This window comes from Drosophila yakuba, chromosome 2R (assembly GCF_016746365.2).
Source record: "Drosophila yakuba strain Tai18E2 chromosome 2R, Prin_Dyak_Tai18E2_2.1, whole genome shotgun sequence".
In the NCBI taxonomy this organism is placed as follows: Eukaryota; Metazoa; Arthropoda; class Insecta; order Diptera; family Drosophilidae; genus Drosophila; species Drosophila yakuba.
Window position 1 is genome coordinate 3,140,131 of NC_052528.2, and position 72,089 is coordinate 3,212,219.

General features: G+C 38.7%; 4 protein-coding genes across 7 annotated transcripts; all 4 read right to left on the minus strand.

The window, feature by feature from the left end:
* Positions 1-5,058: 5,058 nt before the first annotated feature.
* LOC26535445 lies at positions 5,059-7,206 on the minus strand. Its single transcript, XM_015197416.2, has 4 exons — positions 5,841-7,206; positions 5,608-5,769; positions 5,413-5,557; positions 5,059-5,351 (listed from the first exon to the last, which is right to left on the minus strand). The coding sequence occupies exons 1-3, from the start codon at positions 6,768-6,770 to the stop codon at positions 5,450-5,452; spliced, it is 1,200 nt and encodes a 399-aa protein (XP_015052902.1). The 5' UTR covers positions 6,771-7,206; the 3' UTR covers positions 5,059-5,351; positions 5,413-5,449.
* An 8,189-nt stretch (positions 7,207-15,395) lies between these two features.
* Positions 15,396-30,836, minus strand: LOC6529188 (protein tiptop). 4 transcript variants are annotated; one of them, XR_005560568.2, is made up of 5 exons: positions 30,060-30,836; positions 26,976-29,416; positions 26,016-26,774; positions 17,392-18,867; positions 15,396-16,195 (listed from the first exon to the last, which is right to left on the minus strand). XR_005560568.2 is itself a non-coding variant. In XM_002090159.4 (3 exons), the coding sequence occupies exons 1-3, from the start codon at positions 30,113-30,115 to the stop codon at positions 26,200-26,202; spliced, it is 3,072 nt and encodes a 1,023-aa protein (XP_002090195.1). In that variant the 5' UTR covers positions 30,116-30,836; the 3' UTR covers positions 25,889-26,199. The 4 variants fall into 4 exon arrangements, 1 of the variants encoding a protein (XP_002090195.1); XR_005560566.2 differs by lacking the exon at positions 17,392-18,867; XR_005560567.2 differs by lacking the exons at positions 15,396-16,195; positions 17,392-18,867 and adding an exon at positions 24,483-25,640.
* A 2,788-nt stretch (positions 30,837-33,624) lies between these two features.
* On the minus strand, positions 33,625-35,674 carry LOC26534882 (P protein). The gene is made up of 2 exons (XM_039372740.2): positions 35,600-35,674; positions 33,625-35,543 (listed from the first exon to the last, which is right to left on the minus strand). Exon 2 carries the CDS (start codon positions 35,518-35,520, stop codon positions 33,685-33,687), a length of 1,836 nt encoding a protein of 611 aa, XP_039228674.1. The 5' UTR covers positions 35,521-35,543; positions 35,600-35,674; the 3' UTR covers positions 33,625-33,684.
* A 4,106-nt stretch (positions 35,675-39,780) lies between these two features.
* On the minus strand, positions 39,781-40,941 carry LOC26535074. Its single transcript, XM_015197379.3, has 2 exons — positions 40,167-40,941; positions 39,781-40,066 (listed from the first exon to the last, which is right to left on the minus strand). The coding sequence occupies exons 1-2, from the start codon at positions 40,396-40,398 to the stop codon at positions 39,855-39,857; spliced, it is 444 nt and encodes a 147-aa protein (XP_015052865.1). The 5' UTR covers positions 40,399-40,941; the 3' UTR covers positions 39,781-39,854.
* Between the last annotated feature and the right edge of the window lie 31,148 nt (positions 40,942-72,089).

Here is a 72,089-nt window from a genome sequence, read left to right on the forward strand (position 1 = left end):
AAGTTTGTCGATTCATGTTGCCACGCCCACTCTAACGCCCACAAGCCGCCCAAAACTGCCACGCCCACACTTTTGAAAAATGTTTTGATATTTTTTCATTTTTGTATTAGTCTTGTAAATTCTGCCTGTTACATACTTTTCAACGAATCTAGTATACCCTTTTACTCTACGAGTAACGGGTATAAAAATAGATGGCATAGATCTCAACGTAGAATTCCACGTAGTAGCTGATGAACCATGAAATTTAATGCAATCTTAGGTAGAAAACTTTTTCTAATAGTAGACATCCAAATCACAAAGGTTGTAACTGGACTTAAAAAGCCGGTCCAAGATGGGGAGCAGGGCCCGGCGTATTTCTTATACAAAGCAGAGGGTAGTAGACGAGCAAATTCAGGAGTGGCTTGAGCAAAAGATAATTAATCCTAGTACTTCTTGAAGCGAAAAAGAATGGAAAGAAACGTTTTTGCGCCAACTATCGCAAGTTGAACGAGAAGATAGGGTCCACTTTCCAATGATTTCGATGGACAGCGTGATTTAAGAAATTAGAAGGAAGGAACATTTTTAACCAACGGCTATTTCCATTTTCCGGTAGAAATCAATTTCCGTTCATAGCTAAGCCTTTGTCAGACCAATCAGACCAAGCAGCTTTGATCAGTAAACCAGTTTTGAAACTGTATGATCCGAAGTTGGCTACAGAGATACACACGGTCGCGTCCAAATTTAATTTTGGCGCAGTCCTGTTGCAAAATGATCGAGGAGCCAGCCATTTACATCCCGTCATGTGCATGAGCCAAAAGACAAGCCGTGTGAAAAAATATCACTCATACGAATTGGAAGGTCTAGCAGTCATTGCGCACTGACAAAATGGCGTGTGTATGTCCTGGGAACCAAGTTCAAAATTGTCCCTGATTGTAACGCGTTTGCAATGACGATGAAAAAGAAAGAAGTTCCGTTGCGAGTAGCTAGGTGGGCAATGTTTTTACAGGGCTATGACTACGAAATCGAAAATCGATCAGAAAAGAAGATGAGGCATGAAGACGCGCTCTGCAAAGTTTCAGAAACCGTTATGAATAACCTAAGGGAAGCATAGTTAGCAGATGACTGTGTCAAGGCAGTCAGAAGTTTAGTTGAAACAAAGGGGCATGAGGATTATTACATTGCAAATCAAATGTTGTTTAAGGACCCAGATACAGAGCTAATCGTCGTTCCATCTGAAATGGAAACTGAAATCATTCAGATTGCTCGTAGGCAAGGTAATTTTTCTGCGAAGAAGACACAGGATTTGGTGGAGAAATCTTATTAGTGGAGAAAGGTGCTGAAAGTAGCTGGAAGTTGTGTTGAGTGCGCTTTAGTAAACGCAACGGCAGGAAGACAGGAGAGATATCTCAATCCAATTGATAGGAGAGACAAACCACTCGTAACTTATCATTTAGATCAAGTAAAACCGATGGAGATAACCAAAAAGAGGTACAACCACATACTTGTCATTGTGGATGCTTTCTCGAAGTACGTTTGGATGTATCAGCGTTTGGAGGTGCAGCGTTCACATAACATTTGTTCAAGGAATTCTGCGAAAAACAGCAGATCCTACATTTATTGATTGCTACAGGTGTGTCTCGTGGTAACGGTAAGGTGGAAAGACTACATAAAATCGTGGTGCCAATGTTGTCGAAGATGAGCCTAAAGTAGCCGAGTTCATGAGGGCCGAATGTAGGAATCGGAAACAAGCCAGAAGGGCGGAGTGGTCGTTGATTTTATGAATGTAAGAGAACGTGAGAGCATTAAACAAATGGAAAGAATAGGGATCAATATAATTAACGAGAGCAATTAACTATATGTAAACTATATGTAAGCTGTACACACATGTTTGCTAAATAATAAGACAATGTCGTCGCAGGAGTTATTGTCATTAAACGGAACCCTGGGACCACATTTATATAGTCGGAAAGACTTTCTTCTGCCTGGGTATAAAAATAGACCTAATTGCAGAAGACATCAAAATTGGCCTGCAACTATTACGTCGTCGATTTTTTAACCCATATTTACTCAATTTCGACCAATTAGGAAGCATTAACAACCAGAATATACTTTTAATCAAAAAACTTAGATTGACCACAAAAACAGCAAATGGATTACTGATTTCACATATCCCCACTAACCACAAAATCATTAACACCATTAAAATAATTCCCTATCCCGACTGTAATGGGTATCAGGTAGGCTATTCAGATCAACAATAAGCAAGACAAAAAACAAGAGAGAACACTATATTCCAGTTCACCAACTATCTGATACCCGTTACTAATCTAGTGGAAGAAAAGGAGTAATTTCTACACTGACAGTTTTTTGCTGTTTGTGGTCGTTAGAGTGGATCCATAAATATATATACTCGTTGATTTTTAGTGTTAAGCTTAACGCTTAAGAATAAGGAATATAAATCCATTCTTTCATTTGTCATAGATTCAATTCCATCGTTACACAATGGCGCAAAAGATACAGATGCTATACAAAAATCAAGTTTTTGATGACAACGGAGCGTTGCATGGGATATGGCATTCTAAAGGTAATAGTTCAAAAGGTTTGAATCCATTCAAATCGGTTCAGTATTTTAGAAGTTACACGTGTTCAAAGTTGAACCTTTTTATACCCGTTACTCGTAGAGTAAAAGGGTATACTAGATTCGTTGAAAAGTATGTAACAGGCAGAAGGAAGCGGTTCCGACCATATAAAGTATATATATTCTTGATCAGGATCAATAGCCCAGTCGATCTGGCCAAGTCCGTCTGTCTGTCCGTATGAACGTCGAGATCTCAGGAACTACAAAAGCTAGAAAGTTGAGATTAAGCATACAGACTCCCAAGATATAGAAGCAGCGCAAGTCGATTCATGTTGCCACGCCCACTCTAACGCCCACAAACCGCCCAAAGCTGCCACGTCCACACTTTTGAAAAATGTTTTGATATTTTTTCATTTTTGTATTAGTCTTGAAAATTTCTATGGATTTGCAATAAAACTTTTTGCCACGCCCACCCTAACGCCCACAAATTGTCAAAAACTCTCAGTGTTTAAGAATCCTTCGCACTTCCACCAGCTGAGTAACGGGTATCAGATAGTCGGGGAACTCGACTATAGCGTTCTCTCTTGTTTGGGTTGCAAAAAACCAGGTATTTTTTGTAGAAAATTCGGATTTTGCGGTCGATTTTAAGGTAAAATATGTAACCGCCCGGCTTGGTTATGGTCTCTATGCAAAGGGTCATCAAATCTCGGTTTAACCAAGGTAGAATAAATTTATAATGTTCTTTACACGTGCAGGAATACCTGATTTACCGAAGTACTAATTTTCACATATTTTTCAACTTTGATGGAAAGAAAACATCGATCTTACACCGACTTATGGGTTTGGAGTATGAGGGGATGTTCTTGAATATGTTCTTTATCATAATTAAAAACAAGAGAGAACGCTATAGTCGAGTTCCCCGACTATCTGATACCCGTTACTCAGCCAGTGGAAGTGCGAAGGAAAGTCTTCAACACTGACAGTTTTTGGCGGTTTGTGGGCGTTACAGTGGGCGTGGCAAAAAGTTTTTTGGCAAATCGATAAAAATTTACAAGACTAATACAAAAATGAAACAAGAGGGAACGCTATAGTCGAGTTCCCCGACTATCTGATACCCGTTACTCAGCTAGTGAAAGTGCGAAGGAAAGTCTTCAGCACTGACAGTTTTGGGCGGTTTGTGGGCGTTAGAGTAGGCGTGGCAAAAAGTTTTTTGGCAAATCAATAGAAATTAACAAGACTAATACAAAACTGAAAAAATATCTAAACATTTTTCGAAAGTGTGGGCGTGTGGGCTGCCTGTTACATACTTTTCAACGAATCTAGTATACCCTTTTACTCTACGAGTAACGGGTATAAAAATATCAAAAAGTTTTTCAAAAGTGTGGGCGTGGCAGCTTTGGGCGGTTTGTGTGCGTTAGAGTGGGCGTAGCAAAAAGTTTTTTTGCAAATCGATAGAAATTTACGAGACCAATACAAAAATGTAAAAATATCAAAACATTTTGCTAAAGTGTGGGCGTGGCAGTTTTGGGCGGTTTGTGGCCGTTAGAGTGGGCGTGGCAACATGAATCGACAAACTTGCGCTGCTTCTATGTCTCTGGAGTCTGTATTTTTAATTTCAACTAGCTCTTGTAGTTCCTGAGATCTCGACGTTCATACGGACGGACAAACGGGCGGACAGACGGCCGGACAGACGGACATGGCCAGATTGACTATGCTATTGATCCTGATCAAGAATATATATACTTTATATGGTCGGAAACGCTTCCTTCTGCCTGTTACATACTTTTCAACTAATCTAGTATACCCTTTTACTCTAAGAGTAACGGGTATAATAAGTCATAATTTTAGAAATGTGTTTACACCCCTGTACCTATCAAATTTCTGAACAGGCAAACATACAGTTGGCACAGGCCACATGTCCACGAACCATGCCTAATGGAATGCATTTGGGGTCTAGGGTTTTATAGCACCAACATATACAGCTGAGTGCAATAAGAGAGAGCATCTGTAGCACCCAAGAAGGAATATACTATGTATGTAGTTTCGGCTAATATCCCTGTTAATATTATTAAACATTATTTATGGATTTGTTTAATTTGTATTTAGTAACGCTTTGCCAGGAAACTCCGACTACGTGACTGCCAACTTCCAGCCTCATGGGTAAAACTTAAGATCTGCGGTCGTCTGGTTTTCCTACGCCGTTTGCCCTGCCAGCTGAGCCAAATGTCCGCCACTCCTTCAAGCCCCACATTCTTTTCGCCCCAGCATAGTCGTCGCCCTAGTGGAACAATTTTACTGGTTTGCCTAATGAATTTATCTGCTCATCAGCATCTCCATAGACCTGCTTGCATGAACCTGGTTGGTGCACCAGCTTGGTCGGGAGTGGGTTGTTTGGTTAAATGGCTTTTGGCATCACAGTAAATAATATGTAAATTTTCAAATGCAAATTATGTTTATTTACGTACATTCTGCGAGTTATATCACAATGAATGATTGGTAAAATGGTTGCATTGGGTGGCAATTTTAGGTTCGTATTCATACAAGCCGAAGAGCAAAAGGAAATTATTAAAAATTTAAGTGATGTTAATATATTTTAATGTTCAGAAATCCATTTAAAATAAAAAAATACCAGGTAGTATGCATAGTCTTTCGCTTCCGTCTTATCAAGGGGTTAATTTATTCAGGAAGCTGCGTATTTCAGTATTTTGCTCATCTCTAGCGAAACCGCACACATTTCCCTTAAACCATTTTATTAGTAACTTAATCGTGTTTTGTTGTTTCTTCCTGTTTGAATCTGGCAAGCAAATAAATTTATGGATTAAGTTTGCTTATAATGGTAATTAATATAAACTTACCGACGTGGACAGCAACAATACGGAGACAAAAATATTATTATTTATCCTCTGTGCTGCTAAACTCTTCTTTTAGCAACAAAATTTCGTCTTTCAGATGACGAATAGCCACAATCAATGTTATTATTATCATCTGAACGCATATCACCTACAAGGAACTTGTGTAAAAGCTATTCTTGATCAAACCTAAAAACTTACCAAACTGACGTAACTGATATTTAACTGAAAAGGCCCAACAAATTTACTACAAAATTTGGTTTCTAAAACACCTTTTAAATCTTTTGCGATAGGTCTGAATTTTTTTGATAACAATTTCCTCTGTGCCAGCAAGAAACCTATAGCCTCAATAAAGTTTCGCCGCTGAGAGATTGTTTTTAATAGTTTTTAATATCTACACAAAAAATGTAATATCAGTATTATCTTTATTTTACCTCGTTCTCCATCATAAACAAAACAACCATCAGGCAGATGTAATCACTGACAATACAGGCGTATATGGAGGCATTTGCCGCATAAAAGATTCTTCGCTTGCGGCCGTCGAACAAAACGGACCAAGTATTCCAGTAGTATGTAAAGGAATAGATTCCTCCCAAAAGGCAGTTTGCGTACAAGGCAAAAAGAAACATCATAGAATATTTTAAAGTTTGGACAAAAATTAAAAAACTGGTTCCCAGAATCTCGAGTTTTGTCTTTAAATTTTCCAAGCTTTTCGTAGAAACAGTAACAGAAGTGGAAGCAATATTCGCAGTGTCCTTCGTCAAATTGGCACTTAACTCCTCTTCTACATTTTTCTTAAGCTCTTTAAGTTGTCCTCGACTCAACCAAGAGAATACTATGTACAATCTCAGTGACCCAGCTAAAATAAGATGAGGAAAGAATAGAGCCATTCCAAGCATAGCATCTTGCACGGGAGGTGGCTCAAATTTCATTTCATATGCTATGTAGATCACGAAACAGCAGAGTATCCAAAAGGTTGAACACAATAAAACGTAGGCCAGGCCCTCATCTTTTTTAAATTCGGAATTCCTAATTGGTAGAGCTTTCAACAGGGAGTTAACAGCACTCACAGATTTCACCGAAGAATAGATCACATAAAGAAATGCTTTTGCTCCCAAAATAAGCTGCATCCTGATTAATCCAAATAAAAAAGGTGATATATCTTGCAAAACATTTAGTGTAGATGACGACGTATCGAAATGTTGGGAGAAGCACGCGGCATAAACCACTCCGAGGCCAAAGATGTAAACTACACTGGGAAGGAAAAATCGGAATCTATGCGACTTTTTTTCAAACCAATGCCTTTGATAACCCATAACTAAAAGCATGACGTTTGTTGTTCTCAGAATGCGGGAGTTATTCATGTTAATTTATTTTTTGAAGCTACACACTTGCCGACCGGAATAATACTGATGAGTTTGGTTATGGGGCAACAAAGCTTAACGGTAAATTAAATTTGAGATCGTATCTGGCTATCGAGCTGCGACGAACTACAGTAATTATCGCCAAAAACCGGGCAAAGTCCAAATAAAATTACTTTTTTAGTACCTTCATTTTTAGCAGGAGCTTTACAAATGTGAAAGTTTAATTTTATGCCGTTTTGGAACATTAGTAATGGTCCATACTGAGTTCTGATAAGGCCAACCAGTTTACTATAAAACAAGAGAGAACGCTATAGTCGAGTTCCCCGACTATCTGATAGAGAGAAGAGTCTTCAACACTGACAGTTTTTGGCGGTTTGTGAGCGTTAGAGTGGGCGTGGCAAAACGTTTTTTGCCAAATCAATAGAAATTTACAAGACTAATACAAAAATAAAAAAAACTATCAAAACATTTTTTAAAAGTGTGGGTGTGGTAATCAATAAACTTGCGACAGGCGGACGGACGGACGAACATGGCCAAATCCACTCGGCTTTTGATCCTGATTAAGAAAATACTATTTTTATTTATACTGCTATTTTTGTTTTCGCCTCTTTGTAGACCTTGCCGCCCAAAAAAATTATTTTTCATTTTTTGATGGGAAAAATATCTAGCATTATGCGAAAAATCTGAATTTCGTACCATCGGTATCGCAACCTTAATTTATTTGATCGAGAATAAAATACGTAGTTACTCTACGAGTAGCGGGTATAAAAAGGGAGAACGTATAGTCAAAATTGGGAAACTGGAAAAAATTAGCAATTTATACAAACCTTAAAAAATCGAGATCCCAAGTCAGACTATGCTTTACGCATCCAGTTTCTTACAACATTCCTCGAAATCAAGATATTTTAACTATAATTACAATGAAATTTGTAATAAGCTTCATCTTCAAGGAACTAAATTTCTATTCCAAAATTGTGTTTAATTAGTGTTGATCTTCATTTAGAAATTCTAACAGGTAATAGAACCAAAAGACTACATTAAGAAAAGATTCCGGCAAGACTAAAAAGTATACACATGTGTGTGTCAACATACGATAAAGATGCATGTCGGCAAACGAAAGAACACTTCGTGGAACAGATGTTTTGTGACGCTTCAATACCGCCATGTCAACATTAAAAATTAGAAACAATTAAAAAGCCGTCCCGGCGTTTGCCAGACTTAAATATTTGCCAGCTGTGTAAGATTTCAGCTCTCAGCTGCTGTTCTTTCATCCGCCTATCGTGTTGATTTTGCGAGACGCAAAAGGCAAACAACGGGTGTACCATATTGAGATCTGTTGAGAAGAGGGGTTGTGATTGCATTCTAAGTAACACACGGGCGTCATTTGCTAAGTAAAAATCTTCCCTCGCGCAATCTTAAATTTTAACTAGTGGTATTGGTGTTTACTAGCACTTTTCAGAATATTCTAAATTCTTTGGTAATGGCAAACTTGAATATATATACATTACTTAAAGTAAAGCAATTGCAATTTAAATAACGAAAATAATCACAAATTCCGCGCACACAACTGCGAGGCAGATACCCAACAAAATAGTTAAAATTAAAAAAATCAAACAACTTAAATATGACCTTGCCGATCATGAATGTATTTCAGTATAAAGATTGAAACGCATTAAATGGGACATTTGCGAAAGTATTTTCACTTGCCAGATAAAGTATGCGTACACATTCAACTTTACGAAAAGAGTATATATATTTTAGCGATAATGACTTTATGTTTATACCCGATACTCGTAAAGTAAAAGGGTATACTAGATTTATTGAAAAGTATGTAACAGGCTGAAGGAAGCGGTTCCGACCATATAAAGTATATACTATATTCTTGATTAGAATCAATAGCCAAGTCGATCTGGCCATGTCCGTCTGTCCGTCGGTATAAACGTCGAGATCTCAGGAACTATAAAAGTTAGAAGAATGAGATTTAGGAAGCGGAGTCCTGGTCCAGGAGTCCAAGTCGCAAGTTTGTTGACCGAAGCTACCACGCTCACCCTAACGCCCACAAACCGCCCAAAGCTGCCCCCAAATTTGAAAAATGTTTTTTAATATTTTTTCACACTTTAAATTTCTATCGATTTGCCAAAAATCATTTTGCCACGCCTACTCCTACGCCCACAAGCAGCCAAAAACTGTTAGTTTTGAAATATCATAGCCGGGGAACTCGACTGTAGCGTTCTCTTTTGTTTTATATTTAATTATATTATTTCAGTGTTTCTATCAATATGCCAGAAAAAAGAAAATGAAAATTTTCTGTTCGCACTTCCACAAGCCGAGTAACTATCCCCTGATAGTTAATGAACTCGACTATAGCGTTTCCCCCTGTTAGTATTTAATTCTAGTATTTCCTATACTTAAAGCAGTACACGTATTTCTCTTCAGTGTTTTCAGGTATAATTGAAGATCGAAATCCTTCTCTTATTTTTGATCAGATACTAAGCAGTCTTTGCCGTAGATTACATATCTTTGGATATCTGCTTACCCTGGTTACCCTGGTTACCCTGGTTTACCCTAGCTTTAAAAACCGTGTTACGCACAACGATGATGCGGGCCGATGGAGATCCAGCTCGTGTTGGACGAGTGATCAGGAAAACTTGATGAATTTTTGGTATTTTTAGTGTTTTTGGCTTGGTGCAAAAGCTGATCTACCGAGGGTGGGTCCGTCCATTTTATTCAAAAACTTCCGGAGCTACGCTACGTTACGTGTTGGTAAATCTTTTTTTCCCTACGCCCGGCCGCTACCTCCAAACTGATTTATGCCCCTTGATGGACGACAGGATTGGGCAAGGATGCAACGAGTGCAACCGAACAGGCATCGCGCAGAAGAAAAAAAACACCAGTGAAATTGAGGGCGCATAAAAATTTATGCATTTTCATTGATATGCAAAGCGCTGTTGCAGGCCGAAGATGAAGAAGAGAGAAGAGAAGAACTTGTGTGTGCGCTTCCGTTTCCGCTGCAGTGCAATGGGGTCGAGGGTGGTCTGGTAAAGGGATGGATTTCAAAAGGGGGTGGTCATGCGTAGGTCGACATGTTTGGCGTATTGCCGAATTGCATAATATGCACTTTTTCATCGGCCATCCGCCAAAAATTTACAGCCCTACACACATCGATTTATTGCCTGACAATTGTCCCAAAACCTCCAACACTACAACAATGGGAATGCCATCGTCGATGTCCATCGTTCTACGGATTTGCGTTCATGTCCGTGTCCCAGCCTTGGTTATGTCCTGGAACCGGTTAGAGTTATGACTGGTATACGCTGCTGGCGACCGATTAAATGTGATTTTCCATTGCAATTCGCGTGTTTTTTTTCGGGGTGGATTCCATCACCGGATTTTAATACAATTTTGGAAGGCATATCCTTAGTATGTTGAACAGGGATCGCGATACGTCCGTATTTATTCAATGACTCAAATTTCGTATGAAAAATAACTTTATTAATATTGGCAAACATGAAAAATGAGAAAGCAATAATCGTACACTTTTATGACCAGCAATTGGAAATGCAGTAACAAGGAAACAACTATAGCAAGAGCAACATTTTATTTGTAAACAAAGTGGAAGTGCATAGGAGAGACTTAACCACTAACATTTTTTGAGGGTTTGTGGGCGTTAAAAGGCGTTAAAGGTTGTGGGCGTGCCAAAAACTTTTTTTTTTAAACCTCTTTCCAAAGTATGTGAGTGGCGGTTTTGGGCAGTATTTGGCCGCGGCAAAAAGTACTCCTAGAGTAAAAGGGTACTAAACTTTTTTTGTAAATACACATGTAACAGACAGAAAGAAGCGCTGACCCATGTTGCCACGCCCACTTTATCGCCCACAAACCGGCCAAACTGCAACGCCCACAGTTTTGAAAAATTTTTTGTTATTTTTTTTCATTTTTTTGTTAGTTCTGAAAATTTTTATCTGTTTGCCAAAAGACATTTTGACACCTTACCTTTTGAAACATTTTATAACATAACATGTTTATACGTAGGAGCCAAATAGCTTTAGCATGTAGTTCCCGATGTCTTGACGATTATATGAACAGACAGACAGAAGAGTTGAAAAACGAACATGTCTTGTGAGCCTAATACAGAAATAGGTTATTAGATCGAAAAACATACAAAATATAACTATCTATAACATCTCAATATATATATAAAAAAGGAAGCTAGCTAATACAAAAACAAGAGAGAACGCTATAGTCGAGTTCCCCGACTATCTGATACCCGTTACTCAGCTAGTGTAAGTGCGAAAGACAGTTTTTGGCGGTTTGTGGGCGTTAGAGTGGGCGTGGCCAAAAGTTTTTTGGCAAATAGATAGAAATTTACAAGACTAATACAAAAATGAAAAAATATCAAAACATTTTTCAAAAGTGTGGGCGTGGCAGCTTTGGGCGGTTTGTGGGCGTTAGAGTGGGCGTGGCCAAAAGTTTTTTTAGCAAATAGATAGAAATTTACAAGACTAATACAAATATGAAAAAATATCGAAACATTTTTCAAAAGTGTGGGCGTGGCAGCTTTGGGCGGTTTGTGGGCGTTAGAGTGGGCGTGGCAACCTGAATCGACAAACTTGCGCTGCGTCTATGTCCCTGGAGTCTGTATACTTAATCTCAACTTTCTAGCTTTTGTAGTTCCTGAGATCTCGACGTTCATACGGACAGACGGACAGACGGACAGACAGACGGACGGACAGACGGACATGGCCAGATCGACTCGGCTACTGATCCTGATCAAGAATATATATACTTTATATGGTCGGAAACGCTTCCTTCTGCCTGTTACATACTTTTCAACGAATCTAGTATACCCTTTTACTCTACGAGTAACGGGTATAAAAAGCTTATATAGTATATCCTTGCAGCAATTAAATACTTTTACAGGAAAGAACTCCAAGACCAGTTCTCTGACTATCAGATAACCCTTACTCAGCTAGTAGAAGTAAGAAAAAGAAAGCTGAACAATATTGAGGGGTTATCGATAGAAATTGGCAAAAAAATAATCACATTAAAAACCAATTTAAAAATTTTTTTTAGAGTGTAGGCTTGGGTTTGTGGGCCTTAGAATGAGCGTGACAACAAGGCTCAACAAACTTGCGCTGCGTCTTTGTAGTCTGCATGCTTATTCTCAACATTCTAGCTTTTAAAGTTCCTGAGATATGGACGCTCATACTTTTTAACGAAACTAGTAAACGCCTACACTCCACACTTAAAATCGACGGGTAATTTGCCTTAAAACTAAGGACACTTGCTTATAAATAAAGCAAAGAAAAAAAATGAGAGAGAGAAAGGTGTATTGTTCTGGTTTTACGCTTCACTTTATTCTCAAAGAGCACATAGAGAAGAGCAACGGATATGTTCTCCGTTTTCGTCGGACTTTCGGAAATATTATTTGTGCATAAATTGTTGTTATGAAAAGTACATTACAGCAGACGTGGACGATGGAAGTGGGAGGCAAAGCCTTTCCTAACTTTTTTTCTGGTAGGTACATGTAATCTTTAAATTTGGTGTATATAAATACATAAATAATAAAACAATAATAAGGTTAATAATAAATAAATATTAATATAATAACTTACATACATTACTAGATTCTTTCCCTTTTTCCCCAATCTTTCAGTCTTAATGCGTAACTTATTGAAGTGGGACCAGTTTCGATGAGAATCGGCAAAAAACTTAAGTACATTATATCATTATATAATATTTTCTTTCGTATTCGCACAGTTTCCTTCAACAATATCACAAATATAAAATAAAAAGTTATATTAAGGCTAAGATTTATTTTTATGTAATATATATTTATTTATACAATTTAGGAAAAACTAAATACATCTAATAAAAATATTTATATATATATACATATATATGTATGTACATATGTGTATATGTATATATGTATATGTATATATATACATATATATATATAAAGTCCACTATATATATATAAATTTAAATTTAATATATAAATTTATATATATATATATATATAAATTTATATATATATATATATATATATATATATATAGTGGACTTTAACTTTAGTGGAAATCACCCCTAAATGCAAGTAAAATCGCCATACATTTCAAAAATTCTGTCCTAGTTCAAAGTCATCCTACCCTAAACGAGAAAAATGGACCCTAGAATTAAACAAGAGAGAACGCTACAGTCCAGTTCCCCGACTATCTTACCCGTTTCGCTGGTGAAAGTGCGATGGTGAAATTTCAGCACAAACAGTTTTTACGGCTTGTGGGCGTTGGAGTGGCCGTGCCAAAAATTTTTTTCGCAAATCGATAGAAATTTACAAGACTAACAAAAATGTGAAAAAGTATCAAAACAATTTTTCAAAGTGAGCGTGCCAGTTTTGAGTGATTTGTGGGCGTCACAAAAAGTTATTCTGCAAATCGATAGGAATTTACAATACAAATATGAAAATATATCAAAACATTTGTCAGTTTTGGCAGTTTTGGGTTGTTTGTGGGCGTTAGATTGGGCGTGGCAACATGAACTTGCGATGCGTCTATGTTACTGGAGTCTCGATGCTGAATCTGAACTTTATAGCTTTTATAGTTCCTAAAATCTCGACGTTCATACGAACGGATATGGTCAGATCGGCTCGGCTTTTGATCCTGATTAAGAATATACATATATACTTTATATGGTCGGAAACGCTTCCTTCTGCCTATTACATACTAGAATACCCTTTTACTCTACGAGTAACGGGTATAAAAAGACTCGCCCTATATTTAAAACATTTTTTTAACTCAAGAAAATTCACCCTAACAGTAAGCAAGTTTGAAGGTTTAAAACTTTCTTAAATAAGGGAAAGTTGGTTTTGGGGCGTTTTTTTGAGTTTTAGGACGAAAAGTGTGGTTTTAGGGCGATCGTATTAGGGCAGTGTATAAAAAACTGGTGTATATAAAATAAGAACACTTTATAACCAAAACAACGAAACTAAAATAATAAAAAATTTAACTAAATATCCGACTGATCCTGTGGAACCTGTTTGTCTTAGTGTAATATAATTCGAATTACTCCAGAAGCTAGATGAAAACAGAGTTCTTACTTCTATGCAATCGTTTTTAAAGTCCAGACAGGGAAATGCATTCCAGAGGTCTTGTTGCCAAAATGTTGTGTCCAAGTGTTTAATGCTGCTTTAGCCGTTAGGGAAAAAGGGAAGCCCTCATGATCTGGAGGTTTTGTATTGTAGTTGTTGGAAATGCGGCCCCATTCTAGGACACATCATCATCGTAAATCATGGTGGGACTTTCTGCTTTCTATAGTCGTCTCGCGGGGCGAAGGCTCGCACATTTTTGGTTTTAGCGGACGATGGCCAAGTCTAAATATAACAAGAGAGAATGTTATAGTTAAGTTTCCCGGCTATCAGATACCCGTTAACCATGTAGTGGAAGTGCGAACGAGATCGGGTGAAAAAATTGTGGAAAAATAACATAGTAAAGAAAAATAAAAATTTGGATTTGGATTTGGACAGACGGACGGAACGATGGACACGGCCAGTTAATCCTGATCAAGAATATATATGTATACTTTATATTGTCGGAAACGCTTCCTTCTGCCTGTTACTTACTTTTCCACGAATCTAGTATACCCATTTACTCTACGAGTAACGGTTATAAAAATATACACAGAGCCAGGCTGACAGCGGCTTGCGCAGGACCCTGCTTCAATTCCTACTGCTTTTTCTTCTATTATTTGAGCGTTGAACAAAAATTCGCATTGGATTGGTGGAGAATGTCTTTTGCAGTCAGGAGATGTTATTCTGAAATTCGTAGGGATGCGCTGGAGAGGCGCAGCAAAAGGATTTCATAAAAATTGCGCAATTTAAAATGTCACAACATAAATTCTGCTTGCGTTTCTTTGTGCAAGCCAGCCAACGCTAGGCGAAGGGCAATAAGTATTAAATTTTGTTAGAAGGACTTCTCAAACACGGAGTCTGCGAAACGTCCTTCGTGCAGGTCAAGCAACAGAGCGGAGAAGACTTGGCCCTGACTGGCTGTCGAGCAACCTAGGAAACAAAAAGAAAACAAAGTGCACACACTTACAGAAACCCACAAACGAATAGCGGAACTTCATCTTCCGAACAAAACGAGGGATCCTTCTGCGAGAGGTGGATGCGCTTAGGGGGCCTGCCTCCAGCTCACTTCCAACTCGTCAGTGGCAGCATCGTAGGTCCTTCCTTGCTATCGCTGCGATTTGCGATTGCTCCCGTTGGCCAGGCATCGAGTTTTGCTCCCAATGTTGTAGTTATCGTAAGTTTTCGTTTGTCTTCTTGTTTATTATACCAGTAGCTATTACAGTAGTCGTATAAGAGAGTCGATGAAGAGAGTGGCAAGGATAAAGGAAAGCGTAATTGATTCGTAAGAGTAAGGATCAGAAGATCCCGCCAAAACAAATGTTTTCTTGTTGTCAGTAGGTAAATTCGACTTCATGGCTGTGGTGTAAGTTGTCATCAGATATCGCTCTTCGCAAAAACCAAAAAATGTGTTAAACGCGATCAGTCTCTTCTTGTTTTTGTTAAAAGCTAAGGAATTTGTAATGCGACATCATATTATTCGAATTAAAATGCATTCCACCTTTGACTATTCTACATATTCTGGCTGTTTTAATTATTAGACTGTACCTTCTGCAAAGTGCTCGTAGCATAAATCAGAGAACAGTGTTGGTGCGTGTCCCTCCTGAAAGAGAGTGGATGGGCGCAGAATTTTGAGTGTGCGGATTACCGGAAGCAACGCCCATTGTGCAACACTTTCGTTTTTTGTAGCTGCCTCCCAGGTCTCCGCTTGCCGAGGTCCTTTATTTTTTTTCACTCTCCATTTGCCGTTCGCCCTGTGTTCTGTTTGTTTTTAATTTTTTTTTGGAGATTGTGAGAATGCAGCTCCCTTAAAAAGTGTGTGTCCATGGAAAGCAATTCCAATCCTTTATGTGTGCGAATGTCCTTCTTTTCTAGCGTCAGCTTCTCATTCGGAGTTGGAGTTGTCCTTTGGCTGCCCATAACAATTTTTGCTTCTGGTTGGACATAATCTCGTCTGCATTATTGGTTGATGTTGTTTGCCTGTACTTTGCATAGAACGAAGCATAAAACCCACCAGGATCTATGCCACGCCTCAGACTCCGAATCCTTTTGGCTTGTTCCTCGTTTATCGTCTGTCTTTTTCAAGGTGTGTTGGAGACATAAATATTTTGTTTGTTCATCCTTCCCCGGTTCTCTGGCACTTTTCTTTTCTCTCATTCAGTCCCCTCCCTGTTGTTATCCTTTTTGCAGATTATGTGTGTTTTGTTGCCTGACAGGGATCAGCATAAAATGTAGCAAACTGAGCTTTTTTTACTAAATCCCTGGTAATTTCAGGGTGTAAATGGTATACCTTTATCTATATCTGAAAATAAAAAATTTGTTTTATAGATACAATAAAGCAAGCCAAAGAAATTTGGTGGGGGGGGTCGTTTCGTTGCACTATTCTATAAAATTATATTATGATAAGGGACTTAATAAAATTACGTTGATTTTTGTTAAATTTTGTTTCTAAGAGTATGTAGATTAACACTACGTAATTAAAACCAAACGTTTGGTAAAACTGCTACCTTATAAAAAAAGTATAAGTAATAATAAAGTAAGTAATAATAAATTTTAATCCGTAAGTTTTGAATCATTTGGTTTCGCTTCTATTTACTGGTAATTTTTCAGTCCAGCAATCAAAACAGGAGTTATTCCCTCAATTGTATCCCCTAAACCTTTTTGTTGTTGTCTAAAAGGTGTTTGCTGTATATTTAGGTATAGGTGTATGTTCGGTCAAAACGGGTTAAATGTTCTGGCGAATTTTTAATTAGAAATTGTCGCTTGGCGCATTTTCCTCCATTTGTTTGTTTTGTGCCACAGTTTGTGCTTGTAGGTTTAGAATTTTCGCTTACGGCAGTCATTTAATATATCATATAACTTGATTACTCATTGTTTTCTGTTCCAAAAACTATACTATATTTTACAAAATAAGAACCAATTCTAACTGGATTATTCATTGGTTTTGCTGTTTACAAAATAAGAACTAATTAGTTAAATTATTTAAACAAATTTAAACAATTTTTAGTAACTGGCAATATCGCGTTTTAGTTTTCGTTTTCCGCCCAAAACTGTCACAGCCGCACATTTGAATAATGTTTTAATTTTGCAATTTAATTTAATAAATATTTGTAATGAATTATTAAATTGCTTCCTCGTGTTTTTACTAGCTAAGTCACTGTTATCTGGTAATCGAGATGCTTGATTATAGCGTTTCCTTGTCTTTATTATGTGATCTAATTTCCAATGTTATGAAAACGTTTTTGATTACGTCTACTCTAACGGCCAAAAATTTCAGAAGCCTGTAGAGACCTCTCTTTGGAAGTAAATATTTACTCAGTCAACATCTACCGGTGCTCCAAAAACTTCCCAAGCTACTTTACTAGTTACGAAGTCCGTATCCTTCGGACACTCTTTAGTTGAGTAACGGGTATCTGATAGCCAAGGAACTCGATTATAGTGCTCTATCTTGCTAAAATCATTTTCATGTTTTTACTGCACTTAACCCCATATACGTACATTTGATTTCGATGAGCCAACGTAGCCTGCATCTTGGCTGTACATCAAGAGGTGAGCTGACATGACCAGGATCTGTTAGTAATGGGCATGGCAGGATTGGTTTAAGAGCTTTCTCTGGTGTTTCCAAATTCCATGTAATGTATCGCGGAACCCACCATGCATCTGCAGTCTGCATCTCGCCCTATGCTTCTAGAGGTGCGACTGCATCTTGCGGAGTCCTTGTGGCGACATCGTCATCATCCCCATCATCATCGTCATCATCTGGGTGCAGACACCATGAAGGGGGCTCTGATCTATGGACTCTGGCGGTGGAAACCTATTCTGGTTCGACTTGCTGGCTGGCTGCCGTTCTCTTCCGCTCTTCCAACACTGCTCTCCGTGCGAATTTTCTTTTTGGAAGTGGTCCCACAGCTTGCAATTTATGTGCATCCCACATGGAGCCTGCGAGCCGGTCTGTTGGGGCTGTTTCTCGGTGTCGCGTCTCTGAATTTTTCTAGCTCCCATTTTTTGCCCTCCTTTTTGTTTTGTTCCTGTATTTATGGATTTTCATTGGCGCAGCAGTTCGTTGCAGGGTGAAGGGGAGCGCCATGTCAAAACGCAAATGATTTATTGAACTGACAGCCAGCAGTGAATTTTGTCGAGTCAAGTCGCAGTACAACGATGTGGCGTCGTCATTGAGGAAAAGGACGAGCCATCCTTCGAGCATCTTCCTGCGCCTTTTTCACCAACCTAACATTTTCCATTACATGGGGAAACAGCCTCGGCATATACCAAAATTATATGGTATGCTTATAGTAAGACAACAATTGTACCTTTAAATTTTTACATTGGCCCAAAAAGGCAAAAAAATGTAAAACCGCCTTAAATGGTAGAAAACAAAATTTTGTTAGTAAAGAGTTATTACACCGCAAAATGTTTCGAAAACGCCAGGGACTGATTTGACATTTGTTTATCAATCTGATTTCCTTAAATAAGTTAATGAGATGAATTGCGACCTTACGATATCATTTGAAACTCTTTCAAATGTCAAATCAGTCCCTGGCGTTTTCGAAACATTTTGCGGTGTAATATTCCCTTCTCTACCCTCTTTTATATGTTCTAGATTTGCCGCCATTTCTTGTTTCGATGTTGTACCCGTCTCGCTTTTTGCAGCATGAGGGTGGAGTTTTCGCTCAACTTAACTGAAAACCGAACGGAGTTTAACTGAGGCCCTGGCGCAAGAAATGGCACCGATGTGAAATGAAGTTTTGATTTAGTTCAAAATTTTTATCAAAAGAAACGCGTTTCTGCTTCTGCTGTGGCTTTTGCTCCTGTTTCTCTTCTGGGTTTCCCTTGCAGTTTTTCTAATAAATCACAGCATGGGTTGTCTCCTGATATGGGCGGACCTTTTGGGCGTAATGGTATTTTGATTTATGTCTTAACCAAGCATAATGCAAAAGTTCTCAAGCTCAACTATCAGGCACCCGTGAGGACCACCTATAAAATAAAATAGAGTAACCTGATGTAAATGTTTTAAACATGCTTATTGTCCGTCTGCTTCTTCATCAAAAAATATTAATAAGTGCACATGTAGTTCTAAAGGCACATTGAGCCAAAACCGAGAAGGATACTGTGATAATATTTTTTTCGCTACTATGCCTTTGTAACCATAATTTTACCAATAGTTTTAAAATAATAAAGGATTTTAAAAAATATATAAGTAAATACACAAAATATATATAGACAAAAAGGAAAAAAATGACCAAAATATTAGAAAGTGTGTTCGATCGACGGTCATACGGACCGTATGTAGATATAATAAAAGTATATGTTGTGACATATGAAGTGGAAATATTAAAACCTATATCGATTTATATTTTATCTGGTCATAAACTGTCCAAGTACCAGACTGCAGTATATTCTGTAAGCATTGTATATTTCAGTATCGCATCATAACCAGTATAAAATTTAACAATTGCAAAATAGAAGTTACTGAAACAGACCACTGTCCCACTGACGCAAACATGACGAGGTTCTCAGTTTTCCTTAGACATATACTTAAGGCAGACAACTATCAGGAACGCCCACCCACCACCAGATCCAGGAATGGAATCAGAGCCACGCGACGACTGCCAGTGCCATCGTCATGGCGATGAGGATGAGGAAGCCGAGACCAAAAGCCAGAAACCCGGAAAAGACTAATGAGACTGCCACAGGACGCAGGACAAGCGCCTGCAGTGCAAAAGTTTAGCAAGTGTCAGAAAATGTGAATGCGAATGTGTGGGTGGTGGGTTGTGGGTGGTGGTTGGCGTTGTGTGGTGCGGGTAATGTGCCGAGGTAAACGGCAGCAAACGAGATGAATGATATCCAGACGAATGATGCATGAGCCGCTTTGGGGGCGGGTGGCGTTGCTTGGGTGGCCTTTAGGAATTCCGACGCTTCATTCGCCAGGGCTTTTGCGCTCCCTAGTAGAGGGGCGGTTGCGGACGGAGGGCGAAGTGCGGAGTGCGGAAGACGCTGCCTTGTAAACCAGACGCAGGCGTGGACGCAGCAGCGAATGAGAATGCGAATGCACACAAACATACACGATTATATGCACTCAGCTGGTAAGAGAAAACATATCCAGCTCGAATCTTGTCTGCAATAAATCAAATTTTATTACACTTTTCTTTATGCATGCCACAGGATATATGGCAAGCGTATGGCTCACTGATGGTCACATGGAGACCCACGGCACAGCCAACTGAGATTTTCGCAAGCTCATTTAGTGGTGTTTTCCTCTGGTGGGCAAACGTGGGGTAGTGCGAAATTATCACATGGATAGCAAGAGGTATTAGCAGTTTGGGTCACGAATTATCGAATTGAAGAATAATATGTAATTAAACTAGACTCCATTAGAGATTGTATTTTATATTCTAAAAGTATATATGTATATAAGATAAGTTGTCCTAAATACCAATGTTTCCACGGCGCTTTATGCATATTATACAATGGTGCATTTTTATCAAAAACCTCCTCTATAAGTATACGAAATAAATCTCATAGATACATACGTAAAAGTAAAAACATTCTATTCCCTTATTATTAACAAATATACGTACATCATATAATTTGTAGAGTAAAAATTCAAAATAAAAGCAACTCTTTAATCATTCACATCAATTAGCTTTCATTTCAAAATCGCAGTAATCTTTAATTTATACTATATTACTAGTAAGCTATTAATTAAATGTATTAAAAGAAGTTAAAAACTACCTGCTATTATTATTTTCTCATATTTACCTGTTACCTATTCTTGCATTTTATGACTTAAGGATTAACTTCGGCCACTCATCGCACCTACTTTGTAATGCTCTACCCACATTAGCCTCCACTTAGACATAGAGACAGTTCCAATGTCGGCAGTTTTGTTGGTTTAACAAAGAGCAAAAAAGTGAACCGTTATTCATGACACTTTTCAGAATTTATGTGTTTGTATCTCATTAAGCGGAACAGCAGCAACGGGTGGAGCAGTGGGTGCTTGGAGGTGGGAGGTCAGCCCTAAGGTGTCCCGTGCGTAACTTCGAAGGCAAGTAAAATTTTCGTGCAGGGGAGGCCCCTTGAGAAGAACGTGCAATCAATGAAGCCAAACTGAAAACTGAGGAGGGCCGGGAAAGTTATGTGAAACATTTTCCAAAAATTATCTCTTAGCACAAATTAGACATCCAGCACATGTCCTCCTACCCTGCCACTCATTCGAGGCATACCATGTATACAGTTCATTTATTTTATTTCATTTTATTTTATATTGTTTATTTATATCTATTATACTTCTTATTTATATTTATTTATACGTATTTATTTATATTTATTTGTATTTATTTATATTTATTTATAATTATTTATAATTATTTATATTTATTTATAATTATTTATATTTATTTGTATTTATTTGTATTTATTTATAATTATTTATAATTATTTATATTTATTTATATTTATTTATATTTATTTATATTTATTTATATTTATTTATATTTATTTATATTTATTTATATTTATTAATATTTATTTATATTTATTTATATTTATTTATATTTATTTATATTTATTTATATTTATTTATATTTATTTATATTTAATTATATTTATTTATATTTATTTATATTTATTTATATTTATTTATATTTATTTATATTTATTTATATTTTTTTATATTTATTTATATTTATTTATATTTATTTATATTTATTTATAAATATTTATATTTATTTATATTTATTTATATTTATTTATATTTATTTATATTTATTTATATTTATTTATATTTATTTATATTTATTTATATTTATTTATATTTATTTATATTTATTTATATTTATTTATATTTATTTATATTTATTTATATTTATTTATATTTATTTATATTTATTTATATTTATTTATATTTATTTATATATAATTATATTTATTTATATTTTTTATACATATTTATATTTATTTTATTTTATTTATATGTGTTAAATTTTATTTTATAATATTTTATTTCTTTGTTTTATTTTATTTTATTTATTTTTTTTATTTTAACTAAACATGTATTTTTGTGTATCTATATAAGGCACACTTTTGCGCGCAGATCATAAATATTGAGTAAAAACGAATCCTTTGGCAATTGAAGTTTCCGAGGAGATTTTTGTCGTTATCAACGAAGGCCGAAGAAAAGGGAAATGGGCAAAGTGAGGGAGAGGGTTAGGGATTTGCTTATGAAGTTGGTATCAGGATCTGGATGTCGTTGTCTCAATCCTTTGTTGCCCATAAATCAGCGAATCGCATTTCGCACATGTTCTTGTTCCTGCGAAGTCACTTCCCTTTCCACTAATTTACCACACCGCCGAGTTAGGACGACCGTGTAGCCCATAATTCAGGTTTCATTAACTCGGCGTGTTTATTATCACATATTAGTTTACAATGTGATATGCCCCGTATTCGGGCGGCGTCGTGCCACAATTAATTCAGACCAATACATTGGATTGACAAGCAACCGAAAGGCTTTGCAAGCGTAACGGCCCAATGCATGATATTTATAATATTTTTATATTGATCCAAAAACATTCTTAAAAAAGTAGTTGAGCAAAAAAGGCTGAATGTATCCATAGTTGTGCAGTTTCCATGGCTAGTAAAATTATGTTTAAGCAGCCCAAATGGAATTCCAAAACACCTTTTAGATTACAATCATCAGATTTAGCTATCAAATTTAAACCCGAAAATCTTTTGGCCTTTTTTGGCATGCATTCGATGTTTTTTTTTTTTTTTTAAATTCCTTTTTATTCCTCTCGGGAACTTAGGGCTTCTACGAGAGCTTTCCATCTAAAGCCGTTTTATGTTTAAACTTCTCGTATTAGTTTCATTAATCGTTGTGTTTTTCGACTGGCCAGATGCGAACAGCATTCGCTGCTGAAAATTGTGCATTTCGTAAAAAATAAATAATTATGATTACAAATAAAAAATAATAATTTTAGGTTTACGGCAGAATACTTAGTGGGACACATTTCTCGCAGAAAAATGTATGATCAAAGGACTAATCTGGTCTGTATTGATTAAATATGTCCATTTAACAATTATAAATATTTGCAAATGTATGGAAGAATTTAGCGGTTAGCACGCCCACCGTAAGATTGTTTCGGTTGGAAATCTCTTAGCCACAAATATGCAGTTACGGTTAAAATAAGAGTTATTTGTCATTATTTTCTCCATTCCTTCACATATTTAATAAATTTGTGCACTTATGTAACTATAAATATGTGCTCTTTAAAGTTAGGTCATTGCTCAAGAGAACAGTCATGGATTTAGCATTTCGGGCATTTAAATTTAAGTTGATTAGTAATTAGAAGATGACTCAAAGATAATAACCTTGTTTCAAGAAAAAACATGCAGCTAAAAGTTTCAAGATCGAAAACACTTTTATTGGTGCTTGGAGAAGTGCTCGAATATTTTAATATTTTGTGGCCGGGTAAAGCCAAAATAGTTATTTTCAAAAACAGTGGCTCACGGTGGTATATTAGACGACATTACCTAAGAAATAGTAGAGCACGGTGGTTTATCAATTATGATTTGGAGAACATTTGTATGTTATGGAATTGAGCCAGTATAAAGGGTCAAAACTATCGCGGGTCTTTGTCTATACTTCAAAATTTTTAACAACGTGATGCTCCCATATGGCTTAGAGGACACTCCACCTGTTTAGAAGTTCCTACAGGACAATGATCCAAAACATACAAGTCATCTTTTCAAACAGAGTTTTGTCAATAATCTAGTCGACAACATGAAGTGGCCGTACAGTCAACCGATGTCAATACAATTGAACATTTTTTATTTGATATAAAATCCAGTAATAACTTTTAACTTTTGGCTGATTTAGAAAGCGAACCCTATTTCTGTAAAGAAATGCCTGAATTTGGTTGATTCCATGCAAAGGAGCTGTGCGTCCCTTAATAAAAACCACGGAGAAAAAACTAAATATCAAAATAAACCAATAAGTATAGGACTATTTTTTTGGCTATGATGGTTATTAAAACATTCACTACTATTTTTTACCGAGTAATTTTTTCGTCCCATTTCACATTTTCATTTATTAAAATCAAATGAATTAACCTAAGGTACTTTGTATTAATATAATCTTGTATTATCTTAATTTCAAAAGATATTTGTTCTTTGAAAACGTTTGTGGGCACTATTATTATTATACCTGCAGCTTTATGTAAGTTTGTTGTTTGAATTAAACTAGACGTTGATCTACTTACATAAATTATCTCCACTAAACACCATGCTTACAAAGAATTTGGTACTTAATAGTTGGCACAATATACTGTGGCGATATCATTCTGATTTCCAATGTATCTTTAATATGCCACATGAGTCCCATTCAATTCTTTTATTGCAGTCAGTCTGAAAAGAGACACCCACAACACCCGAACAAAAATTTTAAATTGGAGAGTCAAACGTACAACTATTTATTGATTTTCCTTGAGCTGCATACCGTCCACTGATTCTGAATCATTTTGAAAGCCTTATTCAACAAGATCAAGTGCAACCTCGACTTTGTTATGCTCGTCGTAGAGAAAACATCGTTTAAATTCTATTCTGAATACTGCCTTTATTGCGTTTGTATAACTAAAGCGAGTAATTTGCTGGGGAGGGGAAGGGGTGAGGTGTTGCAGGAAATACAAGGGATGTTGCGGTGCGTGGCAGGGGGGAAGCGAACGGGTTTGATTAAAAATAATATCACAAAAACTAAAATACAATTCGTATACATAGTTAGTAACTATTATTTACCATATATCATAGATATAAATTATCCCGAAGAGAGACGGTAAAAATGATTGTTTGGACAATATGAAATGATTCACATTCTGAATATATTGCCCTCTTCTTAGGTTTAACTCTTAGGTTAGAGATTCAAAGTAATTGTTGAGACTCGAACTGCTAATATACATGGTTTTTTATATTGTTTAATATGTGTATGAATATACCATTTTAAAATTGATTCCGTATACATGCGTTGCTGTGGCTATATATTGATGTAAATATCGGTAATCTTTAGACTTATGGAAGGAAAGTGCCATTGGCTCGTATTTATGTACATTCATTTAATGCTTTTTTTTTTTTATATGAGGGCTACATGTGCATCGCTAAGAGTTGCACGCAACCATTAATTGGTTCTATCATTGAGGTTATCGTTTAAATGTAAGGATTTACGTATACTGCGTTGCTTTTATTTTGTTATTGCTTAGAAGAACCAATTGAGCTGGTTAGGTATCTTTCAAGATTAAAACAGTTTTGATTTTTGGCACCCTTTTTGTTTTTGTTCATTGTGACAAGGAGCAGCGGATAAATAAATAAGTAATGGTTGGCTTGTTCCCTGAGTGCACTCAAATCCGATTCAAATGCACTCGAAAACAAAGTCAATTTTTGCTCACACTCAGTGGTGGCACTCACACTCTTGCTCTATACACACCCACTGCGCTATGCCTGTCTCTCTCGCCACCATCAAATCCGACTTTGACGAACTCGTGTCGTCGCCTCTCGTCACTCGGCCACTATGGCCATCCCTGTCCAACTCGCTTTGATGGACAGCAGTTCGTCAAAGTGGTGGTAATTGAATTTCCAGCTTACTATAGTCCTCTCTCGCTCGTGCTTCAGACTGCGACTGTCCGATTGGGAAACAATAAAGAGCAGACCAGCATCGCTGTGACGTCACTGACGAAGGGGAACAACTTCTCAAGAGAGAGGATCTGGAGAAATGTTCTGGTTAATTCAGCAAAAGTAGGGGAAATCATAAAGAGACTGTGTGTGCAGCGCCAAAGCGCAGAGAGAGACAGTGAGAACATCAGTAGTTTGGAGTTTAAAGAGCGGACAAAAGAGCGAGAGCTGTGCAGATCAGAATCATGATCCGAAATCGATACAGTTTTCTGCTAAAGTTATGTTAACACACATTGACGAAAGTATCATCGATTTTTATGAATAAAAACCATACTTGGTGTACGTTATTCAGTTTAAAGTAGTTTGAACTTTTGATTTTATATGACCGTTACACAGCCAGCTTCGTAAAGCAAACAATTCAAATTTAGCCTTAATTCAAGAGATTCTGATTATGAAATATAGCTTACGCGTCTGTAATCTGTAACCGAATTTGTTTAATCCGAGCCCAGAACCTTTCGCTTTAGTTCGTCTCCAAGACTTTCGCTAGTAGAATCTCCTTCTCTTTTCATTGGCGACGTAACTTCTTTACAAGTTCTCCGATGCCCAAATGCATCCAGAGTTCTGCGAAATTCCGACAGCTTCTGCTCGTGTCTAGGCGTTTTTAGAGGACAGCTGTTTGGCCAACTCCGTGTATTTGAGGAACTTAGACTGAGGACTCTCGTCATAGGGATTAATGGTGGGAGAGGGAAGTGGCTGCTGAGATCCTGTCGCCGGACTCCTGGAAGCTGATCTCCTGGGAGAGGCCGAGGGCATCGACTTAGGGCTCTGAACAGAGGGGGACTTGAGTCTGGGAGAGTCCTCGGCCGCGTCTTTCACAAAGTGCACCTTGGAGAGATGGTGGCGGTAGGCGCCCTTCGATGCAAAAGGAGTATCACAGTAGGAGCACTTAATGAGAGACGAATCGCCGCCGGAGCCACCATTACTGGCACTCAGAACGGCCTCGTTGCTGGCCCAGCTGAATGCCACTAGATCGCTACCGTTCGCTGAGGGAAGTGTTGTAGATGCGGTGGAGGATCCTGCGGACGATCCGCTGCGGGGGCCAGTGCCTGGGGGATCCGTTGTCTCGCACAGTTTCTGCAGCGCAGCTAGGGGATGGGACTTTGGCTTCTGGGCGGAGACGCTACTGCTGCTGCTGTTGTGGTTGTTGTTGTTGTTAAAGCAATTCCCTGGAAGAAGGATGAGTTCAGCACATTTAATAGAATTTTATTTTAAATAATTATAATTATAAGGTTCTGAGCCAATCAATTTTCTGCCTATGGCAGGATATAAAAAATTTAATTTTATTGAAAAGGGACTAATACCTTTTTCCTAATTAAGCGTTACCCTTTTATAACAAAAAGCTAAAATAAACGATTATTTTTTCTTACCCGAGTTGTTGTTGCTGCTGTTCTCCACTCCATTGAGCTGATCAAACATGGAGTTCAAGGCCAGTAGGCTGCCACTATCTGTGTGAGATCTTTCAGTCTGCGGCGCAGGAGATTCGCTTATAGATCGAGGACTCTCCCGACTCGCTTCAATGTTGAACTCCTTCTTCACTTGGATCTGCTGCCGGGGGCTGCAGCCCTCTCGATCGCCCCCCACCGAATGTTCCGCCTCTGGTGGCTCAGCTTTGATAGTGGGCGGTGGAGGAGGAGGCGGCGGAGCAGGAGTATCTGGGCTTATGCGGGGTGTAGCCTGCTGTCTGTCGGGGGTGTAGGAAGATTCCACCCTACTGGCTGAGCTCGATTCGCTGGCACTGCGGTCTCGCGAGGCGAATGAAGATCGGAGCTGGTGCATCGCCTGGGCTTCCATTAGAGGCTTGGTGTAGTCACTGCTGTCCTCGATTCCCAAGCGCTTCAGGATGCTGGCCCCCAGCGGAGTTCCAGCTTCGGAATAGCCACCTAGTGTCATGGTTCTGCTTGTTCTCGATTCAAAGCTTTTCTCTATGAGCTGCTCCAATGCATTTAGGACTGATGGCGATTTTTCACCTCCTAGTCCTACACTCGGACTTGCCTGGCGCTCTACTCCCGCGTTAGATCGACGGGGAGGTATTGGAATACTTTCGCCCAGACACTTTCGTATGTGCTCGACAAACAACGCAGTTTCAATCTTACTACCACACTTTTCACAGGTAATTTTGGTGGCAGCAGCAAAGTCCCTCAGGGGCTTTAGCGCCGAGTCCAGACTGCAATTCGAGCCGGATCGCTCTAGCTCAAGAAGCTTCCTCACCGGCAAGGACTTCTTGCGTTTCTCGTTGCGATTTTGCCTTCCCCTTTTCGGATTGCCAGTGCCAGCAGCTGGTGGAGAATCAGACGGAGCCGGTGACTCCTTGTAGTGTGATTTTTGGGCCATGTGGCTGCTTAACTCCTTTAGGCTACCGAAGGCCTGATCACAAACTTTACACGTGAGCACGGCACTCACTGATGGAGCCGTGCCATTCGCCGAAGGGGAAGCAGCTGTGGATGCAGACGGAACTCCAGGGTTTGCCGGCCTTTCACGTTCATCGCCCGACTTCCAGGAAATGATCTGCTCCTGCGAGATGATATTCGTGTAGTGCTGCGTCTCCTGCATGTGGCTGGTCATCTCGGCCAGAGACCGAAAGCTTTGTCCACACCACATGCACTTAAGTATCTGGCGGGTTTGCTCTGCGCCCTTTCCGAGCCAAACATCCTGACCCCTCACCAGTTTTCTGGGAAGGGGCATAGTTTCCTTAATAAGCATATTTAACTCTGATTTTGAGGAGTTTGAAGAGCTCGAGGTGGAGCTGCTGCTGCTGGAACAGGCCGAGTTGGAGGCTGAAGTGGCCAACCTTGTGGGAGGAGCAGCAGTCGGAGGACCGACTTCTCCGGTTGGTAACGGCGAAGGTATCTGAACACCGCATTTCTGAGTCTCCTTCATGTGGGCAGTTAAGTTAGCCAAAGTTGAAAAGCTTTGCTTGCACCACACACACTTGAACACATCCTTAGCAGTATCAGCACCTTTGTTTAGCCAATGAGACTGCCACGCGCTGTGCCGGCCACCGGAGTTGGAACCGCCTCCCCCAGGCACTCCTCCTCCTAGAGAGGATGTGGCGCCTGAACTTCGGGCAACTGCTGGTGGTGTTTCCAATCGGCTCATCTCACTCATCTTCTCTAGCGCCTTGCTGGCCTCACTGGGTGCCAACTTAGAGTATCCCAAGCCGCAAGTCTTAGCCGCTACAGCCGCCAAGTATGGGTTCATGGGCGGCATCCAGCTGCCAGGTGGTAGAGGGGACTTGTATTCTGCCGATATACTTCTTGGAATCTTCCTGGCAGGCGGAGAGTCCGATTCTTGCCTTTTCCCTGTGCTTACAGATAGATCTAAAGGACCATTATCGCCCTGGACATCTTGCTCGGGCTCTTGGTCCTGTTCCTGATCCTGTTCCTGACCATCGTCCCCGTCGCTCGTAGTCCGCTTTCTGCTAAAATCCAGGACCGGTGACTCCCCCTTCACTTGCCCCGCCGCCTGCTGCGTGGCATGTTGGACCAGGGAAGCTGCTGCCGCCAAAGGATTCGTTAGCAGCAGGTGATTTTGTTGGGCAGCGGCTAGGTAAGCGGCCATGGCGGCGGATTGGGGCGGTAGCAGAGAAACTGCAGCTGCAGGAGGAAGGGTTGCCGTCAGGGGAAGTCCCACCGAGTTCGGGGAGATAGCAGTGCAGGTTTGCGCGAGGGTGGGCGTCGCTGCTGGGGTCAAAAGATCGTTGGTCGAACAATGCGACTCGTTCGATGGACATCGCACATCGCCCGTTCCAGCTACCGCTCCAGCTGAGGTGTTGGACTCCCGAGACTGGCATCGCGGACTAGTTAGCTCACTAAAATAAAAATTCGAAGGTGATGGTAGTTAGGATCGAGGCATGTGACATGCAAATAAATTTATAAATTTTCTCTATCTAAAAAGACGTTCTTATAGCTCTTAAAAGGTCGGCCATCAAAACAGCACCAGTGCTACTACCAATATGGTAGCATTATGAACATGCCTGTAATATCTGCGACTTGCAAACAAGCATTCCACTGTGGTGCTGAAGAACTATATTTTATTGACTTTTTTTTTATTTGTTGATATGCCTAGAGGCAAAAACAAGCCGCATCCGAGCCGTTGAGAAAATGAAAACTCCGAAACTACCGAAGAAACCCTTTTCAACTCGTATTTTTTTAGCTTTTCAGTTTTGCTCTAAACTAAACACAAACCGAGCAAACTGAAATTCCACACTAATAAGCCGGCAAGATTCTGCATTCATAACAAACATTTAAGCATGTAACACAAACTCTATTAAAAATCTTGGTAATAGGCTAAATGAAGCCTGAATTGGTTTAGCACACAACTTTTGGTTTTCAACGATGTATTTGAAATAGAGGGCTCTAAACGGCTCCAAACGGAAATTGTGGATGAGGTCCTCGGAAAACCCTGTATCGAATCGCGATTGGCTTGGAACATGAAATCGGAGGACCGCTCACCTTGCACTCAGCGCCTGGCGATAGATTTCCAGCATGACGGCCTCGTGCAGCATCATTTTCGGGAATACTGGGGACCCCGGCTCGCTCTCCAAAATTTTGATTATTGGACGTCCTGGCGATACTTCTGTCTTCCGTCCGGCTGCTCATCGATGGCGGCGTATTCGTTTCACGGCGGCCCAGTGCGATTTTATTTTCGTTCACTGAATAAATTCCTCGGCGAGCATACGTGTGTTTGTGTGACGGTTTCGTGTTGAACTTCTATCAAAAACACACACGTCAAATAAATCAAATGTCACAATGACTCGTGAGCCGAAGGGGGTGGGGTGGCGGGGACTGAGAAGCGGAGGACCACGACGATTCGATGACGATGACGAACGGATGTATGTGAGCGTGCGTTTGTGGATTGCAGACGTATTTTATTGCTGTTGCGGTCAAACTGCCGCCAATTTCACTTCCTTCTGTTTCCTCTTCTCACTTTTCACACACAACAGCTGTGCGTGTGCCGCGGGTGCTCGACAGTGCTATTAATTTAGTGATTTATTGCTGGCTTGCCACAATAATTTCACTTATTTATTCGCCTACACTTGGATTATCGAGGTCTGTTAATTCCGTGAACACTATTTTCTGCACTCGCAATTTAGACGCAAGTCGAGCGATGTCCGAGTCGACCGTAACTGCTGCACCACCCACCGTTCAAAGGCGACATGACTTCGAACTTGCCGCTGAGAAAGCCGTTAGATGAGTCTCCAGCTCAACCGAGGTCGAAACTAAAACATTCGACCGAAATATCTTTTTGACAATCGGAACGTTGAGAGCTGACAGCGGGCAGCGGCCGAGAGCGACAGCAGCAGAGCGTGAGCAGCCCAACTGAGTAGAGCGAGAGAAATAGACAGTTTCCCCATTAAAATGATATATAAAAGAGCGGATGTGAGATGGAACGAGAGTGGCGCTCGCTCTCACGCTCGCTCCAACCGACGCCTGCGCATCTTGGTCGTGCACCTTTGTTTTGATTTATAGCGGCGGCTCTCGCTCACCTCTGCTGCACTGAGAGCGGGGGATTGCAGGATTGCAGGGAGAGCGAGCGAGCGACAGCGGTGTGTGACAGGTGTTTGTGTGTGGGGGGGCGGCCGGTCCGACCCATGTGTGAGCGCTTGTGGGCCCCGCATTTGCATGTATTGCAGCTGGTCAAACGCTGACTGTTCTGCCGGCGTTGACGTCGCTGCCGCTTAAATCAAGGTTATTTATTGAAATTGAAAATGAAGCAATGCGTCGGAGAAGGGCGAGATAAAGAGAGAGAGAGAGAGAGAAAGAGGGAGGTTTGTTAAAGTTAAAGAGTTTCCATTTATTTGCAGCACTTGAAAAGAATTCATTTTTGTGCTGTTTTTTCCTAGAATGGTTTACTTGCTTCTGCCTTCGTATGGCCATCTCCTGCTGGCAATGTCACTTAGGGAACAATTGTTGCATGCATATCGCAGAAGGATTCCTGCAAGCTCAGTGGGTAGGTGGCAGAATGGATTCACTTCGGTCTCTGAAATCTTTCTGAGTTCTGCACCATCGTTTCCTTTCAAGTTGTTCCCGTTTTTCCTACACTGTTATTATTTTCCAATACTTTTGCGCAGACGGCCATTACGCACCCTTATTAGTTTTGCGGTTCCACTTTGGTGTATCACACTGGTCAAAGAAGCGAATAAGACGACAGAGCCTGTTACAGATTTCAATCAAATCAATTTAGTGTTATGTGTTTTTAGAAGAATCCCAATTATTTAAAATTAAAACAAGAGTGAACGCTAGAGTCGAGTTGCCCGACTATCTGATACCCGTTACTTAGCTAGTGAAAGTCCGAAGGAGAAATTTCAACACTAACAGTTTTTTGCGGTTTGTTGGCCTTACAGTGGGCGTGGAAAAAAGTTTTTTGGCAAATCGTGAAAAATTTACAAGACTAACAAATACATATGTGTATGTAGTTAGGGTGGGCGTGGCAAAAAGTTTTTTTGCAAATCGATAGAAATTTACAATACTAATAAAAATGTTTATATTTTTGCATTTGTTATTAGTCTTTTAACTTTCTCTCTATTCGCCATCTTTTTGCCACGCCCATACTAACTGGAAAACACTTCCACTAGCTGAGTAACGGGTATCAGATAGTCATGGAACTCGACTATAGCGTTCTATCTTGTTTTGTACTTGTTTAAAGTCCACGAGCAATTTTTTGCTGAGTTTAAGAGAAGATATTGAAATGTGTGTTATTCGTTTTTACAAGCAATTTAAAGCAATTGACGCAATTCTTAATTTGTCAAAGAAAATTACTTTTACATATACATAAGTAACCAATAAGGTGATCCAAGTCATTTTTTCGAAACTAAAACAATGCACCTATTTTTATACCCGTTACTCGTAGAGTAAAAGGGTATACTAGATTCGTTGAAAAGTATGTAACAGGCAGAAGGAAGCGTTTCCGACCATATAAAGTATATATATTCTTGATCAGGATCAATAGCCGAGTCGATTTGGCCATGTCCGTCTGTCCGTCCGTCTGTCCGTCTGTCTGTCCGTATGAACGTCGAGATCTCAGGAACTACAAAAGCTAGAAAGTTGAGATTAGGCATACAGACTCCAGGGACATAGACGCAGCGCAAGTTTGTCGAATCATGCTGCCACGCCCACTCTAACGCCCACAAGCCGCCCAAAACTGCGACGCCCACACTTTTGAAAAATGTTTTAATATTTTTTCATTTTTGTATTGGTCTTGAAAATTTCTATCGATTTGCAAAAAAACTTTTTGCCACGCCCACTCTAACGCCCACAAACCGCCCAAAACGGCCACGCCCACACTTTTGAAAAATGTTTTAATATTTTTTCATTTTTGTATTAGTCTTGAAAATTTCTATCGATTTGCAAAAAAACTTTTTGCCACGCCCACTCTAACGCCCACAAACCGCCCAAAGCTGCCACGCTTTGATATTTTTTCATTTTTGTATTAGTCTTGTAAATTTCTATCTATTCGCCAAAAAAAAACTTTTTGCCACGCCCACTCTAACACCCATCCTTCGCACTTTTTCTAGCTGAGTAACGGGTATCGGATAGTCGAGGAACTCGACTATAGCGTTCTCTCTTGTTAAGGATGTGTCCTCTTTTATTGCGATGTTCTAAAAGTGTTTTCTTTTTAGGCCGATTAATAGTTCATGAGATCTCGACGTTAATGCCAGACACGGCCAGTCCTGATGCTGATCAATTATATATATGTATATACATATATATATGTATATAGATTTATATGGTCCAAAGCGTATTTTATGCGAATCTAGTATACCCTTTTACTCTACAAGTACGGGCTATAGAAATCATAACAGCTACAAATGTTTTTTTTTATACTTTAATAAGTTTTTTTTATTTTTAAGGTTTTTAGCTTTGGACTTTGGAAAATATGGTTTATTTTGTTTTGCGTGCAAAATCCGAGTCAAACTTGCCATGTCTTTTTGTTTGCCCGTCCGTCTGTACTTCTTTCCGTGTATATATATGTACATATATGTATATATGTTACCTTCTTCTTTGTCCTTCTTCTTAATGGGCAGCCTTCTCTAAAGATTATATTTGATTATATTATATTTCTCTAACCAATCAAATGTTAGTTCCAACTAAGGGCTGAGTGTGCAATTAAAAGGTATCCCGAACCAATTACCATGGTCACCAGCATTAGTGGAAATCCGATGGCGAAAAAGTGCCAAAAGGATATCTTATAACCATGCTGTAGGGCGATCAGCGCAATAATCTCATTAGAGACGGCTCCAAATAAGGACCCATTTCCCCCAAAACAAGCTCCAAAAATCAAAGCCCAAAACATCGGGGGCAATGGGATGTCATCGTTGCTGGCCATCTGGAAGCTGAACTTTAGCATAAAGATTGTAACTGCGGCGTTGTCAATGAAGATTGTAAGTAGGGCGGTCATCCAAAGAAGCAGCATGGTAATTACCGCAATCTGCTTGTGTGGTTCCAAACTTGTAAGAAGTCGAACCGTTCTCTCCCCGAGCCATTCAAAGAATCCCAACTGATCCACGGCCTCAGACAAAACAAAAAGGGCTGCTATGAAAAGGAGGATTGTCCACTGGATTATGCCAAGTGTGGCGTTCAGGTCGTTTTTGTCGTCCAGGATAATGAGCAAGAAGGCGGCTAGCAAGGTTACCCAGCCTAAGGAAGCCCCATTTGCTACATTGGGTATCGAGTGGAGGACCATGCATAAGAAGGCAAAAATGAGGGCTATGCAGCATTTAACCAGAAGCGGCTTATCATGTATCGGACTGCTGGCCTCCAACTCAGCCAGGGTTTCTGGATAGTCTTCCACTGGCTTCAGCCAATACTTGCTCGGCAAGCTACCCCTGAGGAATACTATCCGATCTTGGGTTTCCTGGCTGGGCGGTTTCTTTCCTTTGGCTCTTTCTTCCATAAGGCCCAACTGATTTTGATCAAGGACAAATATGCTTTTTCTGTGGGTCACGTAAACCATACCAAAGATCACGAACATCGCGACCAGCACTCCAGGCATCATGTGTATTATAAAGTTGACAAAGTCAACTCCTTCTGCAACCACCACCGGATTTGTCGTTACGATCGCATTAGGTGGATTTCCCAAGGGCGTTAATGCACCGCCAATATCTGCGAATATAGCCATTACGACCAGCACGTAGCTTGTCCGCAAGGACATCATCTCGCAAAGACGGATAGTTATTGGGGTCAGTGACAAAGCCATGATATCGCTGTTCAGAAAAGCGAACAAAAAAGCGGTCAGCATGCTCAGAAAAAAAATCAGAGGCCACGGGCGACCCCTGGAAATCCTGTACGTACAAACGACTAGGAAATCAAAGACGCCAGTTGTCGCCATAATATCCACAATGGTCATAAGCCCGAAGAGCAACATCAGAGGTTCAAAGTTAACAAATGATATTATCGCATGCATGTCGGGCCGATGCTCTAGGATAGCGAGAATCGCAATAGCTGTGGTAGCTATAATGAGTGCAGCAAAGGTGTGATCTATCACGTCGAAAATAATCAGCATATAGAGTCCAAGTATCAAGAGTCCTGAATAAACAAGGCACATATCGGTGACCAGCGGATTTGTATCCATGACAACGTGCAGGGATACCGGAGAATTCCGTATACTATCCAACGAGATCACTGCTTGACTATCAGCCCCTCGCGTTCTTTTTACCATGAAGTTTTTCGACACTTTCGCGTATGTTGTGTCATCATTGTTTATGGCAATATTCCACTTCTCCGTCCGGCGATAAGTCACATTTAAATCGAAGTTACGCCATTCCACACGCAATCCCACCTCGTAAGCTCCATTACTGTTCTCCGGTGAGCTCATTGGATACAAATGTACTGGTCCAAGTAACGTAATTCTGAGATCATTGTTAGGCAGCTCAACCTTCGTTATGGCAGTTTTGTTGGGCATCACGGTGATCATAGTGCTTTGTGGCGTTTTCTCGGCTGCAAAAACAAACACTATGAATGCACAGCCCAACCACAGCAGCAAGAGGATGCACATTTTGACAGTATGAATAATTTTCATATGGCGGCCAAAAGGCTGTTCACCGTCATCTTGTCGTCGGATATTCGATCTGGTTTGGCGTATGTTAGGCCACGCCTGCAAACGGCTGCCGTCTAAACGCCCTGAGTTTATAACGAAAAGATTACTTAGAATTTTCATTTGAATTAAAAGTAGAACACGACTGAGTTCTGGAGGATATAATATATGTATATATGATTCCTGCAAGTGCAATAGGCCTATTAGTATTGTTGCTGAAGGAAAGCCAGAGAGAAATGATTGACCCACTTCCGAATCCAAAATGAACAAGAGAGAACGTTATAGTCGAGTTTCCCGACTATCTGATATCCGTTACTCAGCTAGTGGAAGTGCGAAGGAGAGTCTTCAACGCCGACAGTTTTTGGCGGTTTGTGGGCGTTAGAGTGGGCGTGGCAAAAAGTTTTTTGGCTAGACAAACGGACAAGCAGTTAATCAGCTGACTTTGTTAGCGCGGGAATTTTGAAGCGTGACTAAACAATTTTTTTTTAAATAGTTGCTTATGGTTATATTTATATTTAGAAAACAAATTCAATATTGTGACTTAAAAGTATAAAAAAAAGACTTTCTGCAAAAATGTCGAGCTTTTTGCCCATAGTGCACTGCTAAGATCTGCTCAGCGTACTCCGTTTTCCGCGCTATGCATTATTAGGGTTGCGGGATGGTGGATATCATTATTGCCAGAAACACTAACAACGCTGCAATGAAATCAAGTGTATGTTGTACGCCTACGCATTATATCGAGGGGTCTTTCTGGTGTTGGGGGTCTCGTTCAAGACAATCTGATACCCGTTTAGTGTGAAAGTGCAAACGAGAAATTTTTACATTTTTCTGGCACATTAAAAGAAATCGGAACAAAAAAGAATTTAATAAATAAAATTAAAAACAAAAAGTTGTTTTATCATATCTATAGAAATTTTCAAGATTAGAGGGCGTGGAAAAAAGCTGCCATGGCCACATTTTTGAAAAATGTTTTGATATTTTCTCACATTTTTTTTAGTCTTGTAAATATCTCTCGATTTGCCAAAAATTGGCAAAAAGGTTATGTTTATTTTTTGCCACGCCCACTCTATATTTCTCCTTTGCACTTCCTGAGTAACTAGCTGAGTAACGGGTATCAGATAGTCGGGGAACTCGACTATAGCATTTTCTCTTCTTTTTTGCATTAATTGAATAGCATGTCTCCGAACGCTCCTATGACAACTACATACATATATAATAATATATACATATAATATATATTTTCAAGAAAACAGGTGTATCCCAAATTAGGATACCTATGCAATCAGAAGAGAGCTTTAAAATTGAGCTTCCTCTTGTTTTAAATAAAATAATTTTTAGGTGTTATTTAATAAGTAAAATGATTTTTATTCAAACTTCAACAGTCAACCATAAAAAATGTAAATTTTTGGTAAAAATCAAGCCAAAGTAGCTAAAAATTGCTTTGCATCAAACTATACTTTTTAAAATAAAATAACTCTTTTAAATATGCAAGCTAGCACAGCTAGCCTTCATTGATGACATTATATACTTAAGTATACGGACGCCCAACCTAAAAAACAATTGTGAAATATAATAAAAAGCAATATCCATTTAGATTTAAAAACAGAATAAATAATAATTAGTTCTTTATTTTCATTCTACTTTTTGTGATACAATGTTTTTAAAAAATTTGATTAGTCTAGTCATTAATAAGAGTTTACCAAGTAGATTAGAACGTTTCAATTCTTATTGTTTGTACAGTATGTATTCCCAGAAATTTTTTGATTTAATAGCTTAGTAGAGTGATAAAATTCTAAGGCGGAAGCACTCGAGAATACCGTTTTCACTTGGTTCTAATAAAAAACATTTAAAATACAATTAAAATTATAAATATATCAACGTTTTTTCCACAAGACACAATTAACTCCAATTTCAGATGCTACTCACAATCAGTTATATTTTATTTTCTCTTAACATGGTATTCTCAGTTCAAAAGCCATGTCCTGCCTATGTAGGAATGGCCGGCCGTCAATCAGGCTTGTGCTATGCAACCTGTGGAAGCTGCCAATTCCCTGCCGCAGATGTCATGTATTGCGGCTCTTTTTCTATTGCAGCAGAAACATTTTTGAAGCCTGCAAAAACGGTTGGTATTGTTTTTGTTGTTTAGGTAGTGGTTAACGTCACAAAACGAATTGACACACGATTTTTTATCACACATTGCACCTTTCGCGAAACTCCACCCATTACCTTTCAGACCCCCACACACATTGTGTCCATCTGTCAAAAAATACAGATTGAAAAAAAATTCCGACACATTTTTCGCGGTGACAGATGCGGCCAGATGACAATCACAAAGGCAGTTACGTTTCCAGAATGACATTATATTGCAGGCACCAGTCCTTTCCCTAAGCACCATATGACACAGATAAATATACGCTTTATAAAGTAGACACAGGTACAACGATTCATTTAACAGCCAGATTCATTTATTGTTAATTTAAAAATCGTAAAATTCGTGTGCTTTGAATGACAGGTACCTAAAAACTCTGTCCACTATTCAGGTGCATTCAGAAGTTATATGGAATTCAGCAGAGTTAATTATGTTTTCGGCAAATGTTTACAAGCTTTGGGTTTAAAGGATATGAGTTTGGTAAATTTGTGGTACATTTCAACAGCCGCGGGCAATTTTATTGTATACTTTCTGGAGATTTTTATTAATTAACATTGATTTTACAGTTGGAAACTTTAAACGATAGACAACTCATTCTTGAAATACAATGGTTCAAGGGGTATAAAATGGAGTCCGTATATTTTTATACACGTTACTCGTACAATAAAAGTTTTTTAAAAAATCGATAGTAATTTAGAAGACTAAAAAAAACATACAGGAAATATCAAAATATTTTGCAAAACTGTGGGCGTGGCACCTTTGGGCGGTTTGTGGGCGTTGGGGTGGGCGTGGAAAAAAGTTTTTTGGCAGATCGATAGAAATTTACAATACTAATAAAATATTAAAAAACATCAAAACATTTTACAAAATTGTGGGAGTGGCAACTTTGGGCGATTTCTAGCTTTTTTAGTTCCTGAGATCTCGACGTTCATACGTACGGACAGACGGACGGATACACGGACATGGCCAGATCGACTCGGCTATTGATTCTAATCAAAAATATACAGATATACTTTATATGGTCGGAATCGATTCCTTCTGCCTGTTACATACTTTTAATTAACCCTAATATACCCTTTTACTCTACGAGTAATGGGAATAATAACTCAACAAAAACAAAGTCTGGTTCTAAAATGCATTGGAGGGATGCAGATATGTATGTATATATAATATACTTTTCCGCACATTGCCCTATAAACATATCTATATGCCATATGTAACTGAAAAACTTACAGGTCAACACTACAGCGTACAGCATAAATATCGTTGCCAAATAAATTTAATAAAATTTAAATAATGTTACTCAAAGTTACTCAAAGACTTAAGGCCACAAACATAAACAGAATCAGAAATGGGCGAAAGTTTATTTTCGCATTGCTGCCTTAGAATGCTTTGAAATTCACATGGAGGAGTGGATGAGCCCTAACGAGCCCAAAACACTAAACTCCGATTCTGAATGAATGAGTGTCAAGTGTGATATATCACCGCAAAAACAAGACCATAAGCATGAGTGATAAACGCTGTTGAGCTTGGTTAGCGTACTGCAACTCACAACCAAACACCCGTTCCCCACACACACTGTCACAAACAGTACGTCAGCGCACACATACGTCCGCATGCAGTCATAGACATGTCAACATGTTGATGATGGTAACTAACTAGACCAAGAGCCACCACGAGACTGCTGGCCAGGAGTTGGAGGGCTGTGGGAAGGATATGTAGACGGAGCCGGGACTCGGATTCGGTTTGGGATTGGGTAGGCACTGAAACTGGTGCTCCAGGCCCAAGCGGGGTCTAGGCGCGATAAAGCGATGAGGACAACAGGACAATGAGGACTGGTGGCGGGAGGAACAAACGTGGGGACCCAAAAACATTCTGCCAGTCGCACATTGAAACCAACATGCCTTGCTGTTCTTACAATAGACCATGCAACAGTTTTTAGCTTAAAAAATAAAAAATATATAATATATAATAATAATATATAATAATAATATATAATAATATACATATAATATTTATTCTGAAATAATAATAGCCGGTGTTTAGGTTTGGGAGCCTTTGGAACTCAGGATACAGTGTCCATTGAATGTTTTCTGCAACATACAAAACAATCACAAGTGATGAACTGCAAAATGTCAGGAGGCAATGGGTAGAACGGGGATCGCATCGGGATATGGGTTCCGGACAGAGAAACGAGCCGTGGTCGCCGTGTGATGATGCCTATGTTTTCACCATGGCTGGCTTGTTTGGTTTCTGTTGCTGGTGCTCTAGCTGGATCTGGTGTTTCGGCAAAAAGGGGGCAAGGCGTTTAAGCCGAAAACAAAAACTTCCAACTAGGAATTCATTGGCCAAAAACAATGCAATTAATTTCACTTACCCGTCACCGTTATGCTGCCGTTCCGTCCGTGAGTGATGATGATGCTGCTGTTGTGTTGGCTGTCCACAGTGGAGTATTGCTGTCGCGCTCTTTCCTGTTCTTGTTGCTGTTCTTGCTGCTGCCTTTCCGGACCATCTAAATCCAGTGCAGACTTAATACACTCGTCCAAGTTGTAGTGCCAGGCGGAAGTGTCAACGAGGCGAGGGTTTTCACCGAGGGTGATGAATTTCATAGTTGTTGATTTTATGATTGCCGGTTCTACTTTTTTCAATGGCTCTTAGTTTCTGCTGCCGTAGACCAGTGATGCCAAGATTTTTTTTATGTAATTTCCAATCATATACATATAGTTAAATTTGCGTTTAAGGTAGATTCATCGAAAAGTAAAGGAGCCTTGGAGTCATGCTCATTTTGACACTGCGTCAAATTGGCGTTTAAGAAAATTGTACCCTTACTGCATTCGGCACTATCATAACATTGTATTTAAGAAGAGCTACTAGAAACTCACTCAATTCACTTAGCAAATAGTTATTATTTAAATTATAAACTGTCGGTCAGTTGTTTATTCAAGTGAATGATTTATAATTTACTATTTCGCTTGTGGAGGAGCTTGACTCGTACATGTTTTAATGCTTACTGTATTACCTATATAATTGTCATCCCTGCTGGCGAACTCCATTTTGAGGCCGTCTCTCACATATTCCCTAACTTTTTACAATTGTGAACTTCAAGCTTATTGCCCATGCTGTTGACGTTTCCATCCTGGCCGCCATCAGCATCACTTTTTGTTTGCTTTTTAGTTTGTGTTTGTTTGCCGTTTAGCCACATGTCAGGCGGAGGAACATTGTCACATCGTGAATTCTTCAACGGCGCTCGTTGACACCCATCTGACGATTTGGTTAGGTATTCTTGCCTCACTTTGTGGGCCCAAGGCAAACTAAAACCATTTCCATTGTGGTTGTTGACCATTAGAATCCGATTCTGGTCGTGTAGAACGACTATAATCAGCCGGCTTAGTATAGCAGTTGATGCTTGTGTCATAACCATTTGAAATCAATGCCCCTTCTTAGCTGGTTAGAGCAATGACTCCAAAGCTTTTGTCATTTGATTTGTCACACAGAGTCATTAAAATTTAAGGTAAGATAAAAAAACGCACACTTTATTGGATGTGAATATGCTATTCCCAGTTCTGTCTGTATTTCGTATACTTCTTCATCTATTTAACACAATATCGTGAACTATTTAGAGTTTCTGCGGTATTCATTTCATTAAGAAGATCACCACCAAGGCGGGACTGAGGAAGAAAGATGCAACTGTAGGCCAAGCCGTGCCATAACAAAAACTTGATAAATGATAGGGTCGACTCAGAGTTATTTCTTCAATTACGATTATACGCAGGCGCACCAGTCCTGCATCTTCCTCGGCTACCAACTGTCCAGTTTTGTCCGCCGTTGACATTGACATAGCGCGTGGACACGAGACCACTACGAATCAAATCAAGGCTTCTTTGTCATTTATTAATGGTGCACATTTTGCGCCCTTATGGCTAATTCAAAATTTAGCAGATGTTCGTAATTATATTGCGCCTCTCGGGTATATTTCTCCCCTATACAAGAATAAGCCTTTGGGCCCGGACCGGCCCATTGCTGCTCCATAACCGATCCTCGGTAGCACATATGCAGATGTGACTTGCATATATGTACCTGTTAACTCGGCTGGTTGAAATCTCAACATTTTTCGATAGAATTTTGAAAAACAAATAATAAAATGTACAACATAGAGGGCGTGGCAACATTTGGAAAAACACTTGTGCTGCGTCAAAGCGTTCATACAGACGAACTTTGCCAGATCAACTCGGCTATTGATCCTGATCAAGAATATATTTATTTTATATAGTCGGAAACGATTCTTTGTACCTGTTGCATATAGTTGACCCTTTTACTCTACGCCTATGTGTATATATGAAGACACTATACCCGAATATCAGATACCCGTTAGTAAAAGTTTTTCTGGCATATCGATAGAAACTATAAATGCTAAAAAGTTGAGATTATGCATGCAGTTTGTTTTCAAATTAAATAGAACTATTTTTTTTGTATTTGAATGTATTACAACAGAGTATTACAGGTAAGGCAAATGCAATTTGGCAGCGAAATTGGACTTTGATCAAAAATTCCGATTGGCGGTTTTCGATTTTAATGGAGCCTTTTTAAAAGTTTGTAAGGTCTTTATATCTGATGTAAAAGCGGGTGAAATGTTTACAACTAGGGTGCTGTCGATCAAAAGCATAAGTAAATGTTTATGTCGCATTGATTTGAATGACAGGTATAATATTTATAATATAACAATGGAATAATAGGTATCTCGCTACAGGTCGTTGTCTAGGCTTCGTGTCCAGGGTACTTCCTTATACGTCATTTATGTACTCCATATATGTACATATATAGAATGTATTTAATATATGGTGATAAATCTGCATTTTCGGCAAAGCTGAAGTGCTAATAATACTACCAGGGCTAGTTAAGGCGCTGGTCACTTACGATACACTGGACTTCAAACCCAGAGCATACAAGTCAAATGAAGACATTCCAAAATAATTGGAAAATTAAAAAAACGAGAAGCCATGAAATAAAAAAAATGCCGCCGCAAAAGGAAACTGAATGTCAAAGCCAAAAAACCAAGATTCTTATGGGGCAGATGATTGGAAGGCAAAGATAAAGCCTTAGAATAAGGAAAAATGCAAAAAATAAAGAACATACAGGAGAAAAGGATCCAAACCAAGCCAATGGCAAATGAGTCAGGAAGGAAGAAAACATTTTGTAATAATTTCATTTTGTAAGTGACGTGCGAGTAACGAAACAAAAGAAATTACATTTAACTACAAAGGAAGTTCTAAAATAGGAATGAGATGCCTTAAGATGAACCCGGCAATGGAAATGGAAAACGGTATTGCCACAGGCTGTTGCCTTATGCATTATGAATCGGATATCTTGGGAGCCTCTCTAACAGAGGAGCATCCAGGAGATGGTTTGTGGGTGGTGGGATAACTATTTCTGCAGATGAGGTGCCAAACGCGAATAGGTTTTTTTTAGTGCCTGCCCGAGTGCTGGGAGACATTAAGAATTATATTATAAATGAAATAGAAGCGGAGCAACTGGAACAGAAACACATCCAGAGGTACAATGAAACTGTTGCCCACTAATGTGCTCAGAACCATGACGCTCCTTTGACCCCAGCAGACAGACATTAATAAAAACTCATTTCATCTGATGGCCCAAGTCCCGGGCGGACTGCCCTTTGCCCGCTACAAAACCTTTCTAACAAGACACAGTGGGTCAAAAGTGGATATTTTATTTTAGATATAGCTTTCATAGCTATTTATTGCTTTAAAAAAACATAAAAAACAAATGATGTTGGGTCAAATTTCCCCCTGCACTCTGGTTAATACCCACATTCGAACGACTTTTAAACCGCGTGGATGTAGCTATGGTACTTAGTGGGTTCAAATAAAAAAAATTTTAAGATTGATCAAAGGTAAGTCCAACTATCGCCAGCGGATTGAAAAAACAAGAGAGAACGCTTTAGTCGAGTTCCCCGACTATCTGATACCCGTTACTCAGCTAGTGGAAGTGCGAAGGAGAGTTTTCAACACTGACAGTTTTTGGCGGTTTGTGGGCGTTAGAGTGGGCGTGGCAAAAAGTGTTTTAACAAATATCAAATTATTTTTGAAAAGTTTGGGCGTGGCAGTTTTGGGCGGTTTGTGGGCGTTAGAGTGGGCGTGGCAACATGAATGGCAAACTTGCGCTGCGTCTATGTTCCTGGCTATGTGTTGTGTGCTTAATCTCAACTTTCTAGCTTTTGCAGTTTGAATATAAAATTGTTAAACTTTATATGGTCGGAAACACTTCCTTCTGCCTGTTACATACTTTTTAACAAATCTAGTATACCCTTTTACTCTACGAGTAAGGGGTATAATAACTAACAAACTACGATTTTTAAAGGTGAACGTTATGTGTGTGCTACACAACTTTAAATACATTGGTTCTTATTAAAAATTCTGCAATAGTATTTTATGAATTCATTAGACTTGAAATAAATTTTTTCTTAATAAATAAACAGTTTTCCTAAGCTTCTGAACCACTGTGTTGAGTCCGCCAATGGAGCGTGGACACTTTGACGACTCCTGACATGACGAGTGTGAATGCCCAAAGCCAGACACCTCCTTGGCAATCGCCCTCGCTCTCAACCAGCGTGACCCCACTTCTCCGTCCCTCCCCCCTACGCTGGTAATGTCTCTCGTTCTGGGGCTCGTCCATGTTCCTGTTCCTGGTCGATGTTGCCAGCGTCGCGGTTTATTTTAATATATTTGATACAGACCATTACTTTTAACGATTATTTTCTAAAGTAATTACGTTTCAGCTAGGAAATATGAAGATGCGAAACGGGCAAAGGGTCGAGCACTCCCGTTGTCACCCACTACACCAATTCACATGGATCGTAGTCACATTAAATTGAAATGCTAACACAGTGGAGCCAAGTCGACGTTTGAAGAGCTCAACGCAAGAGCCCTGCTAACGATAAAATTGTTAAGCCTAACTTTTCCCCTTTTGACGAACAATGAATTTAATTCAAAGCTCTGGGGAGAAGATAAAAAGAAACAACTACGTATAATAGCTTCTAACAGCGTAGGGCCCATTATTATGGCCATTTTTAATGAATACTATTCTCGCCTTTCAAAGTTTGTTGGAACTGGTAAGAGTTCTCAGGTGAGGTGTGACCTCCAGTAAACCGATACCAATGTTGGTGACAACTTTAGCTTCATTAATAGTAATAACTAGAAACTGGAGTGTGAAACAGATCGTCATTCTTATACACATTAATTGTAGAGTCAAAGAAAATTCTAGATTCGATGAAAGTATGACTTGGGTGTGGATATAAGGTTCCAAATTAAAGGTTTACAGTGTACAACTCTATTGGATCTAAAATGTTTGTCTGGTGTGCATATCTCTGGCTTTGACGCATTGGGACAGCACATACGGATGGGGCATCAAAATTATACCGTTGAGAGTAATTAAGGTTGCTTTGTTCTTTATTATAGGAGTAAAACGACCAAAAGATGGCAAAACCAAGCAGCCGAAACCGACTTGTCTAGGAGACAAGTCACGACAGACAGACACGGCTCATACTGTATTTACAGTCCTGTCGACCAGCCTCACCGCAAATCTCCCTCTTTTTTTTCAAGACACTTTGACTTTCGATCGGGTGACCAATTAGTGAGTTAAGTCCGGAATGAATGAAGTGATGCTTCGATGTAATATCATTGTTAACGATTTTGAGCTGTTTTGGTTAAACCTCTTGCAGAGGTTTTTATACCCGTTACTCGTAGAGTAAAAGGGTATACTAGATTCGTTGAAAAGAATGTAACAGGCAGAAGGAAGCGTTTCCGACCATATAAAGTATATATATTCTTGATCAGGATCAATAGCCGAGTCGATCCGTCCGCCTGTCCGTCCGTCTGTCCGTCCGTCTGTCCGTCGATATATCGGCGCAAGAGTGTTATAGCCCAAGCCGTATAAGCATTGGCTTGCTTTATTGTTGTAGTAACTAGCCCTTCGGTTCAAACTCTGCAAAAGCCAAAATAATCATTATGGTCCTGCATCAATTAGATCAAACTTTGTCTTGGGCTTTGTGGCTAAAATTGTTAGGGGTGGTTAAATCTACAACGTTTCTGGTCGTTGGCGCCTTCAAGTGCAATCGGCTAATTGATTTCGATTTGTTTGGCGGTTCTCGATTCACACGTCCACCGCTACTACATGGCGATAGAAAACGTTAGCAGGACCCTTGGCTTGTCGTCCAATGTCCCTGTGTATCTGAGATTGTCACAGCATTTTTCTTTTCTTCTGACTTCACTTCATAGCTAATTTCGGAAAGACGCAGACACAGCAAACCGATACCGGTCAAAAGTTATTAGTCCTTGGGGTTGCTCATTAATGAAAATGTACTTAAAATCCCAAGCTCAAGACTTCCCCATCCGTTTGGCTGCAGGATTCTGCCCAGATTTTTTCTTTTAACAAAAACTGTCATCGAATGTCTTAGCAATTTTCGATGTGAGCAAACAAGTACAAGTCAGCTTGTTCCCTGTGCACTGCTATTAATTACGCAGACAACTTGAATCGCGTTTGAAAAAGCCAAGCTGTCATTGTCATCCTTTGCATCAAAAGCAGATGTGGCAAAAAAATAGCCATATTATGACATTTTTTTTTCAAAAGAGAGTGTTGTTTCTAATAGGTCGGATTTAATTTATATTCTGATATCTAAGTATCAGAATATAAATCTCTAACAAGAAAGTTGTTTAGAAAATCAATATTATTGTATTAAACAAACAGTTTCAAAACTAAATTTCTATTTGTTCTGATGGTATGATAACTTTGGTATACCCCTGTCGATTCACTCTCGAAGCACTTACTTTTTTCAAATTCCTAGAAGTATCTATATTTTTAATTAGTCGATCTGGCCATGACCGTTCGTTTCTCTGTCTATCCGTAAGATCGCCGAGATCTTGTAAACTATAAATGCTAGAAAGATGAGATCAAGTATGCAAGTTGGCCCGCTCCACCGGCCACAAACCACCCAAAATGTCACACCAACGAATAAGATCAAATAAGAAAGATTCAAATATGCCGTTAGGAAAGAGAATGTGTACTCGATGACATACATTCGCCACAAAGTGGCGGTTACATTTATTGCTCACGATAAAAGATACATATGTTAAATCTAAATGTAAATGTACATATATATTTTTAATATTAATATGTGGGTGTTATAATAGGAGTGATCAAAATGTTTTCGTCGATAGAAATTGACAAAAACAACAATCAAATAAAAAGAAGTATTCTCTCTTGTCGAGTTTTTCGACAATCTAACTATCGTTACTTAGCTAGCGAAAGTGCGAAGGAGAAATTTCCACACTGACAGTTTTTGGAAGTTTGTGGGCGTTAGAGTGGGAGACTTAAAAAAATGGTGCCACAGAAACCACCCGTGAAATTTTGGGGTAAAGTAATTCGCTTTAAAATTTCTTGTGTCACAGAACTCGGATAGTTATTGTTCTTTTTTCGACTTGACTGCTCAGGGTTGTCACCTTTTAAGAATACCGTTGACACAGTTTTGTTAATCAGCTTTTTTCTTTATTTATGAATTAATGTATGTATAAAAATTGAATTGGAGACGATCAGTTAAAGAATAGTCAACGTGTACACATTGAATTGGAATCGGTATAGTTTAAAAAGAGGCTAAAATGTCGTTGAAAAGAGGCTTTCCATAAAGGGCTTCGACGGCAGAAACTTAAATCAAATAAATTCAACAATAAATTCTTCAATTCAACATTTTGGGCATCGATCTTCTTCTTCGTTTTGTTTCTGTTTGATGTGTTACAATACTGTCATACAGAAAAGGTACAATTTACCACAAACGTTTTTACCGCAAATGACGGTTTTTTTCGCGGTTTGTGGGCGTTACAAAATTTTCAAACAAGGCGTTATAAGAATATGCTTGGTCTTAACTGTCTAGCTCTTAAAGTTTCCGAGATCTTTGCTTCCATACTCACAGAAAGACGGTCGGAAATGGTCTACTGAGATAGTGATTCGAATCAAGAATACACATATAACTGATCGAAACCATATTTTAATGGTCAATGATTTTGTGAAGTCTTCAAGGTTATTATTATATGCAGGCAAGGATATGGTTTTCGCACTGTGAGACTGGTTTGGGTAGATGGTATGTACATAGTAGGAACAGACAGGTAATCAAGGCTATATCGACTATCATAATATGGGTGTATTCCTTATATGGTCGAAAACGTAATTCTTATTGCCATAACAGTCTTTAAGTAAAATTCCCTAAAATAAAGATTTTACAATTTTTCTTCAGTGGAACTCCTGACTTTTGTTGACTTTTTATGGGAAGTGAAAAGATAAAAATCTTCACTGATTGCTTTCACATTTTTCACTTGCCGCAGGAATTCCCTAAACCTTGATTGCACAGAGAGAAGTCAATCCAACAAAGGTTGAAATGGGAGTCTACTTGGTCTTGACTTTGAACATGGACATGGCTTTTCATTTCATATAATACCCACAAATTGATGCGAAAATTGATTCGGTTGCATGAGACATGTTTACTGAATTGTTTAATCGATGACAGCGGCCAATGAAGAAGTAGCCAGCGTTGTAACTATATCAAGAAATGCATTTCCCCGGCACATTCCCCTCGATAACCATAGAACTTTTTTAGGGAAGGGACGATATATCTTTTACTAATCAAAAGCATACCAAATGTGGCTTTGAGGCTAATTAGCGTGGTCGTTCGACTCGTTTCGGTTTAATTTCGTTTTTCTTTGCTTTTTCATTAAATATCCTTAGAAGTGGGTAGTTCTATTTTGAGAAAAACTTGACGACATAATAAAAATAGGGTCGCATCGAAAGGTATTTATAATGTTCAAGGGCTTCCAGTCGGAACAATTACATCTTCCAAATAGGAACTTTTATATATTAACAAATAACTATTATACACTATACTAAAATATTATTAGTATGTTAATATATAATAATTCCTTATTTGCAAACTAAATCCACATTACTCATAAGCTAGTATATCTAGCATTACAATTTACATATTTTTGAAAAACTCTCGAATTATTTCCAAGAGTATATCATAGTGGTTTTCTTGAAATAAGCTTGCCCCTTTTTTAATTAGAGAAGCGAAAGGACAAAGATGCGTTAGGACAGCAGCAGCGTGCGGACAAACAAAAGATATCAAGAATTTCAGTTCTTGGCGGCCGTGGAGGCGGCAATTGAAGTGAGGAGCTGAAGCTAAGAAGAGGAGCTGAAGCCAAAGGACGACAACAACCATCATTGGAAGAGTTGGGGGCGACACAACGCATTTAGCTAAAATAAAGAAAATGCCAGCGAATTAGCGGGCAGTCACAGATGGAGAGGTGGTATGAATTACCCATCTAAGTGGGCTCACATTCCTTTTCACTTCCACCGTCTTATTTTTTCCTTTTTGCAATGATGTGCTTTAAAATTCTGCTGATAACCGCTGGCGGGGACAGAGTCCAAGGACCAAGGAGCAGCAGATGGCGTCAGTGTCAGCGGTAAGCATAAGAAATGTGTCCCAAGCAATTAGTGTTCCGGTCTTTGGAGCAGATTCTACTTAGATTATTTGGGTTTCTTCAAATTAAACTTAAAGAAAACATTGGTGTTTTTAAGAGACTTTTATAAAAATGTTGCCATTCGAAATAGTTAACAAATTATATGTCCATATAAATCAAATTATCTGCCCTCCGAATTTTTTTTTAAACAAGTCCGTGCACCTGAAAATGGACAGAAATAGGAAAAAAGGGGAGTTCCTGTAGATATGTAGCTGAAAATTAATAATAAATATTAAGTTTTCCCCTAGAATTTATTATTTTTAGGACACCGTTTGAATTATTTAAATTTTTATACTCTTTACTCGTAGAGTAACAGGAAATTTGTTGCTTGCTGAGTAAGGGGAATCTGAGAGTCGAGAAACTTTACTATACATTTTGGCAATGGTGGTCAAAAGATTAAAAGAAAAACAATAGGAAAAAGTAAACTTACAATTTTTTAAATGTTAAAAATCAAAACAAAATTTCCAACTTTTATATTTTTAAACTGTACGAGGTCAAACAAAAAATGTGGGGCATAAATTTCCAATGGCGGTCAAAAGATTAAAAATAATATTAAAAATTCTCTCGAACCAGCTTCTCTGTTTTGCGATGGTGTTTCTTCAAAAATACATATTCATAACATATGTATATATACGCATAACTTATTTCCTTTAAAGTGCGAAGCGATTTCTGTTTCACCCCCGCTTCTTCAGACGTGAATCAAAACAAACAAATTATCAACCAGGCGATCGGCAGGCACATCCAGTAGAGAGAGTCTCTGCCACCATCTGCGATATCTTTGACAGTATCCACAACTAAAACAAGCACATCAAGCACGGAAGCAGCTGCGATACTCAGTTCCAATCAGGCGATCATTGGGCTCATATGAGATCGAACAGAATTGACAGAATATACAGTCCCGCCGCCCATCCATACATTCTATCGGCGATCCACTGTGATGTGTGGTTCATAGCAGTCGGCATTCTTGACTGCAGATATATTTTTGCGCCCTATGACGACGAGCCCCTACAATAGTCCGATCAGAACCCCTACCGCGAGGTATTTTAAAATTGTATAAAACAATTTTTAAACGAAATAATATTAATTTTTGCAATACCAATTTTTCCAAAAAAAAAACAAGAGAAAACGCTATAGTCGAGTTCCCCGACTATCTGATACCCGTTACTCAGCTAGTGGAAGTGCGAAGGAGAGTTTCAGCACTGACAGTATTCTTGATTAGGATCAGTAGCCGAGTCGATCTGGCCATGTCCGTCTGGCCGTATGAACGTAGAGATCACAGAAACTTTAAAACCTATAAAGTTAAGATTCAGCATGCAGACTCCAGAGTCGTAGATGCAGCCCAAGTCTGTTGATTCATGTTGCCACGCCGACTATAATGCCCAGAAACCCCCCAAAATTACTTGGGTATCGATAGTTATCAACGTGCCTGAAATGCGATAGTATACGAAGTAACATTACCAGAAGAAATGAAGAGGAGGCACTAGCGTCAAGAAAAATCTAGCAAGTGCAAGGCGTACGAAGAGCAGAAAGTTGAAGATAGAGTCAAGTTGTGAAGTAGTAAAAGAAGTCGTCGAGGGATTAAGTCCAAGCATAGAAGTTGGTGTGTCGAAAGGTAAATCGTGGCTCAAGTCTTCAAGTAGTAAGTCTATAACTACTAGTACAAGTTTAATTATATTAATAAAAAGGCTTTTATGCCTTACGCTTGGGGATTTCACGAGCTGAAAGAGAAATTCGAGATATGCCAAAGCAAGTGCATGTCCAATCAAGTCAAGTCAAAAACACATACAATGCCACCCACCGAAGACAGATTGCAAGATAGTAGATCTGCGCAGATGGTTAAGTCTTCAAAACGACATAAAGCGATAAACGTGAACGAAGTTGAAATAAATTGTCTGGTGAATCAATCGTTTGCAACTCAGTTTTTAAGAAACTGACCGACGTGAAATTGGAAAAATGTTTTACTGCACTGAAAGGCCTAGGAAGTGTAAAAACAATGGCAATGGGTACGTTTACGGGCCATGTGCGTCGATGGATCTGATATAGAACAAAAATTTGTTATTGTTCGAATAAGAATATTCAAAATAACGCCCTGCTTGGTTTTGACATCGCATCAAAGTTTCGTGTCACATTGGACGATGAGGGGTTTACTTTCACCAAGGTGTCAGCGCGACCACACAGTGCTGGACATAATGAGCTAATTATGTATATACAATATTGTCGAGACCGAAAATAACTTAAGCGTTTTTGAATAGTTCAAATGAGGATCGTACCGGACGAATAAAATAAATCATTTCGTCACTAACCAAGTCAGTATTTAGCTATGGAAGCGGCCGCAGTAAGAGAGCAAGTGTTCAATTGCTTAAAAATGAAATAGTTCAGAAGTCAACTTCAAATTTTTCAAGTCGAGTGGTCATAGTGAAGATGAAAGACGGAACAAACAGGATTTGTATTAATTTCCGTCAGCTGAACAGGATGGTACTAGAGACAGTTTCCCTGTCTCTGTCATGGATCTCAAGAGCAGCTTCTTACATGTACCGATCGAAAAGTCTAGTCGCTTTTATTACCAAGGAGGGTTTATTTGAGTTCTGCAAAGCACCAAACAAACGTCATGCTGAAAAATCTGCAAAATCTGTCATTTATGCCTTACATACATATAAACACGCTTAAGTGAATGGATATATTTCTCCGCATTCTCCCCATAATATGGCTCCTAATGGCATTGTAACGGGGTGATGAGTGGGAGTGGGACCTGGCAACATGCGATTGAATCAACATCGCCTCGTGTGCGGGTGGCCAAGCCAAACAGTTTTCTGCCTACACTGCTTTGGCGAAATGAATGAAGTCATTTTTGTAGCAAAAGATTTAATTTTTTCCTTGCCGTACACATTCTCAATGTCGAAAAACAATGACCAACCTGGTCTGGTAAACCACCAATGAGGCGACTTATGCCCAAAAGGAACAACTCAAAAAGTTGTCATTTGGGCTGGTCCTGCAACCAAACAAGACAATGGTATCGAAATTCTCCGCCAATGGGAAAAGTGCTTCTTTTTCCGGACTTCAGCTGACATTGATATATTGCAGTCCTGTAACTTTTGGTCGCTCTGCTGCCATTGTTACCATTTTAGTAATTGTTTGTCTATACAAAGGAAGTCACAAAGCTTTGGCTAGTGCCTCGACATTGTTGTTGTTTGTTTTATATTTAGTGTAGCTTATATTATTAAATTTAACTAATTATATTATGCCAGGGTAAAAATTATTGTATCACAATTTTTATACCCGTTACACGTAGAGTAAAAGGGTATACTAGATTCATTGATATGCTTGATCAGGATCAATAGACGAATCGATCTGACCATGTCCGTCTGCCCGTCCGTATGAACGTCGAGATCTCAGGAACTAAAGCTTGAAGGTTGAGATTAGGCATACAGATTCTAGAGACATAGACGCAGCGCAAATTTGTTGATCCATGTTTCCACGCCCACAGCTGCCACATTTGAAAAATGTTTTGATATTTTTTAAATTTGGTATTAGTATTGTAAATTTCTATCGATTTGCCAGAAAATTTTTCTGCCACGCCCACCATAACGCCCGTAAACCGCCAAAAACTGTCACCCTCACACTTTTGATTTGATATTTTTTCTCATTTTGGTCTTGTAAATTTCCTTCGATTTGCCAAAAAACTTTTTGCCACGCCCACTCTAACGCTCACAAACAGCAAAAAACTGTCAGTGTTGACATTTCTCCTTCGCACTTCAACTAGCTAAGTAACGGGTATCATATAGTCGGGGAACTCTACTATAGCGTTCTCTCTTTTAAATATTTTTGCATTTTGAATTTGAAAGCCTAAGTGTTGGTCACTTATTAGCGCAAAAAAACGACAAAAACTTAAATTTTTATACTGTCCTATACGTCTTACATACTTTTTGGGTATCTGATATTTATTATTCCTTTTATTATTTAGATACTTTTTTCTTGTACCCTTCTTTTTTGCTAATCTGATGTTTGATTAATTGCATTTCATCTGACCACTGTGTTTTTAGCTTTCGCCCTGAGAAGTTCTCGAGCTTATAAAAAGACGTTCCTTATGGATAATGGTGAAATTTTCTGTAACCCATCTCTTTTATGACGATTTATAAGTTTAAAATGGTGGTTCGCATACCAATGAGACACAAAGTGCAAAGACTTTAAGACCATTTAGGGGAAGAGGGTACGGTATGGGATCTAATATCATGTTAATTTGTTTGCTTCACGTGTAATTTATTTCGAGTGATTTACTCAATTCGAATATATTTTACTTGTCTAGTAAAAGACTTCATAAACTATTGATTTATAGGCTTAGAAAGGGAAGATTAATATACAGGCTACTTTTTTTTATAATTGTTTCTAGTAATAAGTAGTATTAGGCTCTAAGACTTTACAGTAATAGGACAATTATTTAGCTTATTCTTAGAATGTTTAATTGCTTATTTATTGCTAATCGGTTGTTCCAAATAATAAACAAGTCAAACCGTTGTTGATAGCTCCTACTTACCTTAAGGGAATACGATAAGCATTGGATGGGCATTAAATTATCAACCACTTTTACTACAATTAATTTTTTTTACCTATATAAATGATACTTTAATGTTCAATTTTCTAATTTCCGAAAAACGTTTTATTTTTTAAATTGTTTTGTCTAATGTATAACTATAAAAGTCAGAAATGGAAATCCACAGGAAATCATAGAGAAGAAAACGAGATAACACACTTTTTTATACAATTTAATTTTTTAATCGGTTTTGGCTTAAGTTGTACCTTGTGTGGACTTTCCTCCTTTATAAGTTTGGATATCCAACAGTGAAAATCAATCTCTTTTTTAACAACATGAGCTTTTTAAAAGACTTAATATTAAAGCTATAAATTTCTTACACACCTTTCAACGAATTTAGTATTTCCTTTAATCTACATATAATAGTCGTTTTCGTGCTTGACCTTCTCCTCGATTTGGTTTGGTTGAGCATCGCAAAAACTATAATAAACTATTATAATAATTCGATAAGTTTTTGCATCTGCACCCCTCCCTTTTCTCAATAGCCTCTAATGAGTTTTTAGCCTGTTGTCAGAAGCGATGACGAAGGCAATTCAGCTGAGGCTTTCCCTGCACGAAATGTGCGAAGAAAATTATTTCTGTTTTATTTGTGTTAACAAACTGATTTATTCCTCAGTTCTGGGTTGCTTGCCTTATGCCGATTTTTGTTTCGACTTTTGGGGGAACTGTAAATTGAGATTTTAGAAGTAAAAGAATTTTTTAACCATCGAGTCTCGTGAATGTGTTTCAACTAAAATAGGAAGGAAATGCGTTCTGAAATTGGTTAACAATAGGTTCCTACTTACCATATGTATCTGTTGGCATCTGCAAGCCGCAAAATCGGAAGTCGTAATCAACTTTCTTTTGAAGAAACTATAACAATGAAAATAAATTTTTCCCCGATTCCGTTGGAAACGCTTACCATCCCTTCCCTTGAGTGCCATTAAAAGAGTTAGCCATAGAAAGAACAGTGCCTAGGAGGCCACTGAATTGGGCGCAGGAAACACAATACAATGAACAATGACCACATAAATCAGTGTAATTAATAAAAGACCTGGTGAGCCAAGCCCCACGCAGAATTGAAGTACTAAAGCGCCAAATCGCTTTTCGAAGAACGCCATAACAAACCTCTATCATTCCATTTGCCGTAAACGCTGTTTAAAATAAATATTGCCGATGCCAGCACCTTCTCATAATACATTGCCGATTCGGTTTTCACTCATTTATTTCGCAGTTTAAGGAAAATGAACAAATCTCTCGTCGCTCGCATCAAAAATATCAGTTCTAAATTTGAATAAATTTTTAAAAGAGTAATTTTCGGAAAATTCCGTTTCTATCAATAAAAAGAAAGAGTAATTTTACGCACTGGACCATAGCCATGCTCATTAATCACCTAGTTGATTGTATTCGAAGACCTTAAGTCGTCTCCAAGGAACTAATTCATTCATTTGCCGAGGACGAAATCACTGGCCGTTCATTTGGCAAATGTCCCGAATGGATCACAAGCTTCGGACCCAGAAAGGGGTGACCTGCAGTGAGAGAGTCGTAAAAACGAGACACCTGCAATAAGTCAGGGGCGAAACAACCAATTTGATGTCTGGCTGCTGTCCTTCATATTACAGCCTGATTAGACTCGTGGGACATCCGCACGGTGCCAAACCATTCTCATCAGTTGTGGCCGACTAAGAGGTATAGAAGGGCTTGGCGTGCCTAGATTGATGAGCTTTGTGGCTTTCTCTAAATAGCCCAACATGAGAAAGTGATAAATATATGGGTGGGCACGTGTCCACAGTGATTTTACTTAAACGGAAATAGAGGAATATAAATGGAGGTCAGTTGGTTACATATCTACCTTACGACTTTAACGTCCCTGACCGTTAAAACAAGAGAGAACGCTATTGTCGAGTTCTCCGACTATCTGATACCCGTTACTCAGCTAGTGAAAGTGCGAAGGAAAAATTTCAACACAAACAGTTTTTTGAGGTTTGTGGGCCTTGGGCGTGGGCGGGGGCGTGGCAAAAAGTTTTTTTTGCAAATCGTGAAAAATTTACAAGGGTAACAAAAATGTGAAAAAATACCAATACATTTACATTACAGTGTGAGCGTGGCCGTTTTGGGTGGTTCAAGGGCGTTAAAGTGGATGTGGCAACATGGGTCAACAAATTTGTTGCGTCTATGTCTCTGGAGTTTTCATGGGACAGGCAGACGGACAGACGGTCGGACAGACGGTCGGACAGACGGACATGGCCAGATCGACTCGGCTATTGATCCTGATCAAGAATATATATACTTTAAATGGTCGGCAACGCGTCCTTCTACCGAAGAATCTATTAATTTAGTATACGATTTTATTTTACTATAACCGGTTAAAATAATAAGCATACTACTACGCTTTCACCGCCTTAGTTTTTGATTCCTGTATTGCTTTTTCAGATCGCTTAGTCACAGCAGATTTTCATTTCTTCACTCTCCTGGTTCTTCACTCTATGTGGACAGGCGCCCACAGTGATTAAAATAAATATATATTTATTCATGCAAGATCATAATTTTATAAAACATTTCACTCAAGTTTGGCAAACGGCAGACTAAAAGTAACTTCAGAGTCACAAAACAGAAACAAACTTATGCCAACGATAAACTTCGTGAGTGCAGGACCGTCGATCTTAATTCTTTTGCGAATCGGAGAAGACAGTCATAGTAGCAGCGCGCCGGAATGGGTCAGCAACACATATAATTTGCCTTAATGAGATCGCAATCTGGCGATTTGCGACAAAAACACACGCGGTTTCATCTCCATAGCCTCGGTTCTAGATGCAGATACAAAACCCAGGGGTGCTATGGTGTAGTGTGTGTGCTTTGCGTGTGTCTGATCACTTCAGAGATGAAGACGAGCCAATGTTGAAATTCTTGATCTTGATCAAGCCACAAATCTGCAATGACGATCACAAAGCCCAGCTTCCAATCGATGCAAAAACGTAGTATGATAGCTGGCTACCAGCTAAACTGTGGATGAACTACACTTTTTAATAGAAACAAAAATTTGTGCCCTCTGTGGGAATTTTTTTTTTTAGATAAGAGCCAATGTCAAAATAGTTAAAGTTATTACTTAATAACAGAATCCTTTTAAAAGCCAATTTGTTCAACTGAGAGTGACATATAATAAAACTAGAAAATTTCTTATTTTTTTATAAAAAGTAAACTTGACGCCAACAGCACTCTATAGTTGGGCACAAGGATTAAATTTTTTCGCAGTGCAACTCTTGTAACCACTGATCTCTGCTGCTGGTACGCTCATGTTGGCTGTCAGCGCTCTTAACTTGTTGCCTTTCTGGCCTCCGCGCCCTTCTGTCTTTCTTAGTCTGGTGCTGTGTATCGCCCCTTGTTGACATGCTCAGCATACTTAGGCTTACAAACATTTCACCAATAAAAGAAAAATCACCAATCAGAAAGGCGCCCCAGAGATGTCAATGTGTCGTGGCAGGGACCTTATGGCGGAATCGACGATATCACGACATATTGCATACGAATTTAAATAACTTAAAGTAGATTTCTAGGCAAATGGATAACACAACCACTATCTCATCTACTTTAAAACTGTATGAAGTTGGCTACTATAGTATGCATTTAAATTTAAGGAAACCAGAAACTGAAAATTATTTTCTGACTGGCTTTTCTGACTAAAAAGGGTATACTAGATTCGTTGAAAAGTATGTTTTAGTTTTTTTATTAGTCTTGTAAATTTCTTTTGATTTGGCAAAAAACTTTTTTCCACGCACACTCTAACGCCCACAAACTTCCAAAGACTGTTAGTGTTAAAATTTTTTAATCACATATCTATGTCTCGTTCGATGGCTTCGGTCAATGGACCGACAGACGTGAGTCGGTCAGTCGAGAAAGGAAGTTAGGATTGTGTATCCAGAAGCACAAAAAGCGATTCGAAGAAATAATACACGAGTATAAAATAAAAGACGTTTATCGGTGGATTGAAGATCCACATTCTGTAGAAACTCTACGATTCGAGAACGCGCAGAAGAACATTATCCAATCGTTCATTAAAAGAAGTGCGGAATGGGCGAATAATAATTCCAAACTGTCAAAGCTATGGAATTTCCTGAAGTATGGGTGTCCCATGCGTCACGGTAACTACTATTATTATTTTAAGAATACTGGCCTGCAGAATAAAAGCGTTATGATGCAGAAAAAGATTTTAGAGAGCCTAAGTCTGTACTCCATGACACCAATAGCTTATTTTCTGATGAAATGAGCCATATCACAGTCTCGGAATAAGTACACATCCTGTGGACTAAGCGAAAATGGTTCCGATTGGAATTCAATTCGAATACGAAATTCTAAGGAATGTATCGACTTACATGAAATTCTGGAAAATGTAATGTTTTCTTATCTCTCCTTGATTAGGGACAGCAAGGGATTTTTCTATGGTCGATATACTGATATAATAGTCCAGTAGATGCAAATTGGACCACCTTATTACCCGAGCATGAGAATGATGTTTTGGAGCGGGTCAAGTGCGTTGATGGAACTAGCTATACTATTATAAAAAATATTATCCCAAATTTGAAAGTCGTACTACGAATAGTTTTGGGACTTATTTTGTCAGGACCTAGCTCGCACGTAGCCACTTTAGGTTGGATCCAAAAACTTTAAAGCGTGTTTTCTTAAAACCTTTTTTCAGTCGGTAATCACGAATGCGAACGGACCGCTACACGTATAAAGCTCAACTTAGACTCGCTTTTTAGATTAAGGTCACCGCTAATGATTAAAACTAACTGCAGTAAAAACTAATTGTTTAAACAATTTTTCAGTCGATAATAACAAATAAAATGTGAACAGTAAATCTCAAAGTTTTTTAACATTTGCGAGTTTTAATCACTGGCTACAACATTTAAATATAAAAGAAAAATTTCATGTGCTTCAGATAGTTGGTCTGGACTGCAACGTGATTAATAGAAAAAACTGATATTCCAGAAAATGTGGAAATTTCTCGTTCACACTTCAACTAGCTTAGTAACGGGTATTTGGTAGTCGGGAAATCGACTGTAGCATTCTGCCTAGTTATACCCGTAACTCTTAGAGTAAAAGGGTATACTAGATTCGTTGAAAAGTGTGTAACAGGCAGAAGAAAGTGTTTCCGACCATATAAAGTATATATATTCTTGATCAGGATCAATTGCCGAGTCGATCTGGCCATATCCGTCTGTCCGTCCGTCCGTCTGTCTTTCCGTCTTTCTGTCCGTCTGTCCGTAAACGCTGAGATCTCAGGAACTACAAAAGCTAGAAAGTGGAGATTAAGCATACAGACTCCAGGGACATAGACGCAGCGCAAGTTTGTCGATTCAATGCCACGCCCACTCTAACGCCCCAAACCGCCTAGAACTGCCCCACACTTTTAAAAAATGTTATGATATTTTTTCATTTTTGTATTGGTCTTGTAAATTTCTATCGATTTGCCAAAAAACATTTTGCCACGCCCACTCTAACACCCACAAACCGACCAAAGCTGGCACGGCCACACTTTTAAAAAAGGTGTTGATATTTTTTTATATGTCTTGAAAATTTCTCTTCGCACTTCCACTAGCTGGGTAACGGGTAACAGATAGTCGGGGAACTCGACTATAGAGTTCTCTTGTGCTAACCAAAATGTATTTAGCTTCGAGGAGTTAAAGCCAAAATAGCTTTGTCATACGAAATAGTCGCGTACTTTTGCTGAGACGAAACAAAAGAAATTTCAGCAGATATCTTTATAATTGAGGAAATACCTTGCATATGAACCGTCCGACGGACTTTGCTGTTGATACAAAAAATTGAACTCTATGGCACTATTCACTTTGTTGAAAACTTCAAAATTAAGTTTGGCAAGGGTATAAAAAGGTAGTCATTAGCCAAGCCCTTTTGTCTTATGGTGCCGATAGAGATGTTTTAGTTAATAAGTTGAATGTAATTAAAGAAAAACCACCCGAACATCAAAGTGGTCATGATCCAGATTGTTCCATTCAGAAAAAAATTCGACTCCATTATCATATAATACTCGAACGATAAGAGCTCAATACGGTCGCTGGGCATGCAATATAAAGGAGGTGAGGAGAACCGAGCTGGTTAATACATAGAATGGACAGAAGCTGGGCTCTGCCCACTCAGATTGAACCGAGAGCGTTTTAGTAGTTTTGTAATGTCTGCTGCCAAGTTTAAGGTCCCAGCATGGGTCTGCCTATACCGATTTCTTTTTTCGGCCTCTGGATATCGAGGCACAGCGATCGAAAATGGATTTATATCAATATCGACTCACTAACATGATTCCAATAAGTTAATATGCATACATGGCAGGCACCCAGACAGCGACTGCTGTCTGGTTTTTGGACGAAGTATAGACTAGTGCGGGGGTGCGGGATCTGGTGTCTGGAGATCTCGATCAACTTCGCAACATGATGATGCATGTGCAGTGCCTCTGAGTTGTGATCGTGCTAATGTACATAAATAATTGCCAGGCAGTCGGTCCCGTCGAATGGTCCTGTAGTGTGGTATTGTAGATGTAATTAAAATCTTTCCGCTTCTCAGTTTCGGCCGGCATTTAGCGCAGCTTGTTCTGCGTTGCCCAGGGAAGATTGTTCTTGAGTGATAGGAGAGTGCGACTAACACGCAAGACTATTTTTCTTCGGACGTCCTTTATTTTGACTTTGTAACCCTGAGATATACAGGTAAAGAATTTGAGATTGGGGCTTGGAGCTCTAAAGTACTCTGATTCACTCATTGGCTGACTTATTTGCATTAGGTTAACGAAATGGAGTCTTTTTAAATTCTTCTTAATAATATATGTTTTTTTAAATTAAGAAACAAAGAATATGGTAATAAGCTTTATATACTTTGGTCTCTTAAATATTTGGGATTCTTCTTCTTCTTTTCATATATATACATCTTAAAACCCCAGCCAGTTAAAAATTTTAAGATATGTATAAATGCAGATAAGTGCACAGAACGCAAACTAAAAATAAGAGAAAGGGACTAGGTGAACAGGCTTTGGGCTTTTCTTGGGCTTCGAGCTTCACGTACTCTTCTGTCAAGATTGCAAAATGGATCCGAGGCAAGGCTTTTGTATCGATACATTATACTTGGCCGGCTAATTTATGACCCTAGATGCTAAAGATATAGAGCCAGACAAAAACAAAGGCGAGATGGGAATTAAAAAAGGAGCTTTACGTGGATTGTTTTAAAACAGATGTCGGTGAGCGTAGTTGACAGAAAAAGTAACGCAATAATAACCAGAGCTAAATACTTTAAGTACATTTCCATGGGGACGGCAATACAACTATTGACACAGCGTACAGGGAGCGGGTGTTTGGTAGATTACTACTGTGCTTTTGTATGCAAGTAACCGGTGAATAATAATAACACGTGTGGTTGTGTTGAATAGAAAATTGTTAATAACTTATTTTCTTAGTCTAATGTATTTGTGTCAAAAGCTTACATCAAAACGTTTGTTCGTGGGATCGTTACTAGTTTTTAGCCATGCAAAGAGGCATTTCGTTTCCTTTTATTATTATCATTTATTATTTTGCAAATTACACAATGAATGTCATTGTCATATCATAAATCAGCCAAAGAAACCCAAGTACTACATTTTAAACTTATATTTACTGTATTAACCTTTGATCTACTCGTTACGGGTTTTTTAGAAATTATGTCCATTAAAAGTGTGCATGATAGGATTTTTATACCAGTTACTCGAAGAGTAAAAGGGTATACTGATTCGTTGAAAAGTGTGTAACAGGCCGTATGAGCGTCATCTCGAGAAAAATAAAAGCTAGAAAGTAGAGATTAAGCATGCAGACTCCAGAGTAATAGACGCAACGCAAGTTTGTTGACTCAAAACTGCTACGACCACTTTTTTAAAAAATGTTTTGATATTATTTAACATTTCTTTTAGTCTTGTAATTTTGTCTCGATTTCCCACAGCCGCCAAAAACTGTTAGTGTTGGAATTCTAGATAACCATGCAAATTCTAGTGATGCCAATGCTGCGCAAGTTTGTTCCAGAACTTTGCACACACTAACGCCCACAATTGACCTAAAGGGTACTGTACAAGTAACGGGTATAAATATCACCACACTCATGGACATATTAAAAATACTGTAGGTATCACGACTAATTGAGGAGACATAGCTGAAGTCATCAAGTGCGAGACTTCATAATTACTTTGCTATAAAAGGTTACATAGATAAAATAAATATAGAATAAGCAAGTAACTTAAATGCAAACCAGCGCGAAAACTAAATATTTGAAGAATCAGGCATGCGATTCATCATATTAAGTGAGAATGCTTTGCTGTTTCCCAACTAGTTGCAAAAATATAAATAAAAGTCAGCTTATAAAACCAAATGTTACGCTCCTTAAAAATTTCTAATTCGGTGAAAAGAGTAAAATCTACCAGTTGAATGACAGGTTTGAGAAGAAGTATCTTTTGGGTGCTGAATTAGCTTTAAATTTTAGAAAATCGGAGACCTATCATTTCTTTAATTGGTGCAATGCTAAAGCAGATCCTATAAATGACTTTGTTTTTAGAGTTTATACAGTATAATCTGTTCCCGGTCCCAGATCTGTAAATTTGTCAATCAGACTTGAATCTTGTCCGATCCGTCAAAGTCGCCATGTCATTATTTGTGGGAACCAATCAAAAGAAGTAGTCGTGGTCCCGCGGTCTGCGCAAACTTGACAATCATTACATCAAGTAAATACCGAAGTAAAAAGAGACACACGAATCAATCAATCACCTACTATAATCGACTCTTAAGTGCCCAACACGCATTGGTGCGCATATTTTACATCAATCAGAATATGTAAAAGAATCATATGCTCGTTCAGGACATGTAATCCTAGTAATCCTAATGAAGAATATATCTACCTTAAATGGTCGGAAATGCCTATTTTTACATATTATATACCTTTCAGCAAATGAAGTAGGCCCTTTTACTTTACGAGCAACGTGTAAAAATACAAATTCAACCGACTACCTCGTTAACATCCTCGTTAATAACATCCTTATGTTAATATTCATCCTTGCACTCTACGTCCTTCTGTTATCATAATCTATAGGTATGCCAATAAAATGTTAAAATTTTTCCATAGCACGAGTAACGGGTTTCTGGATCAATAGCGGAGACGATAAGACCATATCCATATTTTCGTCCATATGAACCCCTCAGGAACAATAAAAGCTAGAAGTTAAATTTAAGCATGCAGATTCAAGGGGCATTGACTCAGCGCAAGTCTGTTAATCCATGTTACCACGCTCATTCTAACGCCCATATACCGCCCAAAGCCACATCCACCTTTATTTGATAATCTTTTATTTTTTTTTTTATATTTTTATACTAATAGTCTTATAAATTTCTATTGTTTTGCAAAATATTATTTTCCCACACCCGCAAGTCGCAAAACTCTGCCATGTCCACACTTTTGAAAAATGTTTTGATATTATGTCATTTTGTTGTGAGTCTTGTAAATTATTATCGATTTGCCAAAGATCTCTTCTTTCACGCCCACTCTAACGCCAACAAACCGCCAAAATCTGTTTTACAAAAAATTATTTTTTTTTCATACTATTATTTTTGTTCCATACTTTTATACCCGTTACTCGTAGAGTAAAAGGGTATACTAGATTCGTTGAAAAGTATGTAACAGGCAGAAGGAAGCGTTTCCGACCATATAAAGTATATATATTCTTGATCAGGATCAATAGCCGAGTCGATTTGGCCATGTCCGTCTGTCCGTCCGTCTGTCCGTCTGTCTGTCCGTATGAACGTCGAGATCTCAGGAACTACAAAAGCTAGAAAGTTGAGACTAAGCACACAGACTCCAGAGACATAGACGCAGCGCAACTTTGTCGAATCATGCTGCCAGGCCCACTCTAACGCCCACAAACCGCCTAAAACTGCGACGCCCACACTTTTGAAAAATGTTTTAATATTTTTTCATTTTTGTATTGGTCTTGAAAATTTCTATCGATTTGCAAAAAATCTTTTTGCCACGCCCACTCTTACGCCCACAAACCGCCCAAAGCTGCCACGCCCACACTTTTGAAAAATGTTTTAATATTTTTTCATTTTTGTATTGATCTTGAAAATTTCTATCGATTTGCAAAAAAACTTTTTGCCACGCCCACTCTAACGCCCACAAACCGCCTAAAACTGCCACGCCCACACTTTTGAAAAATGTTTTAATATTTTTTCATTTTTGTATTGGTCTTGAAAATTTCTATCGATTTGCAAAAAAAGTTTTTGCCACGCCCACTCTAACGCCCACAAACCGCCCAAAACTGCCACGCCCACACTTTTGAAAAATTTTTTAAATATTTTTTCATTTTTGTATTGGTTTTGAAAATTTCTATCGATTTGCAAAAAAACTTTTTGCCACGCCCACTCTAACGCCCACAAACCGCCCAAAGCTGCCACGGCCACACTTTTGAAAAATGTTTTGATATTTTATCATTTTTGTATTAGTCTTGTAAATTTCTATCTATTCGCAAAAAACTTTTGGCCACGCCCACTCTAACGCCCACAAACCGCCAAACCTGTCCTTCGCACTTACACTAGCTGAGTAACGGGTATCAGATAGTCGGGGAACTCGACTATAGCGTTCTCTCTTGTTTCGTTTAAAGTGGTAAATCTGTAGAATGTCTTTACAAAGTAAGACAACAGTCTCGATGGCTTTAGGTTTTTAAGTTAAACTGTCTATAAGCTAACCATAATCACGGAAGGACTTGCGTTTGCGTCGGAGCAATCTTTGCCCTTTGATAATTTCCTGCAATAAAAAGAGTATTTCCTTTAAATTGATGCGCTCAAGTGCGGCTTCCAGGAATACCATGGATACGCTGACATGCAGTTTGAGATGCAGATTTCGATGCCGGAGTTGGAGTTCAGGTAAAAGTCAATACCAAGGCAGCTGCAATCTTGCTCGAGACTGCGTGCTTCTTTCTAGAGCCGTTTGTTATTCTAGGCTCGTGGTACTTAGATCAGTGCATATGGTTTTAATGCCGTTGGTATTTTTCCCGAACGATTTGACTGAAATTTTTAATGGGGGAGGCTGCAAGGCCTCAAGCACCGTGCATATCAAAATAATCAAGTTTTTGATTGAGTGCAGTTAGCGCGGTTGTGTTTACACATTCTAGATCGCGATGGTCAAAAGATCGATTCGACTCATTTTCATCGCCCCGAGTAGTCTGCGTTTCGTTTTCAGTTTTATGTGCAATCATGTTGTTGATATTGATAATGACATTGATGGCATCGATTTTGTCCGAGTGACTTGCTGCACAGGAAAAAACTTTTTTTCGTTTAACTTTTGTCTACTCAAACCGTGTGTCGTTTTTATTGCAGTGAAATGTACATATAGTTAATATTTTTGGTATTATTTTTAACTTCTTGATTTAATATGTATTTATACATTTTTGTTCTATATTTAATATTTTTTTTATAAAGAAATACAGTCTCAACGAAAAAGTATAATATTTTTTGTCTGTGCTAGTAAAGTCTTACAACTTGCACTCGATCAAAATCTCCAGCTCAATTTCGAGTGCGAATGAATTCAATTTTTTTACGCGGATTTTTTAATTCGAATGTTATTTATGATGCTTGATTCCTGTCAATCCGGTGAAATCCGGCACAGTTCGATGGAATTGGATATGGAATCGAGACAGCCAAAGACGAACGATGATATGACATTATCGGGACACTTAAAAAATGCTGTGTACACAACCAAATGCTCAAGTGCCAATGCGCAATGATATGTTAAAAAAACACTTTTGTTATTGTTTTCTCATGAATAGACATGCGATACTTTAGTCGATGAGGTTATGGCGCATCAATCAGGCAGACTTCCATTTGATGGATATGATGCACTTGGCATGTGAGATAAGAAAGCCGAAGTGAAAGGTGTGTTTGGGACTAGTTTTATTTATTTGTGTTAAGCATTTTGAGCATGCACACAGATGGTTTTGTGCTTAGTTCGAGTAAGATTATTTCAATCTACACTATTCGAAGTTAAATTCGATAGTAAAATATCCCTATTAAACCTCAGTAACTAATTCATATTTTATAAGAAGTGTGTTGATATTTATAGCAACTCTCTTAAGCAGCCAGACCCACATCTCAGTTCTTGCTGGGTAGCTCGATAAAAGCAAATCAATACTAGTTTCACGATTAATAAAGATAAAAATTGGTCCAATAGAATAGTTTAAAGATGCTCTCAATAAAGTCGATCTAGCGCTTATCATTTTGTGATACTTAATACTTAACCCTTAACAGTGCATCGCTTCGATGAATGAAAAAAGGACAGCAAAGATTCAGAATTTGCCCAATTAAAGAATTTCTTTTGTTTTCCCGTGGATTATTAAGTGCAGTAATATCGTGACTTTTTCTTTGCAAGTAACATTTGACCGGCAATTTTTCAAAATCGTAACCAATTTCAAGTTGCTGGACAGGCACGCCTCTGTTCAGTCACTTATTCATTTACACTGTAAGAAATTTCTTAAATATATCCCAACCACCTCTATAGATTTCAACCATTTAATATCATGGGAAATGATAGCCAATGTAAAAATCAAATACTTAAATTAAAAAGTGCCACCTTTCTTTAGACTTAAAAGTGATTCTGTTTTTCTATGTATTTCTCTCTTTTCAAGATCTCGATCTTTATACGGAAATTAAGAGCCAAAAAATTGGCGAAAAGTCGAATTTGATCAAGTCAAAATTGTTTTGAGTGCTCTGACACACTCATGTAATCAGACGGCGTCCCGAGGAGGTTTTGGTTATTTATAATTCGAAGCGATTGATTGATGGAATCTCTGCGAAGTCGGTGACACTTCGCACTGAGGCAAAAATAAATAACCGAACCGATGCTGGGCGAGGCATTGACAGCTGATTGCGAAATTCCATTAAGGGACTCTGGACGAGAAATATGGGCGAGGTGCTGGCCACATGTACTGAAGACCAAATGGCCAAAGTGAGGGACGGAAAGTGGAGTGAGAGTGCTGCATCTGCATTGAAGTTTTGTGGCCTTGGCAGCGGCATCAAAAGTGCAGTCAATCAAGTGAACAAAATTGGATAATTTGGTTCGGAAAAAGTAACGTTTCCGTTTGGTATTCGAGCAACTTCACAACCTTCTGTGAATGATTATCTGTCTATTCGTGGGCTTACCCAAATCAGACAACACTACGAAGTATCTCGAGCAGCCAAGCCGTATAATAACCAACTTCTGTTGCGGACAGGATGCCTCATAAATAGAACCAAGGTGCTACATTGCCAAACTGCAATGCAAATTACGTTACATTACATTTGTTCTTTTTATGTATTGAAAGATATCAAATGTTTACTACCTACCTACCTACTACCTACTATTAAAGGGTTATCCAATAGGATGCTTAACAAGCATAAATTGCCAATTGCCAAGGGCAATGCATCCGCCGAAAATGACTGTTTGGTGCTGATTTTGGGCCGGAGGCGTGATTTGACATAAAAACTAGATAGAACGCTATAGTCGAGTGCCCCGACTATCTGATACCCGTTACTCAGCTAGTGGAAGTGCGAAGGAGAGACTTCAACACTGACAGGTTTTGGCGGTTTGTGGGTGCTAGAGTGGGCGTGGCAAACAAATTTTTTGCAAATCAATAGAAATTTACAAGACTAACAAAAATTTAAAAAAATATAAACGTATGTGTGCGCGTGTGCAGTTTTGAGCGGTTTGTGGGCGTTAGAGTGGGCGTGGCAACAAACATGCGCTGCGTCTATGTCTCTGGAGTCTGCATGCTCAATCTCTACTTTCTAGCTTTTTTTTTCTTGAGATGACGTTCATACGGCCTGTTACAAACCTTTCTACGAATCTAAAAACATGAACTTTTCGAGGAACGGGTATAATTATGTCTGTAGCCTCGGTTCTTGCTTTATATACAAAGGTAACAACATGGTTTATGTGTTTGTAATATTATTATTTATTATTAATTTTTATTAAGTGTTTCAAGATTCGTTGAAAAGTATGTAACAGGCAGAAGGAAGCGTTTCCGACCATATAAAGTATATATATTCTTGATCAGGATCAATAGCCGAGTCGATCTGGCCATGTCCGTCTGTCCGTCCGTCTGATCGTCTGTCCGTCTGTCCGTCCGTATGAACGTCGAGATCTCAGGAACTACAAAAGCTAGAAAGTTGAGATTAAGCATACAGACTCCAGGGACATAGAAGCAGCGCAAGTTTGTCGATTCATGTTGGCACGCCCACTCTAACGCCCACAAACCGCCCAAAACTGCCACGCCCACACTTTTGAAAAATATTTTGATATTTTTTCATTTTTGTATTGGTCTTGTAAATTTCTATCGATTTGCCAACACATTTTGCCACGCCCACTCTAACGCCCACAAACCGCCCAAAGCTGCTACGCCCACACTTTTGAAAAATGTTTTGATATTTTTTCATTTTTGTATTGGTCTTGTAAATTTCTATCGTTTTGCCAAAACACTTTTTGCCACGCCCACTCTAACGCCCACAAACCGCCCAAAACTGCCACGCCCACACTTTTGAAAAATGTTTTAATATTTTTTCATTTTTGTATTGGTCTTGAAAATTTCTATCGACTTGCAAAAAATCTTTTTGCCACGCCCACTCTTACGCCCACAAACCGCCCAAAGCTGCCACGCCCACACTTTTGAAAAATGTTTTGATATTTTTTCATTTTTGTATTAGTCTTGTAAATTTCTATCTTTTCGCCAAAAAACTTTTTGCCACGCCCACTCTAACGCCCACAAACCGCCAAAAACTGTCCTTCGCACTTACACTAGCTGAGTAACGGGTATCAGATAGTCGGGGAACTCGACTATAGCGTTCTCTCTTGTTTTTACTTTAAGTTCTAAAAAGGCTAGAAAAAATTCTCGGTATTTTCATGGTATAACAGGTAACGGTTCATTTTTTATAAAAAATAATTTATTTTAGACAACACTCGCCACATTTAGTTTTCCGCAAAAATATTTTTTCTACCATATTTACCCACTTGGCTCGTGGCATGATGACTGGCAGTATATATTTATTGGGAAACCGACAGTACCTTTGGTCCAAAGTGGACTGAGTCAGCTAAAAGCACAACGCATAAGCAGGTCGGTACGTCGACAAATAAATCCATTTGATTGTAATTTGTTTAATTCGTTAAACTTATAGATTTTTTAATTGCAATTTATGATTTATGACCTTGGGATGCATATCAAATTTCTCTAAATGTCGCTGCAAAGGTGGAACACACTCCTGATTGAAGGCTATATATTTTAAGCGGAAAACATTTGATCGCGCTTCTCATGGACAGTGGACAATAGACAGCTAATGGTTATGATACTGCTCAGACTGCACAGATAACAAACAAAAACGACGACAAAAAAGACTTTAGAAATAAAACCGACTCACCAACGCTACATAAATTACGAAACTAGCCCGCACCCAGCTTATCCTAAGCGATTTGGAAAGAAAAAGGGGCCTCAAACTGCTTCCCCCATCTGACACACACATTTCACGCAGTGACGGCATGAATCCGCCGACATAAACACAAACTGTACAATACCACACTCCATTCCGGTCACACAAACACACAAAAAACAAGAGAGAACGCTATAGTCGAGTTCCCCGACTATCTGATACCCGTTACTCAGCTAGTGTAAGTGCGAAGGACAGTTTTTGGCGGTTTGTGGGCGTTAGAGTGGGCGTGGCCAAAAGTTTTTTGGCGAATAGATAGAAATTTACAAGACCAATATAAAAATGAAAAAATATCAAAACATTTTTCAAAAGTGTGGGCGTATCAGCTTTGGGCGGTTTGAGGGCGTTAGAGTGGGCGTGGCAAAAAGTTTTTCGGTAAATCGATAGAAAATTACAAGACTAATACAAAAATGAAAAAATTTCAAAATATTTTTCAAAAGTGTGGGCGTGGCAGTTTTTGGCGGTTTGTGGGCGTTAGAGTGGGCGTGGCAAAAAGTTTTTTGGTAAATAGAAAGAAAATTACAAGACTAATACAAAAATGAAAAAATTTCAAAACAATTTTCAAAAGTGTGGGCGTGGCAGTTTTTGGCGGTTTGTGGGCGTTAGAGTGGGCGTGGCAAAAATTTTTTTGGTAAATAGAAAGAAAATTACAAGACTAATACAAAAATGAAACAATTTCAAAACATTTTTCAAAAATGTGGGCGTCGCAGTTTTGGGCGGTTTGTGGGCGTTAGAGTGGGCGTGGCAACATGAATCGACAAACTTGCGCTGCGTCTATGTCCCTGGAGTCTGTATTGCTAATCTCAACTTTCTAGCTTTTGTAGTTCCTGAGATATCGACGTTCATACGGACAGACAGACGGACGGACAGACGGACATGGCCAAATCGACTCGGCTATTGATCCTGATCAAGAATATATATACTTTATATGGTCGGAAACGCTTCCTTCTGCCTGTTACATACTTTTCAACGAATCTAGTATACCCTTTTACTCTACGAGTAACGGGTATAAAAATAGGTGCATTGTTTTAGTTTCGAAAAAATTACTTGGATCACCTTATTGGTTACTTATGTATATGTAAAAGTAATTTTCTTTGACAAATTAAGAATTGCGTCGATTTGTAGAACAGTTTTCTGCCACGCCAACTATAACGCCCACAAAACGCCAAAAAACTGTCAGTGTTGAAATTTTTCCATCGCACTTCCACTAGCTGAGTAACGGGTATCAGATATTCAGGGAACTCGACTATAGCGTTCTTTCTTGTTATACCCGTTACTCGTAGAGTAAAAGGGTATACTAGATTCGTTGAAAAGTATGTAACAGGCAGAAGGAAGCGTTTCCGACCATATAAAGTATATATATTCTTGATCAGGATCAATAGCGGAGTCGATTTGGCCATGTCCGTCTGTCCGTCCGTCTGTCCGTCTGTCCGTCCGTCCGTCTGTCCGTCTGTCCGTCTGTCTGTCCGTATGAACGTCGAGATCTCAGGAACTACAAAAGCTAGAAAGTTGAGATTAGGCATACAGACTCCAGGGACATAGACGCAGCGCAAGTTTGTCGATTCATGTTGCCACGCCCACTCTAACGCCCACAAACCGCCCAAAACTGCGACGCCCACATTTTTGAAAAATGTTTTAATATTTTTTAATTTTTGTATTGGTCTTGTAAATTTCTATTGATTTGCCAAAAAACTTTTTGCCACGCCCACTCTAACGCCCACAAACCGCCCAAAACTGCCACGCCCACACTTTTGAAAAATGTTTTAATATTTTTTCATTTTTGTATTGGTCTTGTAAATTTCTATCGATTTGCCAAAAAACTTTTTGCCACGCCCACTCTAACGCCCACAAACCGCCCAAAACTGCCACGCCCACACTTTTGAAAAATGTTTTGATATTTTTTCAGTTTTGTATTAGTCTTGTAAATTTCTATCTATTCGCCAAAAAACTTTTGGCCACGCCCACTCTAACGCCCACAAACTGCCAAAGACTGTCCTTCGCACTTACACTAGCTGAGTAACGGGTATCAGATAGTCGGGGAACTCGACTATAGCGTTCTCTCTTGTTTCTGTTAAAATGTTTGTCTTACAATTTACTTATAAACGCAAAACTCAGTTTTTAATTCTAGAGCGTAGGTTTGAAAAGTGGGACACTTATTAATAATTAACAATTCATGTTATATCACTTTTACATTACAAAAATTTTAAAATAGGTATAAATAGGGAAATTAACCACTAATTAGGCGACGGCTTAAATGATAGTCCCCTTAATATTCCTGTTCAATTGCACAATTTTATTGGGTTGTCTTATTTAAAACACTTTCAAGATCGTTTGACAGTGCATGCTTCATATGACAGTTATATGTATGTAAGCTTATACAGTTTACTTACGTTATTACGTAACTAATGCTATAAAACAGAATTTATTTGTTTTTTTTTTGCTTCATTGCAATATTTTTCGTGTCATTTCCTAGTTTCCTACAATGCAATTTCCATGTTAATTTATGGACAACTGAATTTGCATTTGCTTTTAGTTTGGGAAAGGCTCAGGATTTATAACAAGCGTTGAGATTATGATTAACATGCAAACATACCTGAAATCGAACATTAGAGGCTAGAGCCGCAAATAGAAACAAATAA

What these genes read in the sequence shown, in the direction of transcription:
- LOC26535445 (XM_015197416.2), bottom strand. Translation starts at nt 6,770, where the DNA reads ATGAATAACTCCCGCATTCTGAGAACAACAAACGTCATGCTTTTAGTT. An exon ending in TGTTTATGATGGAGAACGAG is followed by an intron (nt 5,770 to 5,840) that starts GTAAAATAAAGA and finishes ACAATCTCTCAG; the next exon opens with CGGCGAAACTTTATTGAGGC. An exon ending in ATATCAGTTACGTCAGTTTG is followed by an intron (nt 5,558 to 5,607) that starts GTAAGTTTTTAG and finishes AGTTCCTTGTAG; the next exon opens with GTGATATGCGTTCAGATGAT.
- LOC6529188 (XM_002090159.4), bottom strand. Translation starts at nt 30,115, where the DNA reads ATGATGCTGCACGAGGCCGTCATGCTGGAAATCTATCGCCAGGCGCTG. An exon ending in CGCCAGGCGCTGAGTGCAAG is followed by an intron (nt 29,417 to 30,059) that starts GTGAGCGGTCCT and finishes TTTTTATTTTAG; the next exon opens with TGAGCTAACTAGTCCGCGAT. An exon ending in CAGCAGCAACAACAACTCGG is followed by an intron (nt 26,775 to 26,975) that starts GTAAGAAAAAAT and finishes TCCTTCTTCCAG; the next exon opens with GGAATTGCTTTAACAACAAC.
- LOC26534882 (XM_039372740.2), bottom strand. Translation starts at nt 35,520, where the DNA reads ATGATCACCGTGATGCCCAACAAAACTGCCATAACGAAGGTTGAGCTG.
- LOC26535074 (XM_015197379.3), bottom strand. Translation starts at nt 40,398, where the DNA reads ATGAAATTCATCACCCTCGGTGAAAACCCTCGCCTCGTTGACACTTCC. An exon ending in CGGCAGCATAACGGTGACGG is followed by an intron (nt 40,067 to 40,166) that starts GTAAGTGAAATT and finishes CCGAAACACCAG; the next exon opens with ATCCAGCTAGAGCACCAGCA.